This window comes from Schistocerca cancellata, chromosome 1 (genome assembly GCF_023864275.1).
Source record: "Schistocerca cancellata isolate TAMUIC-IGC-003103 chromosome 1, iqSchCanc2.1, whole genome shotgun sequence".
In the NCBI taxonomy this organism is placed as follows: domain Eukaryota; kingdom Metazoa; phylum Arthropoda; class Insecta; order Orthoptera; family Acrididae; genus Schistocerca; species Schistocerca cancellata.
In genome coordinates, this window is record NC_064626.1 from 1,090,268,101 (window position 1) to 1,090,340,189 (window position 72,089).

General features: G+C 38.8%; 1 protein-coding gene across 3 annotated transcripts; it reads left to right on the forward strand.

Annotated features, from left to right (window-relative positions):
* Positions 1–14,402: 14,402 nt before the first annotated feature.
* Positions 14,403–58,143, forward strand: LOC126091323 (eukaryotic peptide chain release factor subunit 1). Of its 3 annotated transcripts, XR_007521267.1 has the most exons (11): positions 14,403–14,836; positions 15,035–15,210; positions 16,602–16,729; positions 17,964–18,114; positions 18,270–18,460; positions 31,985–32,114; positions 32,228–32,448; positions 33,072–33,219; positions 33,644–33,751; positions 52,891–52,918; positions 57,092–58,143. XR_007521267.1 is itself a non-coding variant. In XM_049907053.1 (10 exons), the coding sequence occupies exons 1-9, from the start codon at positions 14,736–14,738 to the stop codon at positions 33,721–33,723; spliced, it is 1,326 nt and encodes a 441-aa protein (XP_049763010.1). In that variant the 5' UTR covers positions 14,403–14,735; the 3' UTR covers positions 33,724–33,751; positions 57,092–58,143. The 3 variants fall into 3 exon arrangements, 2 of the variants coding, with proteins under 2 accessions (XP_049763010.1, XP_049763009.1); XM_049907053.1 differs by lacking the exon at positions 52,891–52,918; XM_049907052.1 differs by lacking the exons at positions 33,644–33,751; positions 52,891–52,918.
* The last annotated feature ends 13,946 nt before the right edge of the window (positions 58,144–72,089 follow it).

Sequence of the window (72,089 nt, forward strand, 5' to 3'; positions counted from 1 at the left end):
AGTGTAACTGTCTGAGGATTGCGGCAGCAGATGCCGTATCTTAGTGGGGAAGGGCAAGCTGCAGCACTGGTAAGGTGGCAACAGCAGTAGTGTAGTAGTGTGCAGAGACCATGTGTGCTAGTCCAGTAATTTCAGAACCATTTCATCGCACGCCTCTTACACAACAATATGCAGCCCTGTTCTAAAATTAGACTATGTTTAAGTGTAAAAACATGTAGTCTTACGAATACATCAGAAAGCACATGGACTGTGGCGTGAATGCACTGCTTTAGACAATAGGTGCAATGGTGGGCGATTCACATACATACCTATTGCACCCTCTCTGTAGCTGTGAGTTCAGGGGACATTTGATATTATGTTGTGAACTCCTAGCAATACTAGTGCTGTGTTACGCATGACGTATCCAGTACAGCACATGACCTGGCATAGCTCAACACAGTGAGGTGTGTTGGAGTTGACACAAGCCGACATCCGTAACCTGACTGCCGATTGGCAAAGCGCGATATGGAAGCAGCGGCGTTCAAATAAAGATGCAAGTAAATACCTCTCCTAGTCCTTTCCCCCAACCACATACGACAGTGATGAGTGTTTGACAACCATAGGGTATGTGAGTGAGCTGTTCAGTTTTAAATTTGGGATGAGTGCTTTATAGTTTGACAGCCAGCAGGCTTCCCATCGCTTTAAACTTGGGGTGAGTGGATTTTTAAGTTTGACTTCCTATCGCTGTACAGGTGTGGTTCCTGTATTTTTCATGCTTTCCCCTTTGTTTTAACTCGAGTCATGTGGGCTGTGCTGTGGCAGTTGTGCTATCACAACAGTGTATTATACGGCAAGAAAAAAGGAATAAAAGTGAGATAGTGTTAATACTTTCATCCTTCTTTACCCCCTCTGCATTACTGCAGATGACGTGTCACTGAGCACATTTGTACTGTGCATGCAGTACACGTGAGGTGCCTAGTTGTTTCCACTGCCCTGTGTGGAATACATAAGTTCTTGTACACTTAACTAACCTGCTCTTCATGATGATGATGTCCCCAGCGCAGAAAACAGCACGCAGGTCGTGGGTTCTTTTTCTTGAGGCTGAAATTAACTTCGCAAGGAACTGCTGCTATGAATAAACTATAACTCATTTGGGATGCCACTCGCGTTTTTATTGATATAGACATGAGAAACTATTCTTGATCACAACGTATTGAACACATCTTTCCACAGTCGTTATATCTGGCTAAAATAACATGAAATACATCCTGCCACAGACAACATGTCTGTCTACTGGAACCGTCAGAACTGGAGAATAAAATTACATGAATCAAATACTACTATTACAGACAACATGTCTGTACCTAGCGACGGTCGGAACTGTAGTAAATAAAACTGCATGAAACAAATACTGCTATAACAGACAACATGTCTGTCTACTGGAATGGTCAGAACTGGAGAGACACTTCGCGCACCAAGCCAGCAAGGCGTGACCCGAACGCCACCGAAGTGCATCAACAGTAATATCGTCAGTCTTTTGTTTTAGTAATACTTTGATTTTAATAATTTTGAAATGACTGATTGACAGCTGGCTATTGAGAGATGTTTATTTTAAAAATGAAGTAATTTGGATGACAGGTTTAATTAATAATAGCAACTGAAGTTTAACGTTTTGGCGCCCTACCGCCGAACACAGCAGCCAATCACAGAGCAGCAGCATCATGCAGGCGGTCTTTCTCTCGGGAATGGTACCGAATCTAACATCTGTCACCGCTACCTCATCCCACACTGCGTCATCTCTATGCTTCTTGCATCTCCACTGCCCGGGGAATAGTTTCCTGGAGCCTAATATGATAGCTGAATAAGCCAGAAATATTACAATTAGCATTGGTGATCAGGGCTTCTATACTCAATTTGTTAGGTTATAAACTTGGTAGCAGATGTGTCGTGTCTCTTTGAATGGAGCTGTCACCGGAGCATGGCGTGTGGCTCCAGGCTGCTTAGCTCTTAGCGGTGGCACTGCGGACAACTGAACTCACTAACATAGTTGACAAGGGCATAAAATTCAGGTCACAATCCAGATCGAGTACAAAACCTCAAGCAGCTCACCTCAGTCTTACTACACAGAGCATATTCATTAAAAACTGACATTATAGGGCTTCCCTCTATTTTAAAAGGCATCGTTCCTCCACCCAGTTCAATCGCTGCCTGATGGGTATTCATAAAATCGGTCCTCAGAATTGCTCCCATATTCAACAACAGCGCAATGAAGAAATGACACTCAAATACCTTCCCTTGACACATAAAAATAACTTGAGCCTGCCTTTTGACATCGACACTCCTTCCATGGGTCACTCCCATCGCCTTCGTTCCTTGCAACAGAAAATGAGCCAAGCTCCTGCCTCTTCACACTTCATCACACTTCTCATCCAATTCTTCATGTTTTCTACATTACCTTATAGGAATATTGTCCCCTTTCTCAGCTGTAAGTTTCTTTTTGCTTTAAATGGCACAGTAACTTTTTCCCTGTTTATTTCTAAAATCACAAAATCCTCATCAAAATACATCTTTCCTTTGTGTTTATTGAAAAAAAATTACACCAATCAACATTTCAGTGCTCAAGCCAGGAATTATAAAATAGTTATGACACAACTGTATACCATGTATCTTAATAGATACATCACTTCATATTTAACAGGCTTCCTTACATTTCCAGTGGCTACAATTATTTCAGGATCCATTACAGGCATTATTACCAACATCTCCATATTAGGGAATGCAGCTAATCAGCTCTGACTAACAATACAAATATAGCTGCCAATGTCAGATAAACATTGCACTTTTTCACTTATCGTCAAATTAGTAACTGGTTGTACTGTCTTTTCACTTTATTATTGACTTCAGAATCTTCTTCCTGTAAACAGCGTACAAAAGCCCTTCTGTCAAAACCTTCTCTGGGTCTAGAGATTACATAAATTTGTAGGACTGCTCTAGTAACTCTCCTCAGCCCCCTCCTGACCCCTGCCACGTAAGGACCAGAGCTAGGATTTTCCACCGAGAGGCGAAAAGTGAACTATCATCCGCCCATCATCACAAGGATGCTAAGGGGTGGATAGAGAATGTCCGTATATTGTACATCATGTTAGCTTTGGGCCTCATCCTCTTCTCCCTGGATTTCCTTAGATTCCCTCACAATGTTATCCTCTTCCACACTTCCTCTAATTGACTGACTGCCATTATTATCATCCTCTGTCTGCACATCTATTTGTGTCTTCCCAAAGGCGCCCAGGTGTCGTAACTGGCAGTAGGTCACTTACAGTAACTGTTCTGGCTGTCTGGGAGCACCATATGATGTAACAACTTTCTCAGCAGGGCGACAGCCAGCATGAAGTGTCTCCACTTCTATCTCCTGTGACTTTCTCTGATCCATCCTCTGTTCTGGGTCTTCAGTTTCTACATAAGTGTTACCCAGTAGCAGATGCTAGCCATTTCACAGATGGGATCTAGTTTCCTGTACTCTTTGATTCTGACTCATTTTCTAGTCTTACCCCCACCTGCAGTCTATTTTGAAAATCATTATCGTCACGTATTGGAGAATGTGGTTTATAAACAGGCTCTTGCTCTCTGTGTATTGATCTCTTTGTGGTAGCAATGCACCAGCCCATTGCACATCTCCCACTATTGTTCTGGAACATGCCTATTCTGTTTACATTTACACTGTGATGGGTTTTTACATTTCTCTGTGGCATATAACTTCTATTAGCCTGCTCCTCTTCCTACAATAAATTTTCAACCCTTACCAAGTAATTAATAAGTTATGTCATTTCTGGGACCAGAAATGATTTTGTTACCCCCCTCTAAATCAGCTATTATCTGTTCTCCCTCTAGTTATTCCTTAAATACGACAGATTAGTAATCTACTTCAAGGCAAATCTTTTCATGGTTTCCTTTCTAGGATTAAACAATTTTTGCAACACCATTTGCTTTTATTTACTCTAACATTCTCAGAAAAAGGCTTCCTTAAACTAACAGGTTATACTTCTCAGTAGCAGCTCCTCGCCCCCCCCCCCTCCTCATGTTCTAGATTCGCCCAATAATTGTGACAAAATAAAACGCATCTGTCCACAAACTAGGCAAAACATTTTCAAAATTATTGCTAATTTCTTTTGGATGCAGAAGTCTTGATGGATCAAAGTGTGAAAATTGTCTATTATGAGGGGTAGTCAAATGAACACCCACACCCATCAAAAGTAATCACCACATGCTTTAGGAAATTTATCCCACTCAGAGACGAGATGATCAATTTCGGTTTCATAGGATATGGTTGGCCGCTGACAGATCCACAATCACACCTACTCTTTGCATTTTCTCATCCACCTAAAACAGAGGTCCACATTTATCTTTCTTCGTGTCACCAAAGGCGTGAAAATCGCACAGCGAAAAATCTGGATGGAGGATGTTGCAGTGTTTCCTAGCCAAATCGCTGAAGTGTAACCCCATCCAATTGGCAATGTGAGGGTGGGCATTATAGTGCAACAGGATGATTTTGTCCGACAATATTCCTGGGCTTTTTAACTCTTTGAGGGGCAGGTAAACACCACTAAAATTTACCCTAGTGGGGCAAGAAAAATTATTTGCAAATTTCAAATTTCTTTTACTTGTAACACATTTATTTTATTGTTTTGACATGTTTTATACATTGAGTTTGTAAAAATTCACTGAAACAACAACAAAATATTAACATTAAATGTGGTCACTACAGGTAACCACCACCCCATTACAGTATTCCAATTCGATATTTGGTGGTTAAACTTTGAAATAACTAGTTTTTAATTTTCGTGGTATCTCTTGAAACAGTTCTTGCCTGCTCTGAGACACAAAGGTACTTTGCACACTGAACACATCCATACTGTTCACACTGGATTTTTCTTTGAACTACAAACTGCACATCTTCTAGATGGTGAGTGAATTGGTTGATGTTTACTGCTTTCGTGGCGAATACTTTCGTCTACGTATGGTTTGTGTGATTTGATCTGGGTTGCTATACTACTTTGGGATACAGAAGCAAAGTTAGCTGCCACTGAAACTATTTTTGGAACCTAAAGATTTTGTACACCTCTCGATGAAAGTCTTTGTTGGAGAACTGCTCCATTTCGATTTCTTTGCGCATAATGAAGGCGTTTGTCACACTGCAGTCTAAAAAGTGAATAAAAACTCATCCACCATTTATTGCTTTTCCTGTCAATAGCATAGTCTGACTTTAGTCGATCAAAATTATCCACATAGTTCATACTGGAATTGTAGTCTTTCAATACAATTGGACAAGTGATATTGATTATTCCATCTTTCATTTTTCGAGTTACTGTGGACACATCTGATGGTGAATGACATGTTGAAATCAAGTTGACTGCCCTGTTATCTTTCCACCTATAGATTACTATGCCATCATTGCTTATTTTGTAATCGAATTCCCCTCTTTCCCGTGCCTTTTCCTCCTTGAGTTTTGGCACATTTTTCCTTCTGGGATTTATTGTTCCACAAGCGTACACACCATTGGATTTTAGGTCCTTGAACAGATCATATTATGTAAAATAATTGTCCATGAAAATAATGATTCTTTCCATGAAGACCACTGCTTAAATTTAGAACCACTTTTGATCCTAGCCCCACTACTGGAGAATGTGAAGCTTTTCCTGTATAAACATCAAATTTAAGGTTGTATGGCGACTGATGACATAACATTGACACTTTTTACCCTCTTTTTATACGTTTGCCCCGCATATATTGTTTGAGAGATGATCTGCCTTTGAATTTAACCATTGCCTCATCAATAGCAAGTTTTTGTACAAGAAGAATTTGTACAAGAATCAGCAAGTTTTTGGTGTGGTTTATAGTAATACTGGTATTTCCTGTTCAAATGGTCTAGAAATGGACGTAAGTTGTACAGTTTATCATAATTATGACTGTTTCTGTCGGGAGCGACCGAATTATCATTGAGGTGCAAGTTACTCAGTAGCCAACTAAACTGTTTTACTGGCAACAGCTTTGATATGTAACTTTCACCAAGAGCTGGATCAGTGCTCCAGTAATCTCTGTAGCTAGGCTTTTTAGTGATACCCATATAAAGATTTATTCCAATAAAAGTCTTAATTTCAACTTTGTTGGTTGGGCACAAAAGTTTTGCCTTTCTGTGTATCATACAAATTAGTTTGGAACACTGTGTGTTTTATTAGTTTTTCATCAAAAAATTCACAAAACAAGTCAATTGGCTTTAGGTTCACTTTGTTCTTTATTTCTGCGATCACACCACCTTCTCCAATAAATAATGCCACTTAGTCAACACTTGTTTCTTGGCTCCAGTTTACCGTGACTGTTGATGGAACAGTAGATGGTAAAATATTGTTTTCACTGACGTCATCTGTTTCACTGTCATCCCGAGAATCACTACTGCTCGACACACGACTGCACACAACACTAGAACTTGCACAGCTTGTCGTGAATGTGGGGTCATTTCCATCACTGCCGTCACTGTCAACACTGCTGTCACTAGAAGGTATTTCTTCAAATAAAATTCGGTAACATTCGTCCTCAGTTATTCCTTTTCGGCTAGACATATTTGATGGAGACGAAGAAAATATACTGGGTGGAGCAGAAGGGCGGTGGTTAGCAGCACTAACCACACAGAAATTTGTCTGTAAAACATGGAAAATTCTATTTCAATTTAAAGTTACATTACACGTAGACTTATATATGTTCAACACTTAAATATAAGCAATTACTTACCAAAAATAGATGCATAAAGAAAAGATACAGATAATACTGCCCGCCGCTTCCGAGAACAGTGCTAACAATGAAGAAGTATCAACTATTGTTCTGAATACGCGGCAATAATTCGCGCAGAAGACCTGCACTGCCATCTAGCGGCATTTTAGGCAACAATTAGGTTGTTGGCAGACAGACTACTGGCCCCTGAGCGGTAAAGGGAGAAAATATTATGTGGTTAGTCACAGTGACCACCGCCCATTGAAACCGTCTACATATGTGGTTAGTTACAGTTTTGCCTGCCCTTCAAAGAGTTAACTCTGTGGTACACTGCAGTTTCTGCAAAGTGTCTTTGTAGTGCTGCACATTGATTGTGGATCCAAGCTCGAGGAACTCGATGACCTGAAGGCCCCTGCAGTCAAAGAAGAAGGTCATCATGACCTTGCCAGAACTTGTGTGAACAGCTTTTGATTTCTTTGGCATGGCTGATGTAGGATGTTTCCACTGTTGGCTTTACCATTTGCTCTCAAACTCGAAATGGTAGCACCATGTTTCATCCCCTACAATGGCACAGGGCATTAACACATGCCCTTTATAATCGCTCTTTCCCTACAGTAATAGATTTTAAGTGTTGATTTCAACAGATAAAGTAAGCAAATAGCGAAAGTGTGATTATAACAATTATGTGAGCAGTAAAGAAATCGGCGTAACTAGTTGCTGTCGGTCTGTCGTTCGTAAAATGATGCGAGACTGTGGAAGGAAAATCAAAAAATTTTTAAGAGCTGACTTGTCTTTGTGATAAAACGATTCTCCAAACTTGACATCGATCTTCGTAATGTAATTTTAAAATGAAGGCAGGTTCTTGCACTAATCATGTGCTATGTATTTAAGGCTGCTACAATAGCGGCTATGAATGGCATCAACATATTAAAATGACTAACTTGATTCAAGCTCTCTGACAGAAATCTGAAAAAAACTTTAAAACAGGTCAGGCCAAGGAATGTTTAAAAGCAGTAAGTAATTGCACTAAGATATAGAATTTATAAAATGAGCCCCAATGTGCAGTCAGGAGTGGTGCCAGGTGAAGAAAGTAGTAGTTGCTGCGGTGTCAGCATTTATTCTTTAAACAAAATACAACTGAAAAGTGAACATAGAGCACTTTTATATGAGACATATATATTACATCATATTATCTCTGCCTTTGGGAAGCTTCAGTGTTATTATGCAGTGTTGTCATACAGCCCCCTTGAATGATGTTGGCATAGTTTTGCACATAACTTGACGAAATCATTCAGCAAGTTAATAGTCAACAAATAATCACTCAGTTGAATTCGCTGTCTCTCACAAATGGAGTCAGTCTATCTTTTCTAGTCCTTGAACTCACTCAATGAATACTAATTGCAGCATGTATTAGTATTTAAATTAACTAACGAACTATCTCTATTGATACAAGTAAAAGAAAGGTTACATGTACAGCAATAAGCTTTCCTTTTCTTTAGTCTATAGGGTTTGTCATCTTGATATGCTTTGTTAAAGTTTGGTATTCAAGAGCAAGATAGAAACGATTGTTGAATCTTCATTTTACATACAATTACACATAGGTTTAAATATTCACTTTTCACAAGCAAAGATCTGAAGGGGTTTCATTGATAGACTTTCAACATTGTCCTGAAGCATACAACATAGACCCATGGATGACAGGTTACAGCAGATGACAGAGGTTGACAGACAATAGTGATCAGAAGGAGAGGATCAAGATGATGAGTTTCTTGTTTCTACTGAAACAGTGAATAGTAGCAGAATAGGTGGGCAAGTAAATGATAGAAACTGATTAATAATTGTTGCTTGAATAATTAACAAAATTAATTGGAAACAGTAATTGAATGAAATTGGAAGGTGCACATATCCTGGGTAAACTTTAACTGGTACTTATATCAACAAACCTGCAATGTCAATACGTTTAAGATCAATATTCGTCATTTAAAGTTGTGTACTTCTTCTCATTAGTTCCACTGTTCATAGAGCTGACTATGACACTGCTGATACAGGATCACCCCTCCACTGCTCCGGCAAATTCCTCTTGTCTGCTTCGAACTTCCTGATGCAGGATTCTCGGGGCGTGCGAAATGATAAACAAATGGATGTGATTAATGCAAATATATATATGAATAAACTTACCTTCCTAATAACTTTTATAATGCTTTTTAATATATGGTTGTAATACACATTTTTAAACAATATTAGCACGGTGGAGTTAGTCATATGTCCGCCTGCTACCACTTATAGAAGCAAACAGGTGAAGATATAGAAATTAATCAACTGAAGAGTGTATGCCTTCTCCTTTGGTTAAAAACATTATCTCTGGCGCAAAAGAAATAGTTACTTTACCGTTGGTTTTATATATACATAAAAGGAAAAGATGAAGAAAGAAAAATAATACGATCCGTTATAACAGGGATGTCACTCATGCAGGCATCAAGTGCTCTGCAAGAGCCAGAGCCGTGCGGGATTAGCCGAGCGGTCTAGGATGATGCAGACATGGTCTGTGCAGCTGATCCTGATGGAGGTTCGAGTCCTCCCTTGGGCATGAGTGTATGTGTTTGTCCTTAGGATAATTTAGGTTAAGTAGTGTGTAAGATTAGGGGCTGATGACCTTAGCAGTCCCATAAGACTTCACACACATTTGAATATTTTTTTGCAAGAGCCAGATTTCATGAAACAGTTCTAATGCAGAATCAGTGATGCCTTTGCACAACACACAATGGTTGTGCTGAACTAAAAGTTTTTTAATACAAAATTTCCATTTTAGAAAGCATATAAAAACATACATAAATGTTTTGTATTTATCTAAGAAATTCGCTCAGTTTTATTATGGGGTATGATTTTTTTTACAATTTATTTTTTATAATGTCTCCTCATTTTCGTTGTAGTGCAATTTTACGATTTCTCTAATCACTACACTATACAACAAGCGTTTAGTCGATGTCACATTCCACCAATATTTACAACAGGCACAATATATGTCCATATTAAGCCTTTATTTTATATTTATTTTACTCATATCATTTAAAAGTCTGTAACGGCGCCGCATGAGCGGCACTCCGTTACGACAGTCAGGTCTGTCTTTCATAATTGGGATTGTCTTGAGATCACTTGTCTGGGCGTGGTAAACAGTCAGTTACTGCATCCGCATAGTGACCAATGTCTTTGCACATTCTGCCTATATGGACTACCTCGCCAGTCTTTCCATGGACATCGCTCTTCCACGTTTTGAGCCTCAAGCAACCAGCTGCTCACGGGATGAAAACCAGGTAAGTTAAGTTTTCACGTTCTTTAAAGCACCTGCATCAGTGAAATTCTCTGGTTGCACACAACTACACGTGCCAAACATGGAATTTCAGCAAATTCCTTATTTCAATCATAAACATTTAATTGTTCTTTAAAAAGACGCAGTGACTTCACTACAACTTCAACTTAGAGTTTTCGCTTAAGAGTTTTGTTAATTATAACACACAATCGTATTTCAGGTTCACCCCTATGAATCTCATTAATTGTATCTCTTAACATTATTTACACAAAGGGATTAGTATTTTACATTCATCTTTGCATTTCTTTCTTGCCCTTTGCACAAACGTTTATATGACACCTTTTTAATAGGTGAATAGATGTTTGGATAAAGGTTAAGCCGATTCAATTTTAAGAATTTGTTACTATATGGACTCAGCAGTATTATAAGCTTGGACAACAGGCATTGCCTATCCTTTGAAAGTGGACTCATTTGCACATGGCAGACGAAAAGTATGTGCAAGTGCTAAAATACGTGTAAGATAAACTGTACATGAAGAAAGTCTCAGTCAAAGGAGCATTACATTTTGACATACGTAAAACTTTCCCATTAAAATGATCATAGATACATGTCTACCTAAAGTTAACAGATCACTGCCTAAACTAGGCACAAGAATTTTCATTGTATAAACATAAATTATTATAACATAGCATGATTACATCTAAATTATTAGTTCCAGAAGAAATATTTACGTTTCCTTCTTAGGGCTCTTCTTAAGGGCTCATATTAGCTTGAATCACTTTCGTATTACAGTTAAATGATCATTTATTTGCACAGTAGAATTTAAAGACTAATATGTACAAACACTCAAACCAACTGATTGCCATGATAAGTAGTGACACTCGTAACTCCTGGTATGGTATGGTATGGCGTGATACTTATATGACAAGAGTGATTTCTCCACATGAGCAGCTGACAGCGACTTTAAGATTTCTGGCAAGAGGAAGTAGTTATATATAGAATTTTCTGTTGCTGTTTCGACACAATCATTTACTGAAACACAAGAAAAACTATTTATGTTGTCCCCAAGGAGAATTTCAAGAAAGCTAGTAAAGTACTACCTACTACATCAATTGTAACAAGTCGTAGATAACATTTTTACATTTTTAGACGTGTATGAAACTCCGTATATTGTCCAAAAAACTGTCCCTTATTTTCTCTGTTGAAGTATTGTGAACGGCCCGTGTTCTTATCTCGGTCGCCGTGTTTCTTGCTCTTAATTTTCCACAAACATGTATGACTCATATATTTCGATAAATTCAATAATAATTTTTCTAGAACGTAGATATGTATCTGCCATTTTAGGATTCACTGTGCACACATAGATGAGAAACAATAGACTGAACAAATAGGTGTGCAGATGTGATTTGCACGCACAGATTAGAGCAATTTTTCTCAAACGTCCAACCATAACTATCACCTCTACACACATCTTATATATGTCCAAATTTCCTGTTCACACACTATGGTCTGTTTGCGTAGATATTATGTGTGCAGTTATTTGCGCAGACGGATCGTTGTCTGCAGACCACTCTAACATGAGTGAGCGCGGCGACAAAAAGTTAAATTTTTGTTTCGCAGACAACGCCACTCCCCCCACCCATCCATGTGCTAACGTCGATATTCAGTTTTCATTCTCGAGAAAACTTGGCATTAGTGTCGTACTCTGTTGAAGTTCGGTGTGATTTCCGCTATATGAAATGCATTGTGAAATATTTTTACTTTTTGGCCAGCAATGTCCAGTGTGAAGTGACCTTTCCCTTTCTGATACAGGGCCTCTTTTATGAGAAAACTTGAAGGAAACATATCAAGTCCCAATGAATCTTATTACAGCACTATTTCTATTCGGTAGCATAATTTTTAGAAAACATATAAGACTGGAAACTAGATGAGCAGCTATTCCGAGTAGTGCAAGCCCTTCTACAGTTAAAGCCAAAAAATCATTTATTTGCTGAAATGTTGCTATTTCTGCACTTAATGTAAGAGTAAGTGTGTGTGTGTGTGTGTGTGTGTGTGTGTGTGTGTGAGCATAGTCATATTTGTGCACACTGTCATACACAATATTTGCACTACATCCAACAGTATGGTAAGGTTTTTGGACGAACCAAAAAATTAATTTAAACTTTTGTAATTTCCCGCGAAAACATATCAGAGTATATTATAATTAAAGCTCAAGACTGGGTTGCGAACAGCAGGAACTCAGAAAACGGAGCGGATCTGTCCACCATGTACACCACCACCACGAATAGGTCTAGGAGCTTACAAAATAGCGGTTGCGCAGTTAATAGGATTTTCTCAAGCAGTTATGTTTTACAAGTTGAGGAATGTAAAGCCCGGTCCACACGCAACGATCTGTCTGCGCAGACATCGGCGCAGATGTCTGTACATGCAAAAGATCGCTGCAATTGTGATGTGTTCACACCACACAAACCCCAATCTACTACTCGCCCGCCAACTGTCGGTGTAGAAAAGGAATAGCAGTGGCAAGCGACCACGCTCCCCGTAAACGTCAAAAATTTAATTCAGTTATTTTGAAATATAGAAGTGGAGGAAGTTCTGTTGTGGTCTGTGTTCGCAACATGTGATGCAAAAAATATTCAGACCAACCGCAGGAAACAGAAAGCGGTCAAAATGGTGTAGACAGTGGCTGCTAAAGCGAAAGCAGTTTTCTCACGTAAATTTACTGTGAGATTTGCAGGGCGAACCTAACGACTGGCGAAATTATTTGCGGATGGATGTCGAAACTTATAATTATCTCTTAAAGTTTTTAACCCCTCATATTATGAGAAAAAATACTTGTATGAGAAGGGCAATTTCTCCTCATGAACGGCTGGGGGTAACATTAAAATTCCTAGCAACAGGAAGGGGCTACAAGGATTTGGAATTTTCAACTGCAATATCGAAACAAGCGTTGAGTGAAATAAAACCCAACACATGTGAAGCTATTTATGCTGTCCTGAAGGATGAGTTCATGAAAGCAAGTCAACTAAACTAAGTCTGTCAAGTTACAGATAATATTTTTGGTGTTGTAGGCGTGTTTAAAACACGGTAGGCCTATATTATTAGAGATTATATACCTACATGGCCAATGAGCTATGGTTTACTTTGTTTCTGAGTAGGCATTTTCAGTTCGCTACTGTGTAGAAGCAACCTGTTACAAACTTTTGTTCCAGGATACAAAACTCCTACTCTTCTAGATTTCTGAACTTTTGATAACTCTTTTTGGTAAACAGTTCGCAACGAATTTATTTTTTTTATTACTGTTTTTCTGTTTGCCGAGGCGTCAACTGTCCGCAATTTTTCAATTAGAGCATTGTATGCTGCTGTTTTTTTGTCTCGGTCACTATATTCTTTACTGTTAATCTTCCACAAACATGGGTGGTTTGTATATATTTCAATGAATTCACTTACAAACTGACGAGTATCAGCTATTTTAATGCCCTGTGCGCACAAATACAAACACTAGACTGATCAAACAGCTTTTTCGCGCAAGATTTGCGGCGATCTCCTGTCTACACGCTCCAACTTGTCTGCACAGATGTGGTTTGAACCAACAGGTTTGAGAGGTTTTGCTCAAACCTCCAACTCCAACTTTCAGGTTTGCACACACCTCAGGTTGGTGCAAATGTTCTGTTCACACGCAACGATCTGTCTGCGCAGATGTGATGTGCGCAGACATTTGCGCAGACAGATCGTTGCGTGTGGACGGGCCTTAACAGTATGTATCCTCTCTTTCTAATAAAAATACACAAACAGAATTAATAACCTCTTGACCAGTCCAATACTTTTTCTTTTCCTTCCCCTCACAAAAATCACTTCGTTTACGTTAACCGAAGTTTTAAAAGTCAAGTAGCAACCTGACAAACCAGCCACGACTGAAATGCGGAAGTGTTTGCAGAGCGAAATCGGGATGTCGAAGCTGAAATCCGACACTCTAATCCGCATTTCCAACAGCAATATTGAAATAAAACGTTTGAAAAGCATTTGTGGCTGGTTGCGTAATTCGCCAACAATCATTAACTCCGGCGGAGTTCGAAAGATTCTATATGGATAAAATAACAGTGTGTTGATTTACACGACCAATCATAAATGATATCGGGAATTCAGTTTACAGAAAATTGGACTAGAGTGTGATATTAGATCCTCTCGGAAATCTTGGTTGTGGTGACAGCCTGATCTGCAGCGTAGCTCAAGAGCTAGGTTAATTTGACCAATTTGGTTCGAAGTAGGCGGAGAAACGTACGAGTGGACTCAACATAAATTCAGAGAGACTTTTTATTCAATATCGTCTTGCAGTACTTTCTTCACAGGCGACAAGCTTTGGAACAACTGCAATGAACAGAGATTACAGTAGTTTGGGAACAGTGTTAGCATGCGTAGTGTTTTAAAAAATATCGGTCATATGTAAATGACACGTTTGGAACGGCTGGTCGCTAATGACTTAGGAAGACAGTGCGTTCAATCTAAATTAGTTTTGTGTTGTTGTGTCACAGCAGATCACACCGTTGGAGGTTGTTGGTGTCGTCGAGAAGGCCATCTGTCGTGCATGTGCGCCATTTTGCTAGGGTTTGGCACAGAGCTGGAAGGCACTGTGTAGATATTTAAGTACTATTTGGTAATCTAGTTGTATTACCATTGTGATTTTAAGATGTCATCCTCTTACAACAATACCGAAGAAAGTTCTTCTGATCGCAACGTGGAAATATGGAAAATAAAGAAGTTAATTAAAAGTCTGGAGATGGCCAGAGGGTGAGTAAACATGTGGTCACATACGTGGCTCTTACATATTGCAAAACATGTCGCAAAATTTCAGAAAGGATATTTTAAATTAATGCTGAAGATGAAACTTCGTGCAGTCAGTTGCTTTTAATATCAACTTGGGGAGTTGATTTTGCTGCCAATATCGAGTTAGCAAATTACCGTGTAGTCATTTTCGTTCTTTTTCAGAAATGGTACCAGCATGATATCGCTCATAATACCACCAAAAGATCAAATATCGAGAGTAAGCAAGATGTTGGCTGATGAGTTCGGAACGGCATCGAACATTAAATCTAGAGTAAATAGATTGTCGGTGTTGGGCGCTATAACTTCCGTGCAACATAGATTAAAACTTTATACAAAAGGTATGAAAAACATTTATTATGTTTTGAGCATTATGAGAAGTCTTAAGAACCTCGTAACGGTGACCGCTTTACATTAGGCAGATCATGTAGTAGTGTGACATGTTTGGTTGTTATGTAGAGGCCGCCAAACCATGACAGTGTAATTCTTGTTGGGTATTTGAGTATATTCCGCGAGAGAGAGAGAGATATTTTTCTTTGATGGTAACATTTGGCTATATTATAAAACGAGTGAAATTTGCAATAGTCTTGTGGTTCAGTGGTAGTTTTGTATTTGTGTGTACATAGACTAGATGATTTCTCATTTTTGATGAATTATCAGGAATTTGAAGCTCCCTGTGGTTATGATTTAAACTATCTTTGAAAGTGGATTTCACTTCCCTTTTCTGTAGCTGAGCTCATAATAAATGCTCCACTAGAAACCAGAGAGCTTTTCAAGCCTTTTATTAATCACTCATAGTGTTTCCAGTCTAAAAATAATAAATAAAGTGTTGAATGGTTTTAATGGGTATGCAGTAAATCATAGGTGTGTGGAATGTTAGCTTTATTCAAAAGCTTTAGTTATGGGTATAATAGTAAAAGAAATTTAGCATTTGTACTAGTTTCATAGCTGCTTTGTTTGGAGGATGTGTCTCGCAATAATGTGGAAGAGGAACTATTCTCATTTCACATGATGTAGACTAAATATTTTTCCTATTTTGCATATGCTGTGTTGGTTGACCCCTGTAGAGCTGTTGTGTAGGTAATTAAGAATTTAAAATTAAAGACTTAAGCCCTAAAACTTAAATGAATATATGTGATTACCTTGAAGTGATGGTAATATAGTTTTAAGAGAGTAAGAAAATTACGTGCAGTTTCTATTTGGGATTAAGATGTTTTATGTACTTGTTATGTTACTTTATAAATTGAAGAATTGATGTAGAAGTTGTGTGTATAATAAGATGTGTGTAATTTGATATTTCTTTGTGCTTGAATACTTTGAGTAATCTATTAAATTGTGGATAGAGCTCACACAGAGATCAAGGAACATATACCATATTATTGCCATAATGTGAAAATTAGTGTAATGTACATTACTTTCAATGCTTTAAAGAGTAACAGCTAGTAGGCTTGTTATTTTGTGAGAAATATTGTAGTGCATTCTTAGATGTTGAAATATTGTCACATATATCTGTAAAATCAAATGTTTTGGAAATTTTCTTATTTAAAACTGGAATACATTGGTTTCAAAGAAAGAAAGCAAGCAAGCCATTTTTCCAAACTCGAATGATAAATTTGTGATTCCTAGCTAGTAAATTTAAAAAATTTGTATCCAAATTCAGAAATGAAAATGTTTGATTGTATGTGGTTTCTGAATTGATAATATTTGAACTATTAATTCTTCAATGTTTCAGTGCCACCAAATGGGCTGGTAATATATTGTGGAACAATAGTTACTGATGAAGGCAAAGAGAAGAAAGTTAACATAGATTTTGAACCTTTCAAACCTATAAATACATCATTGTATTTATGTGACAATAAGGTAAGAGTAATAAATGTTTGTTCCATAAGGAAGTTTATTTTCTAAAAGTAAATTTTGGTATTAGTGGGAAATAAATTAGAGGTTAGCAATATGAGTGAAAGTATGCTGATGGGATGGTGTGATATTTTACATTTAATTTAGAACAAAGTTGGACTGTTAACTTAACATTATTTGCATTTTTTCAAGGAAGGGTTATTGCCTATGAACTGAATCATGTTCAGCCTTGTATATTCATTCATAATTGCAATTAACCAGTAATTGAGTTAAATTTGAGCCAACAGTTGCCTTAGAACAATTAGATTCCTGGTAAGGCTGTCATAACTTTTTAATGAAGGAGTTAGACAATAGATTTAGTTTCTGTGCCATGCAATTTTTTCAATGTATGTAATGTGGTAGTTAAAACTGCTACCGCTTTTAAAGGCATGTAAAGGTCTTCCACGCGAGAGGTTATAATGAGAAACTAATTGAAGAAGCCTGGAAATGTAGACATTTTGTGTTTGTGCATTGTACAAGTGGTTTAGCGAGAGAAAGTTGTTACCAGTGCAACTATCAGGACAAATCAGGTTTGTCAGTTTCTCTAAGGCCAAGCTCTGAACTGGTAATCCCTGGGATCTTTCTGGTCAAATCCAGTACAACATACCCTACTGGTGAGATCCAGTACAAACCAGTTTGCTCACTGAGGTCAAAGCCTTGCTCTTTGTCTCACCTGTTCTCGTTGTTGTGATTTAACCTTAATATAGCAAAAACTAAAGTAACTCTGACAATACCTTAAATGTAATGTCAGAGATATTCTAAAATCTGAGCAGCATTCTTTTTACTGACAGTTAAAAGTGCAATATTAAATACCTTATTAAGAAATGCTCATAAGTTCAACAAGAGTAGATGAGGTTATTTCTTTGGTTTTCTGAAGGTGTATACTCTTATTGGAAGAACAGATAAATATGAGAAATTCCAATTTAAATAAGTCTCCTTTCAATTATTTGAAGCATTGAATGGTTATAAGAATGTCCTTACTTTGACAATGGTTGAGACATTACAGCTTGTCAGAGAAATAATTAATCATGTGAAACTTCCAAAGAATCCTTAGAATTAAGCTACACTATTTAGAACATTTTGATATTGTACTTTGAAAGAACTAATTTTGTGAGTATTATGTTGATTACTCTGAAATCCCAATTCACCACAAGTGTCATTTGATTTATGTGGAAAACTAATAGATACGCCCTTTTTACAGTTTCACACAGAGGCCTTAACAGCTTTGCTTGCAGATGATAATAAATTTGGTTTCATTGTTATGGATGGTAATGGAGCTTTATTTGGAACATTGCAAGGAAACACGAGAGAAGTTCTTCACAAGTTCACTGTAGATTTACCGAAAAAACATGGTAAGTGTGTGTGTGTGCGTGTGTGTAGGTGAGAGAGAGAGAGAGAGAGAGAGAGAGAGAGAGAGAGAGAGAGAGAGAGAGGGCATTAAAATACACCAGTTAGGTATTGTTAATCTGTTGGAATGGAAATAAAAATAACAACTTTGTACTTACAGGAAGAGGTGGTCAGTCTGCACTTCGATTTGCAAGATTGAGAATGGAGAAGAGACATAATTATGTGCGCAAAGTTGCAGAGGTTGCAACAACTCTTTTTATAACGAATGATAAACCAAATGTAGCTGGAATAATATTGGCTGGCAGTGCAGATTTCAAGACTGAACTTAGTCAGTCAGATATGTTTGACCCAGTGAGTACATTTTTGGCTTTGATCTTTTATTTTATGCCAACTTCTAAAAATTAGTTACCTCACCAAAGTACGTATGGTGTTATTTGCTACATATATTTTATTAGAACAAAGTAACAGGCTTTTGCATGAAGAGCAAATGCAGTTTCGGGTGTGTGCATCAGATTGTCTGTGTGCTGTATTGTGGTGGTAGTTGTTCAGTTTACTTTTCTAAGGGATTCTGACTGAAATTTTTATTTCACTTATATCAAAGTGTCAGGTAATGTAAATCTCCTATATCTATATTTAACTGATTTTGCTGGTGTCTGCTATAGTTTCTGAATTACGGTTCACATTCAGAAGTAGGTTTAGAATCCCCATCCAGTCTTTTTTCCCATTGTTTATCTGAATTCCTGAAGTTGAATGCCAGGATAGCTACTTCGAAAAGTACACAGTTCATTTACTTCTCTACCCTTGCCCAGCATGAACTTGTGGCCCATATAAAATTGACAGAATGTTAAACTCTAATGTATATTTTTTTGTTGTTGCAGGAGTGTGTGTGTGTGTGTGTGTGTGTGTGTGTGTGTGTGTGTGTGTGTGTGTGTGTGTGTGTGTGTGTGTGTAAAAAAAAATTGTGTTGATATGATTGCATTGCTTGTAGAGTAACAGGGATGTTGGGCATGAATTACAGATAGTTGTATGATGTGCTTTGATACTCCTAAATCACATTTCATTTTAATGAATTAGTTGTTTCGTAAGACACAAATTGATCATCAATCATTTCCTTGTATGGGGGCATGTAATTGTTACATCAAATAGTTATGTAGCAACAATTCATGAAAACTTGTAAAGCTGTGTGCATGTAATAGCACAGAGAGTGGTGCCATGGAAGTTGGGATTCAAGCATATGTAAAAATTTTCAGTGAAAGCAAAACAAGATATTGGCTGGCTTGTGAGATTTGCATCAAAATGCAAACATCTTTATCACACTATCGTCATAACAAAGAAAACAATTTTTAACACAATAATGTAATTGGATGGATAAAAAATCTACTCTCCAAACGGTGGCAGAATGCATACCTGAAAAGGTTATAATTAGGGAAGGTTTTGGAACCAGTGACTCCTTCAGGTAGAAGGGTTGAAGAGAAAGGAAGAGGGATGAAGGAAAAGGGCTTTAGGTGTAGGGAAAGGGGTAGATTTTGGAAAAGTCACTCGAAAATATCGGTCAAGGGAAATTTATCAGGCGGGATGAGAAAGAGACTGAATCATTATCCAGGAGTGCTAGTTATGCAGGGGAAACCTTGAACTTTGTAACGTAAGAGGGGTACAGGTAGAAGTACAGCTGTGAGGACAGGTAGTGTGTTTCACTTGGATAGCCCAGTTGGTAAAGCACTTACCTGCAAAGTGCAGATGACCTTGATTGAAGTTCCAAAATGGCACAAACTTTTAATCTGCTACGAAGTTTCCCTAATATTGTTACCAGAATGGAGAGTATTGGAAGGATTTTCATTTGACATATCTAGAGCCATACCTTTCAACATGGGAAATGATATCTAGAGGCATACCTTTCAACGTGGGAAATGAACTGGCACTTTAAGGCTGAGGAAAGGACCCAAAATTCAGTTTCAAAAAATGCTGTCCTCACATTTGACATTTGTATGTGGAAATTGTGAAAATGTGAAATGCAACATTTCATAAAAATAATCACTGAAACATGTTTCGCATTATCGTTCATATGTAATTTTCCTGCCCGTACCTATTGTTTCGTAAATAAATTTGTAAAATATTTGACAGCTTGACTTATTGGGCTCCTATTATGCAGTCATTTATAAAAGCCTGGACCCTGCTTCAATTACCTTGGTACACTGTCAAATATTTTGGGAAATATCTATGGCAAAGTTATTTTCAGTGATGTTACAAGCTATGTATTTGTAATTGGATAGATAAAAAATACTCACCAAGCTACGGCGGGAGAACAAACACACAAAAAGGTTTTACTTGTGCAAGCTTTTGGAGCCAGTGGTGTCTTGTTCCAGCAGAAGAGTTGAAAGAGGCAGAAGAGGGGTGAAGGAAAAGAACTGGAGAGGTTTAGGAAAAGGAGTAGAGTCGGCAGTTCCCCAACAGCCGGTCTTTCCTTCTCATCCTGTCCAGTAAGTCTCCTCCAACAAGGGCTTCTAGGTGACTTTTCTGAACTCTACCCCTTTCCTAATCCTCTCCAGTCCTTTTTCACCCCTCTTCTTTCACCTTCAAGCTTTCTGTTGGGAGGACCCACTGGCTCTGAAAGCTCGCATATGTAAAACCTTTTTATGTGTGTTTTCTCCTGCCGCTGCTTGGTGATTGGTTTTTTATCGATCCAGTTAAGTTATATTGTCCAAAATTATTATTGTTGTTAAACTATATTCGGCCACTCAAAGCATATTTCTGCTGGAAAATGTGTGTTTAAATATTACAGTAATTTGATCAAAAATGTTTTTGAAATAAAGGAGAACACTGATTGAGAGCAAAAGCTTTGAGTCGAGAAGTACACTCAAGAGAAGGAAAACTTTGCTAGTTTTGAGAAAAGATCCTTTGATGTGCTAAAGTACAAATATACACACACAGAAAACACTTCTGCATGCACACTCAAACCTGTAAACAAGTCATTGTTGCTCAACTGGACAAGCTGTAGTAGAATCAGCTCCATTAATTGTATCTATTGGTATTTGTTTCAGGTTAACTGAACTTTTGAAGGATAGACAGCTCTTGAGTGAAAGCTTCCATATATTGTTACTGCTTTTGTACAAAACACTGCAAAGTCTGTGCTTATCTGAAGTTACAATTTAGACGCAGTCACTTGTAATAACCAGTTTGATATTTGACCAAATGCATTACAGGAAAGATTACAAAATACACTCCTGGAAATTGAAATAAGAACACCATGAATTCATTGTCCCAGGAAGGGGAAACTTTATTGACACATTCCTGGGGTCAGATACATCACATGATCACACTGACAGAACCACAGGCACATAGACACAGGCAACAGAGCATGCACAATGTCGGCACTAGTACAGTGTATATCCACCTTTCGCAGCAATGCAGGCTGCTATTCTCCCATGGAGACGATCGTAGAGATGCTGGATGTAGTCCTGTGGAACGGCTTGCCATGCCATTTCCACCTGGCGCCTCAGTTGGACCAGCGTTCGTGCTGGACGTGCAGACCGCGTGAGACGACGCTTCATCCAGTCCCAAACATGCTCAATGGGGGACAGATCCGGAGATCTTGCTGGCCAGGGTAGTTGACTTACACCTTCTAGAGCACGTTGGGTGGCACGGGATACATGCGGACGTGCATTGTCCTGTTGGAACAGCAAGTTCCCTTGCCGGTCTAGGAATGGTAGAACGATGGGTTCGATGACGGTTTGGATGTACCGTGCACTATTCGGTGTCCCCTCGACGATCACCAGTGGTGTACGGCCAGTGTAGGAGATCGCTCCCCACACCATGATGCCGGGTGTTGGCCCTGTGTGCCTCGGTCGTATGCAGTCCTGATTGTGGCGCTCACCTGCACGGCGCCAAACACGCATACGACCATCATTGGCACCAAGGCAGAAGCGACTCTCATCGCTGAAGACGACACGTCTCCATTCGTCCCTCCATTCACGCCTGTCACGACACCACTGGAGGCGGGCTGTACAATGTTGGGGCGTGAGCTGAAGACGGCCTAACGGTGTGCGGGACCGTAGCCCAGCTTCATGGAGACGGTTGCGAATGGTCCTCGCCGATACCCCGGGAGCAACAGTGTCCCTAATTTGCTGGGAAGTGGCGGTGCGGTCCCCTACGGCACTGCGTAGGATCCTACGGTCTAGGCGTGCATCCGTGCGTCGCTGCGGTCCGGTCCCAGGTCGACGGGCACGTGCACCTTTCGCCGACCACTGGCGACAACATCGATGTACTGTGGAGACCTCACACCCCACGTGTTGAGCAATTCGGCGGTACGTCCACCCGGCCTCTCACATGCCCACTATACGCCCTCGCTCAAAGTCCGTCAACTGCACATACGGTTCACGTCCACGCTGTCGCGGCATGCCACCAGTGTTAAAGACTGTGATGGAGCTCCGTATGCCACGGCGAACTGGCTGACACTGATGGCGGCGGTGCACAAATGCTGCGCAGCTAGCGCCATTCGACGGCCAACACCGCGGTTCCTAGTGTGTCCGCTGTGCCGTGCGTGTGATCATTGCTTGTACAGCCCTCTCGCAGTGTCCGGAGCAAGTATGGTGGGTCTCACACACCGGTGTCAATGTGTTCTTTTTTCCATTTCCAGGAGTGTAGATTGTTTATCACAGAATGCTCACTCAAACATTCCACATTTCTGTCCTTTGAATGTTCAGTTCTCGATCCTGGCGTGCACAGTGTGCCACACAGGTTTTGGTTACTTTAGAAGTCACTGATTACACACAGAAATCAGAATTTCATGTGTTCATCTTTCTCACTTGTTTACGTTTACTTTGCAGTGCTTCACAATCAAGTTTTATTCATTAATATGCAAATATGCAATGTTGCTCAAAATATAAAATTACAATAATTCAAAATTTTCCTTCTTAAAAGAAAATCTGAAATGATTTCTTTCTAACAGGCGTTAGTTTTACTGTTTTATGAAACACACATTAAAATATATATGCTTATTCTAATGTGAGAGTTATTGATAATCATTACTAAAATTATGGTAAATAAAACATGTAACACAATATTGGTTGAAATTTACAAAGGTTGTCAGTCTTTGTAAACAGAGAATGGGTACGGAATCTAAAGCTTTGGTTCAAGAGTGTCCTGGGTGAGGAGGGGGGAGAAACTGTTGTCATGTTATGGAGCACTGTAAAGAGGACTTTTTAAGTCCGGCATCAGGTCGTATCAACCTAAGGCTGCATGCCTGGTACAATTAGTGTATATTACGCAAAAGTAGTGATAATTCATGAAAGCTCATTAGATACAGCTGTCTTCAAAAGTGGTGTTTATTTATGTAAATGACTGAAATTAAATTAAAGCTGTTGTAATGCAATGTAGTGAGCAGAAGGAAGGTTGCCACTAGTCGCTATCGTCAGATCATGCTTATCATTAAAGCAGTGACCCAACATATTTTTCCTCTTCTAAACACTGTGAACCTGTAACACAGGTAGTTGTGACCCCAACATGCCGACTGAAAATCTTGTTTGCCGCACTAACTATATGTACGTGATCAATAACTTCACAAAAAGTCTGTTTTCCTGCTTTTTTTAAAGCTGTCTTTGAACTGGTGTACAATGCACTTTTTGCAGAAATCTGTATGAAAACGTTAAAGGCATAATCCATATCACTTCAGGCGGGGGGTTTACCTTCAATTTAGCATATGTTGAAATTAAGGAGGAAGTAATAAACATAAATTTTTTTGTTTTCTCCAAAAAAAATTCCTGCCCTGAGATACAGGCCTCCAAAGATGACACTGCATACAACCATTTTGAAGATGCGAATTTCGGAAATTTTTGTAAAATGCTATGTCTTTAACAGTTTCAGATATTTTGTTAGTTTTTTATTCGAAAGATAATTGCTTTATAATTGCAAGGGTATCCTCTGTTTGGACATATCTGCCAAAGTTCTTTCACTGTCGTCTTTTGAATTTTTTATAATTAACAGAAAATTTTTTTGAACAGTGCCAATCCAGGAAAGTTAAACATTTTTCTTTGGATTAGTACCATGTAGTACTACGTTCTCTGTAAAGGAGAGCTTCCACTTTTAAGTTGGACATCATATCCTTGCCACATTATATGAGTGGAGTCTCTGAGGCCCGCTCCAGATTTTTATTCAGAATTTCCTGTCACTTCGTACTTTCCGTGTCCAAGTTGGTGCCTCCCATAGTTCCCTCCCACCTAGAAGAATGGGGTCTTGCAGAACTCTGTATTGAGTGTATCTCTATTTTTAGTGGCTATTAATGGTCTAGCAGCAGCTGTAGGGCCGTCCATCTTGCCTTCTCTGTATGCAGATGACTTCTGCATTTCGTACTGCTCCACCAGTACTGGTGTTGCTGAGCGGCGCCTACAGGGAGCCATCCGCAAGGCGCAGTCATGGGCTGTAGCCCATGTTTCCAGTTTTCGGCTGCAAAGTCGTGCGTTGTGCACTTCTGTCGGCGTCGTACCGTTCATCTAGAACCAGAATTTTACCTTAATCATGATCCACTCATTGTAGTCGACACACATCGATTCTTAGGACTGGTTTGACACCAGATTGACATGGCATCCTCACCTTCGTCAGCTTTAAGCAGAAGAGTTGTCAGCACGTCAATGCCCTCCACTGCTTGAGCAGCACAAACTGGGGTGCAGATTGCTCTACGCTGATGCAGACAGATCCCGCCTTGACTATGGGAGTCTGGTTTATGGTTCGGCGGAGCCTTCAGCATTGCGTTTACTTGACCCAGTGCACTGCAGTGTCATTTGCCTAGTGACAGGGACTTTAAGGACAAGTCCGGTGACCAGTGTACTTGGGAAGCCGGAGTCCCTCCATTGCAGGTTAGGAGTGCACAACTGCTGGCCAGTTACGTTGCACAGATTCGTAGTTCTCCTACACATCCAAGTCACTGTTTCCTTTTCCCGCATCGGCAGCCCAGGTCTGGGCTTCCAAATGCAGTTTGTGTCTGATCCCTTCTTTCCGAACTGGAATCCTTGCCTCTACCACCTATATTTGAGATCCATTCACGTACACCTCCATGGTGTACACCTAGGCAGCGCCTTTCACCTTTCACATGGCCGTAAGCACTCTGTTAACCATGCGACTCTTCGCTGCCACTTCCTCCAGGTTCTTGACATGTACCAAGGCCACGAACTGGTTTACACAGACAGCTCGATGGCTGATACATCGGCTTCACGTATTGTCCATGGAGGAGATATTGAACAACATTCCTTGCCCGCTGGCTGCAGTGTTTTCACTGCTGAGCTGGTGGTTATATCTCGTGCTCTTGACCACATCTGTTCATGCCATGGGGACTCTTTTCTTCGATGTACTGATTCCTTGTGCAGTGTAAAAGCTCTCTACTAGTGCTAGCCTTGTCATCCTTTGATAGTGACCATCCAGGAATCCATCTATGGCCTGGAACCGTCCGGTCGTTCATTGGTGTTTGTCTGGACTGCAGGTCACATCGGAATCCCAGGCAACAAACTTGGCGACAAGCTGGCCATTCTGGCTATGTGGAAACCACTTATGGAGATCGGCTTCTCTGCAACTGACCTGCGTTCAGTACTACGCCATAAGGTTTGGTGGCTTTGGCAGACAAAATGGTATAACCTCAGCACGCGCAGCAGACCACATGCCATTAATGAGACTACGAATGTGTGGCAGTCCTCCATGTGGTCCTCTCGCAGGGACTTTTTTTTTTTTTTTTTTTTTTTTTCCTGCCGACTCTGCATTGTCCACACTTAGGTGACACCTGGCTACCTCCTGTGATGACCCACCTCAATGTCGGTGTGGTGCCCGGCCGCTGACAGTGGCCCATATCTTGGTGAGCTGTCCTCCTTTGGCTGCCCTGCGATGGACTCTTCAGTTACCGGACTCGTTGGCAGTAATTTTAGCGGACAACACCTCATCGGCTAATTTAGTTTTACGTTTTATATGTGACGGTAGGTTTTATCATTCTATATAAGTTTTGTCCCTGTGTTCTCCACTCTAATGCTTTTAGGGTGGATGTTTTAATATGTCACAGAGGGGCTGGCTTTTCCTTTTTATTCTCTGGTCGGCCAGCCATAGTTACCTGCTCTCTTGTTTTTATCCCTTCCACCCATTTCTTGCTTCTCTCTGTGGTTTTCTTTCCCTGTTTTGTCCATAGTAGTGTTGGTTGTCCTTCTGTCGTTCTTCTGGTTCTTCCTTTCTCCTGTTATTGTGCTGTAGGTCTCCTTTTTCCTCCTTTACTGGGAACAAGGGACCGATGACCTCGCAGTTTGGTCCTCCCTCCCCATTTCAACCAACCAACCAACCAACCAACCAACCAACCAAGGTGTTAGTCCTGTTAAGAAACTGTAGTCAGTGGAGTTTAAGTCATAAGCTCCATGCCTCAAGAAAGCGCAGAGAAATTACTAAAGCAATGGACGAATACACTACAGCAAAACTGACCACACTCTTCAACGTAGAAATTCCATTTTCAGAAGAAAATGAACCAAAGCACTCTTGCACCTCTTGCCAGGAATTTTTTCACAAATATCAATTCAGCTGTTGAATATTGTGCATACTACAATGAAAAAGTGCAAGTTTTAACTGTTATTCCAGAGACATTTTCAAAGAAAACAATTTTGAACCACGTTTCATCAGTATCAAAAGTACATGGTAGACAAATCAAGAAATGTGAAGTCTGCAAAAGGAGTCTTTGGAAGACCATATCCCTATTATGGTTATCCTGTAGAAGCAGCTCAAGTTTAAATAGTGCAGTCATTTTATTTGGGAGATGGATGGGACTGTTCTCGCCAGAGTGCCAACAAAAAGACATTATAACAGCTCAAGGTCAAAAAGATGTGAAAGGAAACAGGTATATGACTCACAGTATTAAAGAAACTTTTGCAATTTATGAGAACTATACAACTTCACATATTGGAAGATCAAAATTTTATGGACTATGACCTAAGTGAGTAGTTACACACACACACACACACACACACACACACACACACACACACACACACACACACACACACTTAGAGATGTCTGTCTGTGTGTGTACTGCACAAATTTTGAACTTCATGTGGTAACTTTGAAGAATTTACTGAAGCATGAGACATGTTGGTTGGGTGTGTGAAGTCATTAGTAGTCTGTGATGTAAAGCGAGGCGCTTGTGTCAAGAATGTGGTGTTCACTTTCTGTTTGCAATGTTTTGAAGATTGTAGTGCTCCAGTTCCTATTGGTTCAATAGAAAGGCCTCACTCTATATCAAAGGAAGATACTGAAGTTGTGGAACACATTTTTAGTTCATTGACTGACTAATTTCAGTACAAAACACAGAGTACAGAAGTTGCATAATTGAAACCTTTTAAGTCTTTGGACCTTTCTTTGGAACTACCTAAAATGCTTGAAAAATCACTCTTACTCACGTTTCAAACCTAAAATTATGTTAAATAAGGCTAGGTTTTGATTTTTATGAGCCTGTTATGTGATAATGTGGTAATAAAACAGGTTTTATGTGTGGCAAAAATTTCATTTCTTTATAAAACCTGGCGAAAGGCTATTTACAATTTGTACAGAAACCAGATGGCAGTTATAAGATTTGAGGGGCCTGAAAGTGAAGCAGTGGTTGGGAAGGGAATGAGACAGGGTTGTAGCCTATCCCCGATGTTGTTCAATCTGTATAATAAGCAAGCAGTAAAGGAAACAAAAGAAAAATTTGGAGTCGGAATTAAAATCCACAGAAGAAATAAAAACTTTGTGGTTCACCAATGACATTGTAATTATGTCTGAGACAGGAAAGGACTTGGAAGAGCAGTTGAACAGAATGGATAGTGTCTTGAAGGGAGAATATAAGATGAACATCAACAAAAGCAAAACAAGGATAATAGAATGTAGTCGAGTTAAGTCGGGTGATGCTGAGGGAATTAGATTAGGAAATGAGACACTTAAAGTAGTAAAGGAGTTTTGCTATTTGGGGAGCAAAATAACTGATGATGGTCAAAGTAGAGAGGATATAAATAAATGAAGATTAGATGGGTAGATCACATAACTAATGAGGAGGTATTGAATAGAATTGGGGAGAAGAGGAGTTTGTGGCACAGCTTGACAAGAAGAATGGACCAGTTGATAGGACATGTTCTGACGCATCAAGGTTCACAAATTTAGCATTGGAGGGCAGCGTGGAAGGTAAAAATCGTAGAGGGAGACCAAGAGATGAATATACAAAGCAGATTTAGAAGGATGTAGGTTGCAGTAAGTTCTGGGAGATGAAGCAGCTTGCACAGGATAGTAGCATGGAGAGCTGCATCAAACAAGTCTGAGAACTGAAGACACAACAACAATAACATAAAACCTGTTCAACCTAAAAGTGGAAGCCCTCCTTTTCAGGGAGTGTAGAACTATATGGTACTAATAAACAGAAAAATCAATTTTGTGGACTGGCATTTTTGAAAAAGAAAAATTCCGTAAATTATAAAGTTCAGAATGCTATAGTAAAAGAACTTTGACAGATAAGTCTAAATGGAGGATTTCTTTGTAATCATAAAGCAGTTATCTTTCAAATAAAAAACAATAAAATATCTAGAATTGTTCCAGAGATACACCATCACCAACTCATTCCAGCCAAACACTACATATTCTTTGGAATGGGTTGACAATATAACATGATCACAAGCAGAATCAGTGAAGTTGAAAATAACTGTACACCATAAAGCAAAATTTGATCACCTGCAGAAAAATCTAAGACAGATTGCAGGAAGTGATACTGTAATTTAACTGACAGACAAGTGGACAAGGATACAGTGAAAATCCTTGCTAAAGGGCTAAATTTTGCAGCAACCCAAAAAGTTATTCCAGTTGCAGATTACATAGGCTCCATGGAGGCAAGAGGTTCACCACAAAATGTGGAGCATTTAACAAGGCATCAGTATTAAGATCAAACATCTCCAAGGAAGAAAGAATAGCATTGAGAAAGCTATTGAGGAGGACAATGAAACTGTAGTTCTGCCAGTGAAGGGCAGTGCTGTGGTCCTATTGTCGTGTGGACTACAAAAGAAGGTTTTAGTCTTATTAATGACATTGCATACTGACATATGCCTATCTTAAGAATAAAATAAAGAGGAAGCTGATGCTTCTCAAGGAGTCAGGCATACCGTGTAAAAGCATTAGGGTCTCAGAACATGAGCAGTGGTGCCATCAGGCCTATATGACCTTCCTGAGGTACGTAAGGAAGGAATTCCTCTAATAACCGTAGTTAGAAATATTTGTGCACGTACATGCCAGGCAGCAAAATACCTGATGGCATTCTTAGTAGATAAGTAGGGAAGTTCAGACACAAAATTCACAATTTTTCAGACTATTACACTACATCTATTGAGGCTCCAGGATACAGGTAATATGATCTCCCTGTTCATGAGTTTTCCACTTTAGGATTCTTCGAACTAATCATAGATGAGTTTGGCAATTGTTTTGAAGAACTTTTTAGGCATGATATGACATACTTATTTTCTATTTGATGAAAAATATTATGAACTATAACCAATGGTGTGGTGATTGTGTAATCACGTTGAAGTAAAGACACTAATATCTGCCAAGTTGAAACCAATGTGTTTCCATCGGTACGTGGATGATACATTTGCGATGTGGCCACATGGAGCAAAAAGAAACTTGAGTTCCTAGCACATTTAAATTCTATTTATAGTAATGTAAAATTAATGATGGAAGTTGCAAAAGAGCCAACTACCATTCCTTGATGTGTTAAGAGAATAACGAACAGATCTCTGTGTCACAGTGTATATGGGAAACTTGTAGACCCTGGCCTTTATCTCCATCTGTTACAAGAAATTTGGTTCGTAAGACTGGTTCTCATCACTTGAGACAAATGAACCTTGCTGAAGAATTACACCATCTACAAATAGTGATCTGAAGGAGTAGGGACTCGGATCATCATATTGAACAGGTGATGCAGTCAAAATCAAGAACCCCAGAGAAAGAAGTTGAACTCAAGACCAAGCAAGAGAAGCCAAAAATTTCTTCTTTACCTTATGCTGTCCCTGTAGGCTCCTATGGAAACATGACATTCAGTTTATTTTGCTTCCGTCAACTAAGATGAAAAGTATTCTTTGTAACATTAAAGATGGTTGACTCCCTGTAAGGTGAGTGCATGTTTTCATTCCCCTTGTGATTATGGCATATCATACATGGGACGGACTATGACAATAGTCAAGAAGAGACTCAAAGAAAATCAGCAACACACTTAACTAAAACAAACAAACAAACAAATCGGAATATAATAATGAAATGAAATATTGAGAGACCATGGTTCAAATGAGTTTCTGGGATAGCATAGTTAAGCAGGCTATCGAAATAATCAGTAAACCTAATAAACAAAGGTGGTTTTAATTTAAATAAGGCTTGGGGTCCGGCACTAAGTTTATTAAAATCTTGTTGCTCATAACATCTACCAGAGCTGGTAAACGCTGAGAGAATTTCCATATCTTGAAATATCAGTGAGAGCTCTGAAAAACAAAACTGTATCAAAGAACATAATATATTGAAAGACAAATTGAATAATTTTAAATGCCTAGTAGATTTTCTAGCCAGTGGAAATTTGTAACTGTTCCATTACATGAGGTTAGCTGTCTTCAAAAAAATATTGAAATTAATGTGAGTAATTTGTGTGGAGGTACACTACATCTTGGGAGTGAGTGTATGTAACACAGTGGCATTAAAGTTTCATCACGCGAAAGACAAAGAAAATTTGTTACGGAAGTTATCTGTGTAGATTAGCTTGTGTTAGCTACTTCATCGTAAAAATTGCTGCACAGTAGTAGTAAAGTGTCTCTAGAAGATGGAATATTGATAGTGCCGTTTTGAGAGTTATAGTCTGATAGGTGTGAAATGGTCCAGCTACTCTGAAAAATATGTTCCATTATTTAGAGTATTTAATTTTATAAAACAGTTTCAAATATGGCCATATGTAACTCATTGTTAATTTAGGAGTAAAAGCAATGGATATAAATGTGGTATGAAAAGTTCTGATGGCAAAATGTTACCTTTACCTCTGAGTTATTTACATTCTGGGAGAACTTTCCACAGCATTTTTATGTTTCTATTAATTAACAGTGGGCTACCATTTACAATCTTGGTTTGTACTTTGTCGAGTACAGATTTGTACATATCATGCCAATAACACAAGTCTGTGGTAAACACAGCTGGTGATGGATGTGTGTGAGTGTTGATTACCATTTGCATTTCTTACTTAACATTTGTCTAGATGTACATTCTTTCTCCGTATTAGGTTTGCTTCCTATACCAGACATTTTTCTATCTGATTTTGAATCATTGTATGGGTTATGTTATACTTAATCGGAATTGTATTATTTTACTGACTACAAGGAATGGATTATGGTCATTATATGGATTGTCGTATAAAGTATCATACCGTAGAGAACTCCTGCAAATGAGTGTTATGAAGCTGTTTGTATTTCTTTAAACTGTCATGGGACTGCAGGACTCTTGAATCAGCCGGGAACTTTGTACATAGAGCGTGTTAGTGCCAATCATTTGTTTGCGTGATGTTGCTCTGACTATCCAAATCATTTTCATATTTTATGCTGCCATTTGGAATCATTCTGACCTCCAGATATGCAGCTGCCCAAGAAACTCAAATCTAGACTCCAGTACGTGTGGCATCAGTCTATGGTGGTGTCTCAGGTTGAAGTAGCAACAAAGCAGTACTTCCTTTCAAAATGCTTTGGAACATTTGAAAAGTATTAGAGGTACAATAACTTTTAAATGAAGTTTCACAGGATTTCGTATAGTGGTTATTGTTCATTAAGTAGTGATTGTAATACTGCTTGTATGAGTGTTATAATTTGGCATTATTTTCAGAGACTTCAAGCAAAAATCATAAAACTAGTTGATGTTTCATATGGAGGAGAGAATGGATTTAATCAAGCAATTGAGTTAGCTGCTGAATCTCTTCAGAATGTGAAATTCATTCAGGAAAAGAAGCTTATTGGTGTGTAATATTTTTTAATAAATGTTACTTTTTATCTGGGTTTTCAAAATGTACTTGAAGTTGGAATCCATTGTAAAATTCATGGCGGCTCTTCAGTATTTTGTGTTTTACAGGACGTTATTTTGATGAGATCAGTCAAGACACTGGAAAATATTGCTTTGGTGTTGAAGACACTTTAAGAGCGTTGGAGCTGGGGTCTGTAGAAACTCTGATCTGTTGGGAAAACCTAGATATTCAGAGATACGTGTTGAAAAACCATGTGACCTCAGAGGAGAAAATACTGCATTTAACTCCAGAACAAGAGAAAGACAAGACTCATTTCACTGACAGAGAGGTAAGATATTTCTCCTTTACAGAATGCATTTGAACTTCCAGATATTCCACCCTGTAAAAGAAAAAAAGGGGGGGGGGGGCGATACAGCTGTACAAATGTAATGAAAGAGGAACAATTTTGTTTATACCAATTGGTATGTACCTTTATTCAGTAAAACAAGCCCACACAATACATTTTCTAGTGGCAGTTTCTTTGTTGACGTTGATGGCATGACACTAGGTGCACAGACTTTGTCGAGGACATTTCCTACGTATGGGAAACACAGATGGAACAATGCCAAATGTTTGTGTTTGGTGTTATTGTAAAGTGAAAACTGAAAATGTAACTCTCACTGTAGACATCAATAAATGGCAGCAGGAGTGTGCCACCGAACAAAATGGTGCACAAATGAGTTTCCTTGCCTGTAGCAGTGTAGGAGTGAAATCCAGCAAATATTTTGCGTACAGCAGCAAGACCGTTAAGCTGTGACATATACTTCAATGGGGAATTCCAATTTGGTTTTTCACTGATTCTAACAGCAGTAGTTTTATACTGTGTAATGTCTGTAAATATGTAATATATTTAGTGTGTCATTCAGGATGTGGAAATTTTCTTGTAATTATATACTCATTCATATTTTGCAGAGTGGAGTTGAACTTGAGTTAGTAGAATGCCAACCTCTTTTAGAATGGCTGGCAAACAATTATAAAAGTTTTGGTGCTACACTCGAAATTATAACGGACAAATCGCAGGAGGGTTCTCAGTTTGTCAGAGGATTTGGTGGCATAGGAGGTATGTGTAAATGACTTTTCCTCAGAACAACTGTACATAAATTACACATTTTACATTGCAATGAAATTCCATGAATAACATTATTTCTCCTCTTTATTCACATCTTTAAGTTTGATGCTTAGTGTTGAGCTAAAAGGTGCAAAATACAATGGTTTCTGCATAGTACTGCATATCTTAATATACTTTTTCATAGTTGTAAACAAGGGCCCAGCTAGGGACTGCACTACAAACTTCTGAATATAATTAAAGGACTGTTACTTATATTTGTCAGGTGGTCTGTTTTGCACTTTTTAGTGGGTTGCTCTTCAGTGAATTTTATTGGACTTGACAGTGCAATATGTACCTTTGCACTGTTTTCTCTCCCTTGTGATTGCTCAAATTGAAGAGTTGTTGAGGTCACGATAAATGTTGTGTTTTCATTCAGGAATTCTGCGCTACAAAGTTGACTTCCAGTCTCTTCAGGCAGATGAGCCTTTGGATGATGTCGACCTAGATGATTACTAAGATCTTTTGGCAGATCACATTTCATAAGGTAGTTAAGGCAGTGCCCCGCACTTGATAGTTGCTGTAGTTTCTGCTGCCTGTACTGCCACAGTTTAGCATTTTGTTGTTTCTGCACTTTTGCATTTGTGCTTTTAGTTTTCTGAAATTCATTTTATTTTTGTATTATAAATATACATATAAATGAGAATGTGTAAATTTTCTGTTAGTTGGTCTTAAAAACGAATGTTCAGTGAATTAAGATCAGATTACTTCAGATTAGCTGGAGAATGTAGGTTTCAGTTATTTTACAGATTTTGCAGTCATTTTAGATGTTCAGTATATTACTGGGCGGTTCATCCTTTGCCTGTAGACAATGAGCTCCTGTAATAATATTTTACATGAATTATCCAAGTATAGTAGTCTTCCAAATCACTAAATATTTAATCAGGATGATTGTATCAGAATGACAGTTCAAAGCAATAGAAAAAGTTACTTTTGATAATGCATTTCGGTAATTCCTGTTCAATTTCTGATACTTGGCTGGGGACTTACTTTTGACTAAACCAAATTTCTACATGCTCTTTCTTGAAGGGGAGAGTTAGTCTGCAGTCCTTTACTCATTTTTGGTTGGAAGCTTCTGAGTTATTTAGTATGGCATGTTATATTTGCATGGTTCATAGATTTGTTGAGATCACATTTTGTAACCGTTGAGCACGACTGAAGTATTTCCATTTTCAATGCATTTTGTCTCTTAAGTTAGAAAAGCATTCAACATATTCTTACAAATGATTGACTTATTTGTATGTGTTGTAAGTTGTTTATCAAATTAAACTTGACTAATCCAGAGCAGAAGCAAATACCATCTGTATTGTGATGCTATACCCTTTCAGAATCAGTGGACAGACTGTCCTTGTCTTCAGTCAGTATTTTTATTTTAATGTGGGTTTTTTGTGTTTCCAACAAAGATAGTATGTCAATTATGTCTGTTGGCTGACAGCGTTTCCTTTGTTGCTGTTATTACAATAGTGGTGTAGTTTTTTTAGAGTGTGGGAGTATTTTGTGTTGCCCTGCAGTGTGCCTTTTGTCATTCCCAGAATCTGTAATTAACATAAAGTAGACTTGTATCTGTAGTGTGTAGTTTGTTAGTTGGCAATATAAACACTCGAGATACACTTGCTTCCAGTTTCTTTTACTGAATTTTGTAGAATGTAGTTGTTTGTTGGCAAAACTTATGTTGAACTGTTATAAATGACATTTGTGTGTGTTATACAGCAAGAAAAGTAATTACTTTCTGCAAATATTGTTTATTAAAAAACAGGAGTATGCTGCTACTATAACTGACAACATTTGTTTGCTGAGTTGTGTTTAGTCATTCACAATAAAGCTTTTGTGTGTAAAATTTGGCACTGATCTCTTAATAAGCATTAGGAGTGGTTAACTGTTAAAAGGGAATTAATGAGCCATAAATAGAAGTCAGTGAATTCTCTCTCTCTCTCTCTCTCAGCACTGATTAATAATGAAAAGCAATGGTATGCATAGCAACAGAAACTGAGAACAAGAAAAATTACAAACTGTAGTAATAAGACACAAACAATGGTTTTAAGGATTTTATATTAAATAACAGAAGCATTGCATTGAACAGTTGTAGAACTTAATCGTTAAGTGACATAACAATGAGGAGCAGCTTTGGATTTTATAGTTCCTAAATTTCTTGTGATGGGACTGTAGTAGGAGGTAAGGTGGGATGAAAACAATGAGAAAAAACGAAACTTGAAACTTCCTGGCAGATCAAAACTGTGTGCCGGACCGAGACTCGAACTTGGGACTTCTGCCTTTCCAGGCAAGTGCTCTGCCAACTGAGCTACCCAAGCATGACTCATGACCCATCCTCACAGCTTCAATTCTACCAGTACCTCGTCTCCTACTTTCCAAACTTCACAGAAGCTCTTCTGCGGACCTTGCAGAAATAGCACTCCTGGAAGAAAGGATATTGCAGACACATGGCTTAGCCACAGCCTGGGGGATGAGAAAAAATACCAAATAGTTCATTTAGCAAACAGTTAAAATGTAACACTTAGTGTATTACTGACACTAGTTGTGAGAATTTCACCAAAAGTACAGGGCAAGAAAAAATTGGGGGAAAATCTGATCTTGTGACTGCAGTGAATGGAAAAACTTCCTTGTTGCTTAAAGATACCTGGAATGGTGTGTTGGAAGCAGCATACCGATTGGATGTGCAAGACTTGTTAATACTAGATTTAATTAATCAGTAATCTGTTGTACCATAGTATTTCAAATATTCTGAAGGGAAACGTGTATGAAAAGATGGAGCTCTCCAGTTATTATTTTAATCTGACTTTCATTCATCATCATTATCATCATTTAAGACTGATTATGCCTTTCAGCGTTCAGTCTGGAGCATAGCCCCCCTAATACAGTTCCTCCATGATCCCCTATTCAGTGCTAACATTGGTGCCTCTTCTGATGTTAGACCTATTACTTCAAAATCATTCTTAACCGAATCCAGGTACCTTCTCCTCGGTCTGCCCCGACTCCTCCTACCCCCTACTGCTGGATCCATGAGTCCCTTGGGTAACCTTGCCTCTCCCATGCATGTAACATGACCCCACCATCTAAGCCTGTTCGCCCTGACTGCTAAATCTATAGTGTTCATTCCCAGTTTTTCTTTGAATTCCTCATTGTGGACACCCTCCTGCCATTGTTCCATCTACTAGTACCTGCAATCATCCTAGCTACTTTCATATCCGTAACCTCAACCTTGTTGATAAGGTAACCTGAATCCACCCAGCTTTCGCTCCCATACAACAAAGTTGGTCGAAAGATTGAACGGTGCACAGATAACTTAGTCTTGGTACTGACTTCCTTCTTGCAGAAGAGAGTAGATCGTAGCTGAGCGCTCACTGCATTAGCTTTGCTACACCTCGCTTCCAGTTTTTTCACTATGTTGCCATCCTGTGAGAATATGCATCCTAAGTACTTGAAACCGTCCACCTGTTCTAACTTTGTTCCTCCTATTTGGCACTCAATCCGTTTATATTTCTTTCCCACTGACATTACTTTCGTTTTGGAGATGCTAATCTTCATACCATAGTCCTTACGTTTCTGATCTAGCTCTGAAATATTACTTTGCAAACTTTCAATCGAATCTGCCATCACAACTAAGTCATCTGCATATGCAAGACTGCTTATTTTGTGTTCACATATCTTAATCTCATCCAGCCAGTCTATTGTTTTCAACATATGATCCATAAATAATATGAACAACAGTGGAGACAGGTTGCAGCCTTGTCTTACCCCTGAAACTACTCTGAACCATGAACTCAATTTACTGTCAACTCTAACTGCTGCCTGACTATCCATGTAAAGACCTTTAATTGCTTGCAAAAGTTTGCCTCCTATTCCATAATCTTGTAGAACAGACAATAACTTCCTCCTAGGAACCCGGTCATATGCCTTTTCTAGATCTATAAAGCATAGATACAATTCCCTGTTCCACTCATAACACTTCTCCATTATTTGCCGTAAGCTAAAGATCTGGTCCTGACAACCACTAAGAGGCCTAAACCCACACTGATTTTCATCCAATTGGTCCTCAACTAATACTTGCACTTTCCTTTCAACAATACCTGAGAAGATTTTACCCACAACGCTGATTAGAGAGATACCTCTGTAGTTGTTACAATGTTTCCTGTTTCCATGTTTAAAGATTGGTGTGATTACTGCTTTTGTTCAGTCTGATGGAACCTGTCCCAACTCCCAGGCCATTTCAATTATCCTGTGTAGCAATTTAAGACCTGACATTCCACTGTATTTGATGAGTTCCGACTTAATTTCATCCACCCCAGCCGCTTTATTGCACTGCAATCTATTGACCATTTTTTCCACTTCCTCAAATGTGATCCTATTTCCATCATCATTCCTATCCCATTCTACCTTGAAATCTGAAACATTACTAATCGCATTTTCACCTACATTGAGAAACTCTTCAAAATATTCCCTCCATCTGCCCAAGGCATCCACAGGATTCACCAGCAGTTTTCCTGACCTGACTTGTCATTTCCTTCTTACCTCCCTTTCGAAGACTGCTAATTACACTCCAGAATGGTTTTCCAGCAGCTTGACCCAAAGTATCCAACCTGTTTCCAAAGTCTTCCCACGATTTCTTCTTGGATGCTTTCTCTCTCTACATGGGTTCTGGTATGTAGCCATTTTTGATACGCCTTCTTTTTCCTTTTACAGGCTGCCTTGACTGTATCATTCCACCAAGCTGTTTGCTTCATCCTACTTTTACACACTACTGTTCCAAGACATTCTTTAGCCACTTCTAGTACTGTGTCCCTGTACCTTGTCCATTCCTTTTCCAATGACTGTAATTGACTACATTCAACTAACTGGTACCTTTCTGAGATCGCTGTTGTGTACTTGCACCTGATTTCCTTATCCTGAAGTTTCTCCACCCTTATCCTCCTACATTTGGACCTGACCTCCTGCACTTTCGGCCTCACAATCCCAAGTTCACTGCAGATTAAATAATGACCAGTGTCATCAAAGAATCCCCTGAATACACGTGTGTCCCTCACAGCCTTCCTGAATTCCTGATCTGTTATTATATAGTCAATGACAGATCTGGTTCCCCTGCCTTCCCAAGTATACCGGTGAATGTTCTTATGTTTAAAAAAGGAGTTTGTGATTACTAAGCCCATACTGGCACAGAAATCCAAGAGTTGTTTCCCGTTCCTGTTGGTCTCCATATCCTCTCCAAATTTACCCATAACCTTTTCATACCCTTCTGTTTGATTTCCAGTCCTGGCGTTAAAATCACCCATGAGCAGAACACTGTCCTTGTGCTTTACTCTAACAACTACATCACTGAATGCCTCATAAAAACTATCCATCTTATCTTGATCTGTCCCTTCACAATGCGAATATACTGACACAATCCTAATTTTCTTGCTAGACACTGTCAAATCTATCCACATCAGTCGTTCGTTTACATACCTTATTGCAACTATGCTGGGTTCCACTTCTTTCCTGATGTAAAGCCCTACACCCCATTGTGCTATTCCTGCTTTGACTCCTGACAGGTAGACCTTGTATTCTCCCACTTCCTCTTCTTTCTCACCCCTTACCCAAATGTCACTAACAGCTAAAACGTCCGGCCCCATCTTACTTGCAGCCTCTGCCAGCTCTACCTTCTTCCCAGAGTAGCCCCCATTGATATTAATAGCTTCCCATCTCATTACCATTTGTTTGCCAAGTTGTATCTTAGGAGTCCCTGGTTTGTCAGTTAGAGGTGGGACTCCGTCACCTCCAAAGGTCCGAGGCATTTTGCTCTGATTGTTGCCAGCATCATATTTAAAGTACCAGGGAAGCAGGTTGCTAGCCTTACTTGCCCCGAGTCCCATTGGGTTTTACCCCTAATGGCTGAGGGACTAACCGGTGGATTTGGTAGTCTTTGCCGTATGAGCACAAAGGTGACCACGACTCAGAATATGTCAGAGATGCCCAGCCTTATTCCAAAGTAACTGGTATCCCGACTGTCAGGACCACTTACTTGGCCACTCATACGTTGCCCGTGGATCATGAACTAGGACATGACTACAGGAACCCACACAATGAACCACTATGACTTTCATTAGCTAATAATATTAGAGGAGGAAAGTCGCTACTCACCATATAGTGGAGAGGCCGAGCCGTGATACACAACAAAAAGATTCACACTATTACAGCTTTCGGCCATTAAGCCCTTTGTCAGCTACACACACACACACACACACACACACACACACACACACACACACACACACACACACAAACGCAACTTGCATTCATATCTGCAGTATGACAACTGAAACCACACAGCTATAATCGTGTGAATCTTTTTGTTGTGCCTATCGCGACTCAACATATCCGCTATGTGGTGAGTAGCAACTTTCCTTCTCTCATATTGTTACGTTCCATCCTGGATTTTCCATTGTTTGATTTTATTAGCTAATTGTAGACAGCCCCTTCGTAACATAATCTGAGTGAATTATCCAGGTTGGTGTAGAGTTCCTGAAATGAAGGTGTGAAATCTCATAAATGTGCTAGTCACTTAAAAGTGAGACTTGCTGTAAATTTTCAGACTCTGTTAGTATCTGGAATAGGAAATTGTTATTGGCCAGTTGCGCATGTTATTAGATAAGAATGATACATTATCTTCAGAAGTTGCTGGGTAGCTTTAGAAGAGATGCTATGACTGCAAGCAATCTGTGTTTTTCAGCTGTTGTATACCGACAAGGGAAGTATCACAGTATGTTGTCATGCAAACTTTATTCATACATCCTAAAAATGGTAGCTGCTATGGACTATTACAGCAAGAGATGTCATAAAAGTTACTATGAGAATGCTGTGTGTATGAATGATTTATTACACAAATGAATTGAGGAAAGTAGTCAATTATATGCAGTGAAACTCTCAAAGATTACTTCTCGACTGCACTATTGGAGACAAAAAAATGCAAGTCGGCAATAACAGCATGGTCAGTGCAAAGACAGTTCACACAGTGTGCACATTTGATGAAAGCATGTTGGTCACAGTCCTCATGGAAAAACTCTCCTGTTAATCTGTCGTTGAAACAGTACTCAAAGGTTGTTGGAAATACACCAGGAAAGTCTTTGTTGTAGCAACATTTAAAAAATATTAATTTGATTAAGTTGGAGAATCGTGCTGCTGAAAACTGGAAATATGATTGCAGGTGTAAGAAGTGGTCTCTCTGCCATATTAATGTCAATGTCAGAATATACCATCGTTGTATCTGTGATAAACTTCACAAAATTATTGCACGAATGGAAGAAGAAAATGTCGGCACATTGCACTGTGCTGGAATCAGCTTCTTCATGCATTAAATGCCTTAAGAAACTGTGAAGTTATGTAGTTCAGGAGTCAACCAAAAGAAGGGCTTCAGTGTTTTTATGTTTGTTTCCACATTACTACTACTACTACTAGGAGGAAGATTTTGAAATCCTCTTCGCCATACTACACCATACTACAAGGTGTACAACTTTACTTCCACCTTTTGCCGATAGGTGGCGACAACCATAAGTAGTGGTCAAAAGAAACAGATTGCAGACGTCAGGCAGTTAACTTGGACCTTGGTCAACATAACCTCCTTCAAACATTACTTAATATGTGTCTGCATCATAAAGCTGTTCTTGATTGAAAATGTTAGTTTACGAGCCTAATTCTCGTCATATGTGGGAAGTGTTACTGTTTTGTTTCAATATGAAGAAAACAGTGGCTGAGCCTCATTGAATGCTCTCGAGTACATACGGTAAGGATGCTACTAGTGAAAGAAAGTTTCGTGAGTGGTTTCAATGCTTCAAGAATGGTGATTTTAACGTCGTAGACTGGCATAGTGGTGGAAGAGAGAATGTTTTCGAAGATGCAGAATTGGAGACATTGCTGAGTGAAGACTCACATCAAACTCAAGAAGAATTGGCACGATTAGTGGGCATGACACAGTAAGCCATTTCAAAACGTCTCAAGGCTATAGGCATGATTCAGAAAGAAGGAACTTGGGTCCCGTGTGAGTTGAAACCAAGAGACATTGAACGGCATTTGTGTGTTTGTGAACAGGTGCCTTAGAGGCAAAAATTAAAGGGATTTTTGCATCCCATTGTGACTGGGGACAAAAAATGGATTCATTACGATAACCCTATATGCAAAAAATCATGGGGATATCCCGGCCATGCACCCATGTCGACAGGCAGACCAAATATTTATGGCTCAAAGATCATGCTCTGCATTTGGTGGGACCAGCTCGGTGTCGTGTACTACTAGGTGTTAAAACAAAGTTAAACAATCACAGGTGCTCGTTATCGAATGCGATTAATGCGTTCGAGCAGAGCATTAAAAGATAAAACAGCTGCAGGACAGCGAGAGGCATGATAAAGTGATTTTGCAGCACGACGATGCTTGACCCCATGTTGCAAAAGAGGTCAAAATGTACTTGGAGACATTAAAATGGGAAGTCCTACCCCACCCACCGTATTCTCCAGACATTGCTCCCTCTATCACCTGTTTAGCTCAATGGCGCATGGCCTGGCTGACCAAGACTTCCAACCTCATGAAGATGTCATAAATTGGATTGATTCGTGGATCGCGTCAAAAGATGAACAATTTTTTCGACGCAGGATTCGTACACTGCCCTAAAGGTGGGAGAAAGTAGTGGCCAGCTGTGGAAAATACTTTGAATGATACACACATAATCAATTTGTTTCATTAAAGCCTCAAATGTTGGGGAAAAAGATGGTGTAAGCAAAGTTGTACACCTTACAGTAGATTTGGTAGCAAGTATTTTGATATTTGATAAATTTGTATCAATATTTGCAGGAAAATTGCTGGTGGGCCCAGATACGGACATGCAAATGAGGTAGCAGTGTATCATTCATCATCATCCCAGGCATTATCGTGTGTGTGTGTGTGTGTGTGTGTGTGTGTGTGTGTGTGTGTGTGTGTGTGTGCGCGTGCGCGTGCGCGTGCGTGCGTGCGTCTGCCACTGTGAATCCAATTGCACCAAAGATGTACTTGCTTCCCTTCACTGCAAGAGTCTGTCCAGATTGTAACTCTTTATCGAACCTTGATTGGTCAGCATTAATTGCTTGATATGATGACAGGTGCTTTTCTTCGGTGAGAGATCTGATTTCTTTCACAAACTGATAAGCAGCATCTAGAATGTCGGCATACATTTCAGCCAACGGCTTGCTAACTTTGTGGGCTATTTTGTAACAGACGATTTTATTCTTACATTTAAATTCGTTACCCGCAGTGAATTGGGGGGGTGGGTTATCTTCATTTTCAGTGCCTAAAGTCTCAAGGTGTGGTCATGTATTATTGCAGTTTCCTGTCTCTTTGCTATAGAATTGTTGCATAATTCACGATTTATAATACCTTGCAGAATTTTTGGGTTTGATGAATGACATTGAGTTAGCGTGTTTTCAAACTTTTGTTACAGTCTTGCTTTTGTGTTTCTTTTCTGTGACAACACTTGTAATTTTCAGGCACGGTGTCATGTCAGCTGCTAATCCAAGACAATGCAGACAGGGAGGATCAACATTTCCATCTTTTTCCATTGGTTATTCTTTGTCCATATCTTGTCCGCTTCATCCAAATATGTTCTGAAAACTTCACTCATTTTCTTAGAAGAGATTGACTGACAAGATGAACTGCAGCTTTCCTATAAATCAGCCATTGGTGAAATAGCTTCATTCCATACTACCATTCACTGTCAGTTTCTTCACTTGATACCTGTTAATCTATTAAGTGTAGTAACCTCTGCTATTATGGCATCCTCTTGTCAACTGTTGCTGTATTTGTTCATAAATAACTTTCTCTTCTCCTGTAGGTACATCTTCTGTAATACCAAAATACTCTATCAATAGTCACAGCTACTGTGCATCTCATTGTTCAGGGTGCAACACTCTGTAAACACACTTCTATTACTGAGTGATACTTAAAAGAAGGGCTTCATTGGAGAGAGGAACCTAAGGAATTTTCTTTCTAGTCACGAAGAAAAGTGTGTTTTGTTCTGTTCTTGGCAACAACTACTGTGATTTCTTTGTGAGCTAGCTGTCCCCTTGTTATAGTAAAGTTGGAGATAAAATAGCATATGCATAGGACATGCCACTCACAAATTAGTAAAATTACTGTTAGCGAAGAGTATCAGAGGGTAATTTAAGGTAAACTGACTTAATACCACAATTGAGATACATGACAGTAAAAGAATGATTGGGATTACAGAACTATAAATTTGGCTTCAAAGATATCTTTACAGTGTGAATCCCCTGTGTTCTATCAGTTTCTGAATTTCATGGGATATGTTTATAGGGAAAATCTAACAGCTTTGCCGCAGTGGTAACACCGGTTCCCATCAGATCACTGAAGTTAAGCACTGTCGGGCTTGGCTCACACTTGGGTGGTTCACTGTCTCGGTCTGCTGAGTGCTGTTGACAAGCTGGATGAATTTGGCACTTGAGGCCAATTCAGGAGCTGCTTGATTGGGAAGTAGCGGCACTGGTCACGAAAATTGAAAACTGGGAGAGCAGTGTGCTAATCACATGCCCCTCCGCATCCACATCCAGTGACGCCTAAGGGCTGAGGATGACATGGTGGCCAGTCAGTACTGTTGGACCTTCGAAGCCTATTTGGACAGTGTTTGTTTATAGGGAATGCCACTCCCTGTGATTCATTTGTGTGTGTGTAAAAGTAAACAATGTTGCTGGAAGACGATGACAAAGTTACTGATCAACCTGATTCCAAATGTTTCTGATGAGCAACATGTCAGGTGAGGTTGTAGGACACCATGGTATGCACAATTTTTCTCAATGTGCTTGCATATTCCCCTGAATGCGGCTGGGCACTAGCCATCTGAAATACGGAATGATGCGTTGTCCGAAGGTTGTGTAATGCCACAAGGGGAACTGCCCTGTATAAAAGGTGGTGGGAAGTACTGCATTGTTAATAGAGGAGGAGGAGAGCTCAGGGAGTTCAAATGTGGATGAGTCATCAGTTGTCTATGGAGCAAAAATCAATCGGGGACATTTCAACCTTCTAAAGCTGCCCAAGTCTTCTGTTGGTGATGTGGTCATTAAAAGTAAATGCAAAGGACATAACACCTAAACCATGAGCAGGCAGACCTCATGTGCTGACAGACGGTCAAGGACCATTGAACATTACAGGGGGTGGTTGTAAAAGATTGCATTAATCAGCAGAAGGAATTGCACAAGTTTCAAAGTGCTACCAGTTATCCAGTTAACACAGTGACTGTGAATTTGGAGTTACGAATGGGGTACAGTGGTCGAGCAGCTTCTCATGAGTGACACATTTCCCTAGTCAGTGCTAAAAGTTGCACTTGAGGTTATGTGAAGAGCAATGTCATTAGACAGTGGATGACTGTTTTTGGAGCAATCAATTGTGCTTTACCCTGGGGCAATCTGATGGAGAGATTAGGGTTTGGCAAATGCCTGAAGAAATTCCCCTGCTATCATGTGCAGTGCCAACAGTGAAGTACGAAGAGTGTGGTGTTGCAATGTGGGGGTGTTGCAGATGGTTAATATGTGGTTCCTGTTTTGCACTCACGAGAAACATAAATGCATTAGGATGTAAACGTGTATTACAGCATTATGTTCTGTGTACAGTTGAGAAACAACTCGGAGACAGTGATTGTTCATGTCGGCATAAAACACAATTTGTAATTAAGTGGCATCACTGAGACGATAGTTTGTGGACAGTAGCATTCCTGAAATGGACTGACCTGCCAGGACTCTGACTTTAATCCTGTCTAACATCTTTGGGATGATTTAGAATGTCAACTTCACTCCAGGCCCCAGCATCCAACATTCTTCCCGTCTCTGGTTTCGACTTTTGCGGAAGAAGGGTCTGCTGTTCCTCCACATACATTCAGACACCACACTGAAAGTGTCCACAGCATAGTTAAACATGTCATACAGGTGACCCTTTATTAATGTGCATTAGCAGCTGTCTAAATACATTTTCTCAGATTGTATGTTTTGCTTCTCAGTAGGCCAGTGACATTGTTCAATTCAGTCTAAGGTTCTGCAGGCTCAGAACATGGAAACCAGTGAAAGCTTTTGTGTGTGTGTGTGTGTGTGTGTGTGTGTGTGTGTGTGTGTAAACTACTGTGCAGAATTGTTGACGCAGAGAGATCTACACACATTGCTTCAGCATCAAGCTGGCAGGAATGTCAGAGTACTATGGTACTTCATGCTGCTGCACACAAAGCAGTTGTCACACTGTGCTCTGGTTGCATTGCTTGCCTCAGTAGTCACTCTTTTGCCTCATATGATCCTCTTGTATCCAGTGGTTCCCCACTGTCACCACTGGCAGAGCAGTGTGGATTGAAATGTTGTGGAATCACAGGCAAATTCTGTTCTTGAAATCGCCGCTTTTGAACTGCCCCAAATGCAGACATTTTGAAATTGAACACCCCCCCCCCCCCACCACCCTCCCATATCATTTGAAACTTCTTAAATAGTTGAACATGGAGCTCTTCTGCTCTCAAGAGTTGGTGTGCATTGTTTGCATTTTATGTATTACTTCCCCAGTAATTACATGTCATTTGTATGCTTTCCTAAAAAACGTGTGAATTAAAATTCATTCAGATTATTCTTCCAAGATGTTAAAACTTGAAGAAATTTTAATCAGGTTTTAAACCAGGAATATAGCTATAAAAATTTCACTTGACTGACAATAATATATAAGATACAATGTAGTTTTAAAAGGTCTATTTTCAATATAGTCTACAAAATTTGCTTTGAATCTCTCTTAGTGTGTGCAAAGACCATTTTTGATCCCTTTACTGACAGTGGTAAAGTTCTTTAAATCTCTGTATGCTCCTCACATCTAATGGTAGTTGGTTTCACCAGCTGTAATTCATTTGTTGTGACATAGATTTTGAAACTTCCTGGCTGATTAAACCTGCGCCACATTGTTGCTTGAACTCGGGACCTCTGCCTGTTGCTTGCAAGTGCTCATCAACTGAAATACCAAGCATGACTAGAGACTCATCCTCGAAACTTTACTTGCACTGGTACCTCATTGCCTGCCTACCAAACTTCTGGTACTGGCAGAAATAAAGCTGTGAGGAGGAGTTGCGAGTCGTCATGCTTCGGTCTTTAAGTTGATAGAACGAAAGGCAAAGCTTGCCGATTTCCAATATCGGCCCGATGCATAGTTTTAATCTACCAGGAAGTTTCATATCAGCACACATTCCTCTGCAGATTGAAAATTTCATTCTGGGATAAAAATTCTTTCACCAAATGTCTCTTGTTATTTGGTGGTACAAATATTTTCAAAAACATCAAATGCACAAGGCCATTGGGAAGTTTAAAGGCAAAGTAGTTATTCCCTGAGACATAGGACATATACTTAACAACAAAATTAATATTTCTTGTTGTGGGCTGTGGGAAGCGTACTTCCAGCCAAATTAATTGTTTTGTTATGCTCATGGGAACATGACGTAACTCCTCAAGATGTGCTTGACATTTTGGGGTAGAACACTGTGCAAGGTATATGAAAACTGGTTCGGCAGTCAGTTTTGGTTTGTTGTGAGTTAATTACTAATGTCACTTATGAAGTCAGAACACATTGATTTGTTTCTACATTACATTCTACAGTGATTTGTTGTACCTTGGCATACTAAGGGAAATGAATGGAAATCACACAATTTTTCAAACTGCGGCATAGCATGTGGATGTTTAGTGTTATAAACAGAATTTTTAAGGTTTGTGTAACGACAATCTGTAACAGATCACAGAATGGCAGTGGGAAGAATACTTCCTACAATAGGTTTTGGTCGCCTGCATCACAAAAACGAAATTACAAAAAAAAAAGTCAATTGATTACAACTCGAATATGGTAAAAAAAAAAAAAAAAAAAAAAAAAAAAAAAAAAAAAAAAAAAACCCTTAACTAACCTGACCTGAGTCACTAGCAAAAATGTGCCTGTGAAAGGGTTAAAACTGTTTTTGTAGAGTTATCCAGCCAAGCTGTTCATCAAACACAATTGAATAAATGATTAATAGTCATTTTGTGTTGGTTCTTAAAATCTTTTGGATTATGTTACCAAGGGTGGAAATGGCAATGTACAAAAGTTTTCTAAGCAACACCTCATAATATCTAAAAGATATTTCCAAATGTTCTACTACTGCTTAAAAACATTACACTCTAAACAAACTTTTTAGCAGAAGTGGTTGCTGTTAACATTCTTCACTTTTTCTTCACAGTGGCTCTTCCTTCTCAAAGAAATTTGTCTTGAAGAATGGGTTTACTCAGGAAAGTATTTCAAGCCCGTCTCTTTTTACTGTTGTGATAAGATTGAAAGGTACAGACTAAATAGTTCACTCACTTACCCCTTCAGTTTAGCAATTACGGAATGCCAGCAGCCGTCAGTCTTCAGGGACTGAGAATTAAGACGAAAATATTGGATTTAACCTCTTATCGTAAAAGGCATCAGTCTTTCACCCTGCTATTGTTGTGCTTGTGAGCACAACTGTTAAATTCCTGAGTTTTTCATTGTGATGCTTAACATGATTTTCAGGCCTGAAGGACATTAAGGTGATGACCTCAAGAGGCTGGTGAGCTGTGCCTCCCCCCCCCCCCCTCCCCCTCCCCCTCCCCAGTTGCTCAGTTAGTAATAGCATATTCCAGTTTCATTTAAAATTACAATATCACATACATCTCATTCTTTTTCACATTTTCTGTCTAGACAGTGCACAAAAGTAGACATGTGAAATTTTAAAATTTGATTTCATTAAGTTGAGTTGTTGTTTGTCTGTTTTGGGGTCAGTATTGTGCACTTGCTTAATCAACAATTGTCATGCACTACCGTGTTTTATTGTTCAGATATTGCACAGAATGTGCAAACAAAAGATTGATTCTACTGGGTATTGTAAAATAAATGTGGGATTCAAAGTTATGTAATTCTTAAGTGTCTTCCTTGAACTCAATATTTGTTAAATTTGTTTGTTCTGTCTTATAATAATTTCAATATGCTTCTTCTTCTTCTTCTTCTTCTACTACTACTACTACTACTACTACTACTACTACACCATCAAACAATGCCACATAAGAACACCAGCTGTTGTGATCCTGTAGAAAATCTGTGCCTGTGGTAATAATAGAACCAAGGAGTAAATCGTAATGTAACTACTAAGAATACAGGTCGTCAACTCTGTCATCACTGAGTTGTTCTGTGCAGATGTAGTTATCATTGTGAACATTATATAAGGTGCTGCAGAGAAACAAAAAAATTTGAAATTATTACAGATATGGAGTATTACTAAACTTCATCCAAGATTCAAAATGTTGTTCGGGACTGGAAACCACATTTTAAAAATTGCGTCAGTCAGATGCTGACCATTTTGCGCACACAGCCAGTAAGTCATTGTAGTAGGTTATGCAAAGTGCGGCACTGTGTTCCCCAGGGATTTTGACAATTTCCACTTTCGTCTGTAGTTTGAGGTAAGCCAGTGTTTTGGTGTAATCTGATGTCTGATGCTCACGAGACTTCTCCATAAAAATAAGTCGGATTGAAAGACTGGCCCAGTTGCCCAAATGTTTCACTGCTGCCATAGACTGTCTGGCAGTGTGTGAGGTGGATCCGTCTTGTTGAAACCAGGAGTTGCTAAGGTGTCAACATCGTGATCAGCTGTCACAGTGACGTCTTGCACCTCATTCGTACTTAAAAGAAGACTTGTCACTCCATGGCATGGAAATGAACATCTTCAGTAACTCTGATATTGTGTAATGGTTCCTGTGAAGTTGATTATTGACAAAACACTTAAGTGAAAATTGGCTTCATATCATATCCAGAAATTTTAAATGAAGTTTGCATCTTCAGTGCTTTAACAAACAATTCTTTTACAAACTTACAGGTGCAGGACACAACCATTAGGATTTAGTTGTTGTACAGTCTGAAGTTTGAACGTATGAAAATATAGGTGATTCAGTATTCTTCAAACACTCAGACATCAGAGTTGCTATGATAAAAGTTTGACCACGAAATGATTAAGTCTTGTTTGAAGGAAGCTCGCATGTCATCTGTGTGTGAAACGAAGGAACTTTAAGTGTGGCTCGGGATCTGGTTAGTGTTGCCTAAACTCTTGTTGTGCAGCTGTAAAATTGTTGCTGTGTTTGTGAAACACACGTGCAGTGACTACCTACCCTGAACAGGTAACTCTGCTGGCAAGTAAATGTATGATTGCTATGTAGCTCAGCACCTTGCCCCCCCTCCACACCTTTCCCATGATGCAGGGGCTTTGGATATCAACTTCAAATTGATGCTAATTTCATGCATGGTGGAATTATAAGTTCACAGTGGTATCTGTGTGTGTGTGTGTGTGTGTGTGTGTGTGTGTGTGTGTGTGGGGGGGGGGGGGGTAGTGTGTGTGTGTGTGTGTGTGTGTGTGTGTGTGGGGGGGGGGGGGGGGTGCTGATTGTAAAGTCTAGAAATGGCTTTATCATTTAATCTCTAGCACCAATTATACAAAATGATGCAGCTTCTTTTCACTATCCATACTGTAGATTCCTTCTTCTAAACTATTGCTCCACTGCATCATAGAACAAACTGTTGCTGCTCAGTCCAGAGTTGTATGGCCACTATTTTGTGCACTCTTAAACAATCTTCAAGTAGGATCTTCATACAATATCATTAATTTACACAAATGTGTGTAACCTGGAATTCTGTGAGGTTATAAAATTTTACTTCAGATGTTCACTGCGACAGCACTGCCTTGATCCATACCAGTTTGTAGCTTTCATCGTTTATCATCCTGCTGAAGGATAGGTGCAGAAACTTTTTTGTTTGGGATCCAGTAACATGATGGATATTAGTAAAGTTGATATTTGTACACCTTTTCATCCCATAACATGTAAATTATTTTGTTGTTGTGTTTTTCATTTTCTATGAACTAAAGCAAAGACGTTATTGTGATGCCTCCGCATGTCTTAATTGTTTCCAACAGATATAATCAGTTCTAACAGTAAAAAAGCATTTGACTTTTTGTGAAATCATATTATTAAATATAACTTTTTAAGTCTTTCTAGCTGCAATGTTTATGGGATGAATTAGCTGTCTTTGTCATGGAGTAAGGCATTAGCCACTGAGGATGGGTCGGTGACTAAAGGGTGGTTACTGACTTAAAATTCCAAAAATCTGGGGTTAAACTCTGTGTTGGGTCTCATACATGGTCTTCTTGTGTCGCTTGCTTCACATCATTTACTTGGTAACGTGAAAAAGTGACAAAATAGCACCATAATAGGAACATGGACTAGTAAAGCATAAGTTTTCAAACCAAACTTACACATCATTGGTTTAAGACAGTTTTGTTTTACTTTAGTCACAGTGAACAGGTGAAGTGGATATATTGCAACTACACACTTGATCTATACATAAGGTAGTGCAGTTGTTTTGAAAGTTAACAAATGGGTTACAGCAAGATAGTTAAAAAAACAGATTTATTTTGGTTATAATGCTTGCTAGCTACTGATTGACGGTAGTTAACTAGATCAGAGCACTTTCTGTAGCCAGAATAGGATAGCATTCTCTGTAACACAGTTGGGGTTCAAATGTAATGGCTGCTGTTGCACTATCAGTGATAGGTCCTTGATTCCACTGTTTGACAAACTGCATAAATAATTTAGGTGTAAGGAGTCCACTTGTTGTCTGATGCATGAAAAAAAGGGATGAAAAGGTGCTTAAACACATTGTGCTGTGATAACAGGACAGCATGTGGACTGGGGGCTGAGGGTTGTCGGGTGAGGAGGTTAGAAGGAGAAGGATTCAGTGGGGGGGGGGGGGTATTAAAAAGAGGTGACTGAAGGCTTGGAGGGAGGCAGCTGGTGTGCAAGGTAGAACAGGATGCGGAGGCAGCAGGTGTATGGATAGGATAACTCCCATCTCTATAGTTCAGAAAATCTGGTGAAGAGGGGGGACAGGGAAGATCCAAGACACCACTGGTTGTGAAGCTGTCATGTCAGCAGAGCCTGTTGTGCCACTGGGAGGTCAACTTTTTGGCCACAGTTTGACAGTGGCCATGCATTGTGGTTGGTGGTTATGCCCACGTAAAATGTGCCGTGCTGAGATTGCAACAGAGCTGGTACACTATGACTGAATTCACAGGTGGCCCTGCCTATGATATAGGATAAACCTGTGACTGGACTGGAGTAGGATGTGTTGGCTGGGTGAATCTGGAAGGTCTTGCATCTGGGTCTTTCACATGTGGCAAGGGGTTGCGTGTGAAAGTGGCATATGGGTGGACTAGAATGTTCTGTGGGGTGGGTAGACATCAGAACACCATTTTAGGTGGGGTGGAAAGGATTGTGGTTGTGGTCTACTCATTTCTGGTCAGCATGTTCAATAAGTCGATGCCTTGCCAAAGGACCTGGTTAAGTTGCTCCAGTCATTGTTGGTACTGGGTGATAAGTGGGAGGGGGCTCCTTTGTTGTTTCTTTGGAGAGTGGTGGCTGTGGTGGTGCAGTTAGGAGTGTGCAAGAAATCTGGGGACTAGGTTTGAGGGATAGGCCTTTGAGACCTTCAGCATGCAGATACTGTCAACAAGTGGTGGGCTAAATGGGATTAATATTTTAATGTGCAACGGGTGGCAGCTACCAAAATGCAGGTACTGCTGGGTATTGGTGGGTTTGGTATACAGAGACACATGCATGGTGCCATCATATACAGGTTGAAGAGGACCAAGTAAGGCATATGGGGAGAAGTGTTGAGGTTGTGGAGGAATGACACTAGGGTATCTTCGCCCTGGGGGAATACTATGGAGCTACCAGTGAATGTGAACCAGACAAGGTGTTTCAGGTTTTGGGAGGCTAGGAAAGTTTCATGTGTCTAACACAGCTACCCATCCTAGTTCACTTGCCAAACTGCAATACCAGCATTTTGTGTCCAGCTGGAATGTTATGTGCCTAAAATATTGAAAAAATGGTTTTCTTGGTTTACAAAGCCCCCTTTCTGCAATATACACAAATGTTTGGCTATTTGAATGCTATTATTTGTAATTGGTTCTAATACCTTACTTATTGTTTCGTTGTCAGTTGTAGTAAACAGTTAGCAAACATTATAAAGATAGACAGAAGTTATAAAGAAATTTATCATTTTGCATTGGTGTGTTACTCCTTGTACTTCGAAATTTCTTAATAGATAAAAACTGCAGTTTATAAGCTTTTAAAGACAAAATGGTATGGTTTTTGTCATTATGAACTGAAATTTATTGTATTTTTCAGAGGTAATTTACTGATGTTTTTGGTATGTTGTTTGAGAAAATAGGAAAGTATGTTTTATTGTACTCACATAGAGAATTTCCAAGGTTTTAACTATCAGCTTTGTACTTTCTTTATAATGCGTGCTTGAAAAATTTGTGTTTCATGACATTTCTTAGACATAATTTAATTTTATGCATGTGTGGATGTAGAGAGTGTGTGTGTGTGTGTGTGTGTGTGTGTGTGTGTGTGTGTGTGTGTGTGTGTGTGTGTGTTGCATGCTCAATGATATAAGTCATTCTTCTTTTAAACTTTGTAGGCTTCTTATCTTATTAATTACCTGTGAATTTTATGAGCAACATTTATACAGTATTAAAATTTAATTTTTATTATTCAGCTTGCTCATATAAGTGCCCACAAAACAGGTGAGTTTACTTTCTTTAGTTTTTGTCTAAATAGCTTCTTTCAATTATTTTGTCACTTTTTGAGAACCAGGACTCTTTCTTTACATTATGAAGACAATGAAGAATTGTGTAAAATATTTTTAATTATGTCATAATACCAAATTTTTTGCTAAAAATTATTTTCCGTGTTTTCATTACTGTGTGACAGTTGCCATGTCTGAGCTGAAAGTCTTAAGTTCAGAATGTGATGTTGCAATTGAGAATATTACCCTTTCTAAATGTTCGTTGCTCTTGATACTAAATTTAGTTTCTGATGGTTTTTGTTTTGGTGAAACGACATACACTAATTTACTGGTCACGTTTAAGTAGAAATGTCGGCTGCATTCAATCTTCAGGGTAGCACCAGTTACAAGCAATTTTTCTGTTAACTGTGATGGTAGAAGCTGATAAATTTACAGCTATTCTGCTGAGCTTGTTTGAAGAATCGCATAGATTTGTTTTCTTTGGTATCAGATATTTTGAGCATGTTTTTGTGAATAAAACCTTTCTGATACTGTGGCACTTTCATGTTGTATCACTTTCAAAATTATTTCTGTGAAAAATCTTTTGTAAAAGTTTGTGAGTGTTCTTGAAGAATAGGTCTTTGTCATATACTTACTCATCCAAGTGTATTCTGACTGTATCCAGTTGCAGAATATTTCATATATATTCCTCTTTGGTCTTCAGTTAATACACATGACCTGTGCATGCGATTGATTTTTCTAATGTAGCCTGTTCATTACATCTTCTGTCACTTGCTGGACTTTCCGAAATAGCAGAATCCAGAAATAAGATTTCCTCTCTGGGTGTAATACTGTGAGAAAATCTGATGTAAGTAAGAGTGTGTGTGTGTGTGTGTGTGTAAATATTTACAGTGAATAATTTATGAAATTTCAAATCAAACACAATTTTAATCTGATTCAGAATGTTGCATCATGTAGAAAAAACAAAAATTATTGAAGTTGTTTTGATATCAGTTGAAGCAGAAAAATTATTGAAATTGTTGATATCAGTTGAAGCAGAAGACAAAAAGTGAAAATGTGCATGCACCGAGAAAATGCTTATACCTCAAATTAGATTATCCAGCATAATGTGACAGAAGATAAAGCCAAATAGGCTGAAGTTTTATAACTTTCCTGTTTTGACTCCATCTGTACCATACAAAACACCTTTTTAATACCAAAACCCAATTTTATTAACATTTCTGACTTCTCCTGTAATGCATACTATTTAAAAGTGTTGAAGTAAAAGCTGCATCCCTAAAAAAATGATTGCGGGAAACAAACTGATGTGCTTATAAAGCTTGAATGTATCATCACACATGTGAAAAGCCAGGCCAAACAAAAAGGATGGAAATGTACAGGTTTGAAGTTTTAATTAAGAGTGTCTTTGATAGATGACCATTTCCCCTCATTTAGTGCTCTTTCATTCTGAAATATTGCTCCACTTATGTAAATAGATGATACCAGTTGGTATTGTTTCCTCGTGCTCAATAGTGTACAGCAGCACTGCCTGTCATCCTGAACCCTTCTGAATGTGGGATGAGATTTCTCATGTCATCCAAATCTTTTTCCTCCTCCTAATCTCCTTTTGTGTTACTTCCCCCTGCATCACCATTTCCATAGTATTGTTGTCAGTTCACTAACTTGTTCATTTTGTCATCTATTCTGTGACTTCCTCTGCATTGACATGGTCAAAGCACAGTACATATTTGAGCAACAAAATGGTATCGTTTTCATCTTTGTCTTCAGTTTCACACATGGATTCGAAGTTATAATGTTCATCATCACTGTCTATAAGGATTCTCAAAGACCTTACTAGTGATGCGTTAGTCTCTTCCCCTGCTTCGGCCAACCGCCTTACGACATCTAGCAAATCAATCCTCTTCATTATGGTTACACAGTCTTATCATCAGTTGCTGATATTGATAAACTGAGATGGTGGTGGCAATAATTATTCTTTAACATAACAAGTATGCCATGGTCCATCAACTGACAGAGCTGTTATATATGGTGGTAAAAATAATGCTTTGATATCTCCATCTGTGAGTTTATCACTGGCATGACGTGAAGGCATGTTAAAAGAAACAGTAGAGCTTGCCGCAGTAAATTGTCTTTCAAATATCTCTACAGCTAGTACAAATTCATTTTGGAACCAGCTTTCAAAGATTTCTGAATTCATCCATGCTTTTTTTTAGTATAATGTAGGAGTAATGATTGTTTTTTTAGGTTTTTGAAAGATGTAGGTTTCCACAATTTCCCTATTAATGTAATCTTAAAATTTTGTCAGATAAATTACTGCAAGCCAGTATATTACAGTAACTAAATACTTTTTCTTGTATCCAGTTACCACAGCTTTCTTTTTTAAGCAGTCATTTTCGTTGGGAATATTTTGTAATTTAAACCACTTCTGTTGCAGTTGTACAACTGTCCACCAGAAATTCCCTCCTTGTCAGTTAACTTAATGTCTTTAAACAATGGCACAATCTCTTCATCAGTTGATAAATTCTCTCCACTAATGGTGGTAGAATACGGATTCGTTTTTCCCCTGATCTGACCATCCATCACTGGTGATAAATTCTGAATCTTTTTCCATTTACTGCTGAAATTGCAATTCTTTTTCCTGCAATATTGGCCCAGTAATGGGCAAACCTTTTCCTTGTAAATGTTAATGCCAGAAAAATAAAGCAGTAGTTTTAGTTGCTACCAATCCTGGCAAAGGGCTTCTAAGTATCATTTGTCGAAGAGTGGCTCTGTTAATTTATTCAATACAAACAATACAGTAGTACCTTATAACTGTGGCTTCAGATGAGTTAGAAGCAAAAACATGCAAAAATTTGAAAGGCTACACAGCATTGCAGCAGGGTCCACTTGCCTAACCTTTGGAAAAGTACAGTACTTAAAATAGATTAATCCTAATTTTTATCACAGAATATTATTGTTTTGATATTAAGTAGGCTAAAGTTCTGCCCCTGGTGGTCTCTGTCAAAAGCCATATTTACAATATGTTGGAGAAGTCTGTTGTAATGGTTGCATTTCCAAAACTAAAGCAAGATAAAACACTAAACTGATATAGGTATAAGTTTGTCGTACTTTTATCTAACAGTTTCTCCTCTTGTAGTTAAACATTGTAAATCACAGTAAGGATACCAAATTCTCTGCACATTTTCTTTTGTTTGTCTTCTGCTACCACTACTTATAAAATTTCAGTAATTTATGGGATACAAAATTTGGGGCAAGATTTATACGGATTTATTAAAGTAGAGTAAAAATTTTTTGTCATCTTTTTTGTCCTCTATAAATATCCATATAGTCAAATTCTGTATTGTTCATATAAAGTAGGTGTGACATGTTGATGCTTTTGTGTCTGTATAAATTTCTCAAGATTTTTTGTCATGTCCATAGTGCTATGTGTTGAGTTCCCTGCTTCCAAACACTCAACTCTTCCTATGCCATTATTTGTGATCTGGGGCTGTTTTCTTGCCAGAATTCTGTGTCCTGTAGACTCACCCAGTATTAACACATTTGTGCGTGCAGTGAATTTCCTTTTCGTTATTCCTAAATGTAATCAACTTGAGTTTTGCAGTCACTGGGTCTTGACTTGCTTAACTTTTTTATTCAATTAATCTGTGTTAGATGCTCCATATGTTTGCTATGTTTCCTGCTCCTTAGATTCCCAACACTTGTTTATTCAAGGAAGTACAGGGAATAAAATTACTATCATATCTTTTAACTGTTACTTGAAAGCTGTTATGTGGAACAGTCTCATCTGTGAATTATTTGTGAAATTCATCATTTGGACTCTAATTGTAGAAAGGATCTAAAATTTCAGAAGGAAATTAGCCGATGTCATGACAGCAAAAAAAAAGCTGTTCTGTTACTCAGACTTCTAATCTGATAGTTTTCACTGTGAGCTTAATATGCTCCACTATTTCATATCTTACCTTAAAATGAAGAAAACGGGATATTAGTGTGATGATATTGTTTCAGTAGGCAGCTCAAAAGCCCATTATGTCAGTTGAGATTAATTTTATGACTTTTTGAAAGTGTAACCTAAAATGCAAGCTATGTAAGACAGAAATGACAATTGTTTCTTGGAGTGCTGGTGAAGCTTTTGTTTGAATGTCATAAAGATGAATACTGTTTATTGTTGCAGGTTTACTTCGATACAAGGTAGACTTCCAAAGTATGCAGTGTGATGAGTTGGAAGATGATCTATATGACATTGATGACTACTAGGAAACAATTGTAACATAGTTTTTATCTGAACTGTCGTCTGCATGTGGTGGCCAACTCTCCGAACCATGTTTTTGATGTTTGTGAATGTTAAAGTTTTTGCGATTATAAAGAATGCCTTTATACTGATTGGAAGATTGCATTAGTCAGTTCTTTAAAAACATGGTTGGTGGAGGAACTTTAAAATAAGACTGCCATGTGGACAAAGAATAAGAAATTTCTAGTAAATACCACAGAGTTGACTTCACTGTCAAGTTACACTGAGCAAATGAAATGCTCAAGGTACTGACTTAAGACCCTGAAGTGCTTTCTCAAAGAGTTTTCATTTGGTTGTAACAGAGAATTGGACATAATGAAAATGTTTATTCTACAATTATTTACAATTTTTCATACCGTTATGTTTATACATTTTAGTTATTTATGTTAAATGTTCCAAGATAAGCATCCTTCGTACCTGTGCTTCACTTTCACTGCTGTAAATTTGAGATTTAAGCTGCTCTATTATACAAACACACCAGGAAATTTCTGTGGATCAGAAAGTTCAAGAATTTGTGGTGTTGCAAATGAAATAGGCTCTACTGTATCTAAATGCACAGGATAATTATTTTAACCTGTTTATGGAAAGATTCTATTGGTTAAGGTTTTTAAACTAATAACCTGTAAACTGCCATTGATAGTGGAGGTAAATTGATGTTGATTGCAGAGTATTGTCATGTTTAATTTCTGACACTATATACATATATATTGTGGAAATGAATTTCTTTGTGCATTTTGGCACAACTTTAATATTAAACATGTGATGGAGCCCTTTTTGTTTTATTTATTTATATTAGATCCTTCTTCATAAATGATACTAGACTTTCTTTATAATTGTTTTAGAGTATGGGGTTGTACAATGTAAAAGAAGTAATCGGTACGTAAAAGCTTTTGTAATTCTGTTTGTCAACAGTTTAATATATATTTTGTATGAAATTAGCAGTTTCATTTCATCTACAGTATGAAGCATAGGTGCAAATTGAAATGCTGATCTGTTACCCATTTTCACTCTGTACTAAATTTTTTAATTAAGATGAGAATAAATCATACAGAGTGATTTCTGGCACTACTGTAATTTTCTGATGTGGGGACAAATGTTTCTGGTATTATCAGTGACATGCAGTTAAACTATATATGGCTAATCACAAAGGAACTTAAAGTATTCCTTGATTTGTTGTGTTGATTTGGAAAGTGATATAAAAATATTTGCAGTTGCTCCCACCAGCTCCAAGTGACCAGAATTTAAAAACATTGTTATTGAGTGAAGCATATGAATAAAAGTGAGTGTCAGAAAGTTGAAGGTCATAAATGTCTAATAGAGATTTTGGTGGTCTGTGTGTGATCCAGTCATAATCAGCAATTAGTGACATATATCCATGCATAATTTGCACAGCTTCTGTAGAAATTTTGCGCATTGAGTCAGCCTAAACGTTATGTAAACATAATTGATGTGTGTGGCATTGTGCTCTGTCCATCTACAGATGAACAGTGGCATAAACGTCATACAAATTTTTGAGACGAAAATATGTTTCACACATTTGTGTGTATTGAAGTAATTTTGGTCATTGTACAAACTTCATGGGGGAAGAATTCCTGGCAGCAAGATGTTTTTGAGATTCTGAATGTCATTGAATGAAGTTGCCAAATAAGGTTGTACAGTGGTTAAGACATTGCTCTCCCATTCTGGAGCACTGGAGTTAAAATTGCTTGCTATTGAGCCATATTTGGGTTTTCTACAGTTTCTCTAAATGAGTCAACCTAAGTGTTGTCTCAGCTCATTTTAAGAAGACTCAAATATTTTTCACTATCCTTCTGTATTCATTGCTTGCTTAGCCTCTACTGACCTCAACATCAGCTGGATTTTTTAACTTGCAATCTTCCTTCCATGAAGAACGATTTTGCACGTATGAAGAAGAATTCCTGTAGAAAGATGAGAGAAATATTGTGCTGTGCAACAGTGTTGTAATGTTTTGCTGCAGTTTTTAGTGAAATGTTATCTTTTTGTGGTAAAATGTACCCGAATGGAAATTTTATCATACTTATAGGTTATGCAGTGTGCTCCATGAGTAGTTTGCCCTAACAATTTGGGAGCAATCACAGAATACAAAAATCAGCTTTTCAACATTAACTCCTAGACTCATGCAACCTACTTTTTAACAAATTGGGGCTTACAAAAGGATGGTCTTTTATACTGTCTTTGTTGTAATAATGGAACAAGAGATGATTATTGAGAAGTGTAACACCTTTATTTGTATATTTTTATAAATCTGTAATGTACTGTTTGTATGAAATGAAATATTTGTTAACAGCAAGGTAAGCAATATTATGAAAATGTTGCTAAGCTTTCAGGTGACAACATTCTTCAGAGCTAAATAGCACTGAATACCTATACTTACACACATACACAAGTATATTTTACTGTTACTGAAGCTCACCCATTTACAGATGCATGTTTATGTGCTTATTGATCACTCTGTGCCTGAGATATTGAGAGCCCTCCCATTATTTATATTCCATTTGGAACATTACATAATTGTATTCAGATTATGGTAAGTTAAATTGCAGCCTAAACCACAATGAATGTGGTGTAAACTCCTACAGAAAGAAGTGGAGAACAGGAGGACCTAAAGAACATTATGAAAGAGAGAGATTACACAGTTGGTATTACTGTCAGATGAGATGCTGTAGCTTTGATAATGGCTTCAGTTCGGAAAGGCAGTGTCCCCTCAAGTTTCTTCAGGTATGCAGTGTCCAGTTGAAGCAGCCCATAGATGATTAGATCCCAAAGAGCCAGCACACAACAAGAAAGGTGGTTGCCAGATTTCAAACATTGCTCAAAGTAGTCAAATATTCTGTAGGTTTTTGGTCAGCTTATGCAGACCCGTTTAACATTATTGTTGTTGGGGGCTTCTGGTTTGTATTCTGCATGAAGGCAGTTGGACTTTTGTGGAAATAGATTCCTTTTATGTCTTCTCACTTTCCTCTGAGCAGAAAAATCTAGTCAGGTTCTGCTGTTTGCTGGTGCTGAAACTTCAGGACTACAGAATTTCTTTTAGGATTTGATCTGTTGTATTTGTAATTAATGAATAAAACTTCTATAAAGTCACTTTGTTTGAGAGACTAAAAGTGCTTCTTCACAATGCAATGTCAGTCTACGATAACAACAGTAATGCCAGAGATCAAAATATTAGTTTGTAGGAATATGCATTTGTTTAAAAAAGTTAAGGAAGAAATTTTGAAACAGTCAAAAAATAATGTTACATAGCTAAAGGCTGCTTCACCTCTGTTGTTGCTTAGTATTGCAGTATAATTGAAAAGGTTCACAGCCTGGGAAGGCTGCACCAGTCAAGGTGCAATAAGTTGCCCCAGTATTAGTCAAAACAGGAATGTGTAAGTGCAGTTCTGTGAGCATGGCTGTCAACAATTTGAAAGATGGAGGGGTCCAAAGCCTAATAATAATGGTGTAGAGGAAAGGGCAACACTTTCTCACAAAGAATGTTGAAATAAATGTCCTGGTTCACCTTCTTGATTATCTGAATGAATGGCCTAGTCATGGAACAAAAAATTCACAGAACTACCTGAACTACACCCTTCACAGCATATTTAATGCACCATTGGGCTGTCATTGCACTCAACACCTTACATTTGAGAAGCGAAATTGTCACTCTTTGAACTAAAGTACATGCCTCCAGCCAGCTACTGTCCATTTCCATATTTGGACCACATATGCAGTGCAGTTTTGTTCTGTGAGCAGTGGCCCTTTGTGAGGCACCAGACAACCTTTTTGTGTTCTCATAGACTGATCTCAGATGAACTGCATTATCAGTGGTGGAAATTGCTGTAGGTTTTGAAACTGTTATTGACCAGGTGTGGTACTTGCCTATGGTTTGTTGGTGAGGATATTTTTATGGTCACTATTCCAACACTGCAACTTGGTTGCCTGTGGTATAAAATTACTTGTTGACATGGGTAGTCTGTCTTGCTACACCAGTGAATCTGGGCAACTTCGTTCAGTGTGGTCATGTGTGTCCCAGTATGATGGCTCCTTGTTGTCATGTCTCCTTGTCGAGTTATCTTAACTGCACTCATTCTACACAAGGAACTGGCACTTACCACTTTAATGCCATGACTTGCGTCTGCGGTGGCAGGTTACGTGACTGCCTGGTAGCAGTTCTACATTACAATTTCTGCATAATCCACAGTGCTTGAAGCAACCAGTTTGTTCTTAAGGCAGTGTCTAATATTGTCTGGTGAGGTTAGTATAAAACTACTATGAGCTTAGAAAGAAAAAAAAATGTATCACAGACTGTGTATTGTATGTTACACAACTATAGGCTGTTTCCACAGGTTCTAATTTGCTTGTCTCTTGTTATGAATTAGCAAAACATCTTTAATGTGATCTGGTTTAATACACTGTGTGTGTGGTGGGGGGGGGGGTGTCCTTTTAAAACATCTTCAGTTTGCAGGGATACTGGAATGCATGTAGGACTTTGGACAGTTTGGGAAAAGCACGGGTGTAGGCCCTCTACCAGGGTAAGAAGTTCTTGAAGTTATATAATGGACAATCTGTGTTAATTTATCTTTAAATTTAGATGATGAAGCACACCAGTGCCATAATGTGGATGGCATGTGATGGCCTCTCTCTTCTGCAACAACTATGTTGTCTAGCTTCTGCTGAAGAATTTGATGTACATGTGTCCTTTCTTTTCCTCATTTAGGACATGGATTTCCTTGAAAAATGGGTGAAAAAGTGTAGTTATGCACTGAGAATTTTGTTCATCGATGTCCTAAAAGAGAAATTTTTCTCCTATTTCAGTATTGCGTTGCCACCTTCACATTGGCATTAATTTTGTAAACTAAATGCCTATGCACTACTAAAGGAAATGTCAATTTTTTCCACTCCTTAGGTCATTTGTGACTACTTCAAAATTTATACTACCCATTACATCAGGTTGATGCAAAGATATTTCCTGTTTGTTTTTCTCCATTAGCAAGTTCAGAATACCTTTTTGTTGTGAATGAAATGAATCCAACTACATGCAGATGTTATCCATCTAGTTTCAATGTCTTGATGTAATGTTTCTTCTGGTCTTGCCATCAAACTGGGTTGTTACATGGATCCCTCTGTTCTAAACACAGCCTAGATGGAGATACGACTATCAGGCAGCTCTTCACTAAAGAACTTCTCACCCACTGTGTGCCTTTTTAAGCTGTCTTTATGCAGTGCACTGCACATGGGAACGTTGTGATTTTGAAGAGCTATATGGTTTGCCTTTAAACCACTGTACATCAAACCATTACCTGAGTGATTCAGGCAGTAGTAGCAGACAGAGACAGCAACAGGGAAGTAATCGCTTTTGTGACAATTGAGAGTTCCTAACCAGGAGCGAATTTTATATCATTTGTGTGCTTTAATAGTTAAGTTTCTTGAGTTTCTGCGTCTAAATTTAATATCCAATAGCCACAGTTCTCAAGTTTTCATTTGTGCCAGAAAGTAAACGGATTTTGTGACACATTACAAGTTCCTAATTGGGACGAATCGAAATTGAAGTAGATACTTCCTGTGAGTTGTTATGGGCAGAGATCATTGTTGGCAAACGGAATATAAAAATTGGATCCTTTTACCGACCTCCCAATTCAGATGATACAGTTGCTGAAAGGTTCAAAGAAAACTTGTTTGTTTTCAAACACGTACCCGATTCCTACGATAATAGTAAATTTTTACCCTCGATATGTTGGCGAAAATAAATGTTCAATTCCGGAGGTACGCATACAGTATCATCCGAAATTGTGCTAAACGCATTCTCTGAAAATTATTTCGAGCAGTTGGTTCGTGAGCCCACGTGAATAGTAAACAGTTGTGAAAGCACACTTGACATCTGAGCATCAAAACCAATACAGGGATTAGTGAACACACGGTTGTCGTAGCGAGATTGAATATTGTAATCACCAAACCCTCCAAAAATAAATCTAAGACCAGTGCTTAAAAAAAAAAGTTTGAGGGTACTCCGACATTGGATATAATGCAGCGAAAATTACTTATACCTGAAGCATGGGATACCACCCGTCTGCTTTTAGCCACGTCGTCAACAGGCATACGCATATCCGATTAGCACTACCATCTATGATCTAAGTGTGCGAGGGCACTACATGCTTGTCGAACTGGCTGCCAGCGAGTCAGTTGTTGAGAATGGTTGGCACTGCTTCGAAATGCTTGAAACAGTCAATGACATCGCTTTTCCTACCAAAAACTGCACTGGTGTAATTCGTATTGCAATTACGAACTCTTCCAAGTTCTCAACATCGTAAAAAAAAATTAATTTGTCAACGAAAAAAGTTTAGGGGTACGCATCCCCCAGAAAAACAGCACTGCCTAAGATAATCTCCACTCACTCCAAATTAATAATATAGGTGTAGACCAGACGTGACTTGAATTCAAAGAAATAGTATCGACAGCAATTAAGAGATTTATACCAAATAAATTAACCAACGGAGGAGCTGATCCTCCTTGGTACACAAAACGGGTTAGAACACTGTTGCAGAAACAACGGAACAAATATGCCAAATTTAAACATGCAAAATCCCCAGATTGGCTAACTTTTACAGTAGAGGCTTATAACAGTTTCCACAACGAAACTTTGTCTCGAAACCTGGCAGAAAATCCAGAGATTCTGGTCGTATGTGAAGTGTGAGTGGCAAGAAACAATCAATGCCTTCTCTGCGCGATAGCAATTGAGATACTATCTAAGACTGTGCTGCCAAAGCAGAGTTACTTGACACAGCCTTCCGACATGCCTTCACAAAAGAAGGCAAAGTAAATATTCGAGAATTCGAATAAAAACAGCTGCCAACATGAGTAACGTAGAAGTAAATATCCTCGGAGTAGTGAAGCAACTTAAATCACTTAATAAAAGCAAGTCTTCTGGTCCAAACCGTATACTAATTACGTTTCTTTCGGACTATGGTGATGCTTTAGCTCTATACTTATCCAACCGTTCGCTCGACGAAATATCCGCACTCAAAGACTGGAAAGTTGCACAGGTCACACCAATATTCAGGAAAGGTAGTAGGAATAAACCACTAAATTACAGGCCCATATCGTTAACGGCGATATGCTTCAGGATTCTGGAACATATATTGTTCAAACATTATGAATTACCGCGAAGAGAAGTGTCTATTGACACAGTCTACATGCGTTTAGAAAACATCGATCCTGTGAAACACAACTAGCTCTTAATTCACATGAAGTGTTGAGTGCGATTGACAAGGGATTTCAGATCATTTCTGGATTTCCGGAAGGCTTTTGACACTACCACACAAGCGGCTTGTAGTGAAATTGGGTGCTTATGGGATATCGTCACAGATATATGATTGGATTTGTGATTTCCTGTCAGAGAGGTCACAGTTCATAGTAATTGACGGAAAGTCATTGAGTAAAACAAGTGATTTCTGGCATTTCTCAAGGTAATGTTATATGCCCTTTGCTGTCCCGTATCTATATAAATGATTTGGGAGACAATCTGAGCAGCCGTCTTAGGTTGTTTGCAGATGACGCTGTCGTTTATCGCCGCGTGGGATTAGCTGTGCGGTCTAAGGCGCTGCAGTCATGGACTGTGCGGCTGGTCCCGGCGGAGGTTCGAGTCCTCCCTCGGGCATTGGTGTGTGTGTGTTTGTCCTTAGAATAATTTAGGTTAAGTAGTGTGTAAACTTAGGGACTGATGACCTTAGCAGTTAAGTCCCATAAGATTTCACACACATTTGAACATTTTTTTTTTTTTTGCTGTCGTTTATCGGCTAATAAATTCATCAGAAGATCAAAACAATTCAGAAAAGATAATCTGAATAGCGCGAAAATTGGCAGTTGAATCTAAATAACGAAAAGTGTGAGGTCATCCACATGAGTGCTAAGAGGAATTCGTCAAACTTCATTTACATGATAAATCAGTCTAATCTAAAAGCCGTAAATTAAACTAAATATGTCGGTATTACAATTACGAATAACTCAAATTGGAAGGAACCCACACAAAATGTTTTATTAGCAGGACACTTAGAAAATGTAACAGATCTACTAAGGAGACTGCCTACACTACGCTTGTCTGTCCTCTCTTGGAATACTGCTGCGCGGTATGGTATCCTTACCAGGTAGGACTGACGGAGTACATCGAAAAAGTTCAAAGAAGGGCAGCACGTTTTATATTATCACGAAATATGGGAGAGTGTGTCACAGAAATGATACAGGATTTGGGCTGGACATCATTAAAAGAAAGGCTTTTTTTGTTGCTATGGAATCTTTTCACGAAATTCCAATCACCAACTTTCTCCTCTGAATGCGAAAATATTTTGTTGACGCCAACCTACATAGGGAGAAACGATCACCACGATAAAATAAGGGAAATCAGAGCTCGTACGGAAAGATAAGGTGTTCGTTCTTTCGGCACGCTATACGAGATTGGTAAATGGAATGACACCATTAATAAATATAGACTTCGATCAGTAGCTAAGGTAGAATATTCAAAATTTCTAGGTGTATGCATTGATGAGGGGTTGAACTGGAAAAAAAGACACTGAGGATCTGCTGAAACGTTTGAGTTCAGCTACTTATACTATTAGGGTCATTGCAAATTTTGGCGATATACATCTGAGTAAATCAGCTTACCACGCCTATTTTCATTCTCTGCTTTCGTATGGCATCATATTCTGGGGTAACTCACCATTGAGTAAAAGACTGTCCATTGCACAAAAGCGTGTAATCAGAATAATTTCTGGAGCTCATCGCCACTTAAGTCTTTGGTCACTTACCTAATAGCATCAAAAGTCTGACAGATAGCCATATAGCATTTAAAAGCAAATTAAAAGAATTTCTTAATGGCAACACCTTCTACTCATTTGATGAATTTTCTACATATTGAGCTATTCACAACTGTTCAACCTTGAACATTGTGTGTGTATAATGTAAGGGCCAGTTATATACTGAATCGTCATGCCACTAACAATGACTCATTGTACAATAGGCACTTACGTTAAGGACACAGGACGTTCGGAGTTGAATAGCTCAGGATGTACAAATGTGATTAATGAAATCATTTCAGTACCACGCAAGTAATGGTTTAATAATACCGGAGGTGTTTGAAAGTAGTCAACATTAACCTGAGTTCAGTGGAACTTGGACAAAAATAAAGAAATAAAAAAAAAAAAAATGCTCAAATCCAGACTAATTATATTTAGCAGCAATCTTTCTTGCGTAATTACATGTGCATATGTTCACTGTGTTTTTGCAGAAACAGCAAATTTGATTCGGAGAAGTACTTTGTTTCCTAGTTCCTACATGTTCTCGTGATTTACAGTATTAGTTGTGATAGTGTGATAAGGAATCTAGTGATGGTTGTCCTAAGATTGCTTGTCATAGCATGATCATTTTAGTCTGTGGCTTCCTTTTCTATACCCATGATCTCATATCTCACTTCAATGACTCTTGAATAGGTTGGCTTGTGTTTTCGGAGAAGGTGACCTTTCTTATGCACTCACTGTGCCTTATTTGGTAACAAAGCTGATTAATTCTTTGGAAAAACTGATGGGAACCTGTGCCACTGACAATGTTGAAGGGCTGCAAATCCAGTGCAAACACTAGCACGCAATTGTCCCAGCTTGGATCTGCCACTCTTAAAGTTGTTGATGTTGAATGTTTGATATTTTTGCACTTATGTCTTGTACCTTATCATGCTTGTTGTGATTCCCGTGGCATCTTTGTCCTGAACATGACCCTCATCACTACCATATTCCCTTTCCAACGATCATAAATTAAAAATAGTGCTAATAAACATTATTTCTGTTAAATACCAGTAACTCTTTCACTTGCATCTTTAAAATAATGAAACAAATTTTTTGAAACCAGAAGGCAATAAAAAACTGAAGAGGAAAATATGATTTTCTCTCGTGGCCCATAGTTGAAACTTGTATATCTCCTTAGGTGAAGATTGGGTAGTACCTACTTTCAAACTGAAATCAGAGGAACACTATTTCCAAATACGTTCTCAAAATTTATTTCATTGTTCAGTTACCATTGCAATTTTTTAAAACTGTTATCAGGTGACCCACCTTCCAGCCCCTCCCTCCTGAACCCTCATCTGTAATTGAAAAAAAATTCAGCTTTGTTTTGTGTGTTACAGAGAGAGCTTCACTTTTTCAAATGGTTGTAAAAGTAAACAAGAACGATTTCAGAAAAATCTAATGATGTGGACTTGGATGCATCATTCATCTGAAATTAAATGACCCAACTTCTTAAATAATTAGTACTTTAATATTACTCTGGTTGCAACCACTTTTCCAATCCTGTACAGTGCTATTATGTATCTGCTAACATCCGCAAAATTGTCCTTCTTTGCCATAGCACTGTTTTAAGAATAAGTTGCACTTGCCATTGAGCCTTAAGAACATTGCAGATCTGGCAGGCTAGCCATCCCAGATGTATTATCACTGGCTCTTGCACTACTACACCTTTTGACTGCAAGTTTGCAACATGACAGCAATGAGGTAATGGGGAAGACTGGGAGGCTGAGATGGCCAGCTCTCTGTACCACCTTTCTTGTAAAGGGGATACATTAATCTTTCTGTAGAAGTGTTTCGACATGATACATTAAACATTTGAGGAAGAATTATACATGCCGTTAATGCTACTATCCTACTCAGAGCTTTAATTTTTGAGGCGGTCATTTTTCTAACTGCAAGTGGAGTGGGTAAAAGTAGTGCCATCAAATTTTTAGGAAGTTACTTTCTCAAGATACTGCTTTATCAGGCTGTAGTGTAAAGAGATGTGATCATCCTGTAAATGTATGAGGTTCATTCAAATGAAACATGGTCAGTGCATCTATCTTTGCCTTACATCTAAGGTGGCACCACATAACTGTGGGTATGGTGGCACCATCTATTGGTAGAGAGACTGACGTGTGCGCACAATTTGATGTTGCATAGTGCCAGTGTGGTTTCACGCCGAACAGAAGGTCGTCACACAAGTTACCAACCACTAGTGGGCATGCAGGAGAGTAAGCAGGAACAATGAGGTGTGATTAGATTTTTGGCGGCGGAGGGAGTTGCGCGTGAAATATATCGATGGATGAAAGCTGTGTATGGTGAGTACAGTTTGTCATTTAAGTGTTGTGGAACGACGCAAATGGTTCCTTGAGGGGCATGAGTCACTGGAAGACGATGCTCATCCTGGGCAGGCTCATCGTGTCATCACACTGGAAATGATTGCAGAAGTGAATGCTTTAGTCTTGGACAACCACAGACCCACCGTGGACGAGATCCATTGGTTAATGGGTATTAGCGTGGGCACCGCCCACCCCATAATGTATCAACACTTGAACTTTCAAAAAATCTGTGCGCAATGGGTTCCTCACCAACTGACTGCCAAACAGCGCAATACTCGAATGACGCTGTCTTTGAGTCATCTGTAATGCTATCATGAGGAGGAATATGGCTTGCTGACATGTATTGTCACAGGTGACAAAACATGGTGTCACCATTTTGAACCAGAAAACAAGTGTCAGAGCAAGCAGTGGAAACATGCAACTTCATAGTTCCTGGATGGGGAACCACCGTCAGTGCCCAGTGTTAGCAAGCTGCTTTACAGAACCTTAGATGAGCCATAAAGTCAAAATGCCGAGGCGTGTTGTCCAATGGTGTTATCCTCCTGCATGATAATGCCCGCCCACACATGGCCAATGTGGTGAAGACAACATTGCAGCAGTTTCGGTGGGAAATGCTGGAACATCCACCGTACAGTCCTGATCTTTCACTGTATGACTTTCATGTGTTTGGATCTCTAAAACAAGCTATTCGTGGACATCGATTTGCAACGGACGATGAAGTGTGTGACTGGTCCAGGCCTGGATCCGACAGCAGCCTACTAGCTTCTTAAAGGATGGAATCGATGGGTTAATGTCACAAAGGGATAAATGTGTGTACTGTGTATAACTACATTTTTGAGTTAATAAAATCGTTACTATTCTTTACACTAGTGACCAGGTTTCATTTGAATGCCCCTTGTACACAGTTTTCATTGCACAGGAACATGCTGTAAGGATATTATCTGGTGTCCATATGCTGAGCTTCATATAGGCTACTGAAAAATTAGGCATTCAGCTCCATACTGTAAATACATTCTTGTGAAATTTGTGGTGAAGAACCTGGTGCTATTTGAAAATAAGATTTGTAAAGCTTTCACAAGGAACAAAAATAGCCCCAAGTATCCGTAAGTTTTTCTTGCTCAAAAAGGAATAAGGTATGCAGTGATAAAAAATATCTGACCGCTCCCATGTGTGTTAAAAGTGCTGCCAGGTAATGAAAGTTTTTGAAACAATTTGGAATTGTTATTGCATGATAACTCGTACTGAATAGATACATCTCATTGCAGATGGTATGTGTGTTCGTGTTTTTTACAAATTTTATTGTAGATTGATTTAACAATGGCAATGATGTAAATGGCCAGCATGTAGCTGTGCGTTCAGTGAAAATTTATCTCACTTACCCGCTGTCACATTCCATGTCACAGGTTGTCATGAATATCAATCATGGCACGAGCAAAAAATACACGTACTGGGGAAACTAAAGCATTTGACATGCAAATGCACTAGCCTGAACTTTTTTTTTTTAGTGACGAAGACATTGGGATATGAATCAGGAGCAGCACACATCTTACAATTAAAAAGGTGAAAAATATAAGGAAAAAGGTAGATTGCTACTCACTGTAAAGATGACATGTTGAGTTGCAGACAGGCACAACAAAATGACTGTTACACATTGAGCTTTCAGCCAGAGTGTTCTTCAGAAAAGGAAACACACATTCATTCACACAAACAACACGCTTCATGTGTACATGACTGCAATCTCCAGCAGATCAGACCAGCATTCTGGAATGCAGGTTGGAGCTTTTGGAGATGGCTGGTTCTCACTGCAATTCAATGTGTGATCTTTGTGGACTAACAAAGTAAGGCAAGGCACTGAAATTTGTATATCTATATCATCCATGCATTCTAAAATATTGGTGATTGCCCAAAAATTTTAAAGAAATCAAATAAATGTAGAGTAGCTTCAGTGGACCTGCCAGCTATCATCAAACCAGATTTAACCTGCATTGTACAACTACTGACAGACCTTTTCATTTCATCATTCAAGAGTGTCATATTAGCAAATTATTTAATAACAGAAAAATTTTATAGCGCTGCACAAGAAATGTGACATGAAATTGCTAACATAGAATGTATATCTATTTCCAGGCTGCAAATAAAATATTGAAAAATTACTTTGCCTAGGTAATTTGCTACAGCTGTTAAATAATTGAAGAAAAGCATTTTTTGCAGTCATCAGCTGTACACATTCAATTTTATTCTTTACCAGTTTTGGTTTTTAAAATAATCATTGGTAGAAAAGTAGTACATCAAATGAATCAAAAACACATACTACTTATAAGCCTGAGTAGCATACCAAATAAAAGATGTCTCACAGTGGTGTGTAAAACACATTGAATTTAGTCAATGTCATTAAACTTGCAAAGGTTACATAAAGGCTACTGACAGACTACAGGCAATTTTCACAAAAGTCCTTGCCTTTGGTGAAACTTGTCTGTTAACTGTCAGTAGTCTTTACGCAACCTGTCTGTGTGATTATGACATCTGAATTGTGTGTACAGTGATAAGCCAAAACATTATGACCACTGCCCACCGCAATGTTGGGTGCTACCTGGTGGTGTGCAGGCATGTGACGTGGTAACAAATCTATGTAAGTGGAGCAGAGACAAACGGGGATGAGGCTAGTGAAGATATGGGTTGCAAATGGGGACATCCATTTAGATAACCGACTTTGAGAAAGGGCAGATTATTATCATGCAGAGCCTGTGAATGAGTGTCTGAAAAATGGCAAAGTGGTCAAATGCCATGTGCTACTGTCATGAACATCTACAGAAGGAGGTAGGAGGGCAGTAAAACTACCGCTAGGTGGTAAATGGTTGGATGCCCACGACTCTTCAGAGAACATGGGTTTTGAAGGCTTGTCTGCTCTTTTAAGTAGGATAGATGGTGACCTGTGGTATCTCTGTCGAAGGAGCACAGTGGTGGTGTATGCACCAGTGTTTTGGAGCACACCGTTTGTCATACATTGTTGAACACGGAGCTCTGCAGCAGACCAACTTTACATGTTCACATATTGACCCAACATCATTAACAGTTATGATTGCAGTGGGTGCAGGACCATTGGAGTTTACTGTCAATAAATGGCAACATGCCGGCTCTTTGGGTGAATCACAATTTTGCTACACTAGATTGATGGTTGTCTCCACAGATGTTGTCACTGAGGTGAATGGTGGCTCAGAATGTGCAGCATGCCACAGATGCATACTGGTGGGAGCAGTATTATGCAATGGGAGACATTCTCCTGCCCTTGCATGGGACCCATGGTAGTAATCGAAGACACGCTGACAGCTGTGAACCATCTGCATCCCTTCATGCTTGACGTGTTCCCCGACAGAGATGTCATCTTTCAGCAGTATAATTGTCAGCGTCTTGGAGCCAGAACTCTGCTACAGTGGTTTGAGAAGCAGAAGTGAACTAATGTTGAAGTCTTGGCAACCAAATAAGTGTTTATCTGCAGTCCAAAGACTAGTTGGATGGAGGCCTCCTGTCAATCCTATGCAAGCCTCTGTGTAACTGCTGTAACCTACATCCTTTTCAATTGGCATACTGTTTTCAGGCCTTGGTCCCCCCCCTCCCCACCCCTTACCCGTGCCTTCTTTCCATTACCAAATTAAGTATTCCTTGATGCGTCAATCACAGCATGTCCTATCAATCTATATCATCTTTTTAGGCAAACTGTGCTGTAAACAGCTTTTC

Bases quoted from the DNA above. Each gene is read 5' to 3' on its own strand.
- LOC126091323 (XM_049907052.1), top strand. From the start codon at position 14,736: ATGTCATCCTCTTACAACAATACCGAAGAAAGTTCTTCTGATCGCAAC. The intron at 16,730-17,963 runs GTAAGAGTAATA...CCCTTTTTACAG, and splicing joins TGTATTTATGTGACAATAAG to TTTCACACAGAGGCCTTAAC. The intron at 18,115-18,269 runs GTAAGTGTGTGT...TTGTACTTACAG, and splicing joins AGATTTACCGAAAAAACATG to GAAGAGGTGGTCAGTCTGCA.